This window comes from Bacillus rossius, chromosome 6 (genome assembly GCF_032445375.1).
Source record: "Bacillus rossius redtenbacheri isolate Brsri chromosome 6, Brsri_v3, whole genome shotgun sequence".
Taxonomy (NCBI): Eukaryota; Metazoa; Arthropoda; class Insecta; order Phasmatodea; family Bacillidae; genus Bacillus; species Bacillus rossius.
In genome coordinates this window covers 30,205,595-30,259,699 of record NC_086334.1, presented here as the reverse complement: position 1 = coordinate 30,259,699, position 54,105 = coordinate 30,205,595, and the positions used below count along the sequence as shown (strand labels likewise).

The following is a 54,105-nucleotide window of genomic DNA, read 5'->3' as shown; positions in this document are numbered from 1 at the left end:
TTCTGGCTGTGCACCCATAAAAAGAAGTATAAAATGGATTGCAGAACTGAAACTTTCCAGGTCACAAGTCAGTGTTACTGGCTGATTAATGCCATTAGAGTTTCTCTAAAAGATTGTTATAACTTGAATTTATCTGAGATAGATATTATCACATATGTCATGAAATAATAGCCAGTAAAACTGACTTTTATAATGAAAAATTTCAGATGTTTTCCAATTTGTCACCCATAAGGCTGATGAAGTTTCCAGGGTTATGTTCCTTGAAAATTCTTGATATTCCAGCATGTGGTTTCAAGACTTGAAATGCCCTCATATGACTTTTGTTGTATCAAGAGAAATTATACATTAGCTACTGGAGTTCATAGCTTTCACAAACTTTCTCAGCAATGTCTAAAATAGAGCTTTTTTTTAAAAATATTTTTGAAACAATGTTGATTTAATGTTACCAATTTAAACTGAAATTTTGTGATGCAATCGTTAACTCACATCAATATAATCAGTTAGGTGCTTAAAATTATACTTTTTTCAATGTTAGAATAGACCTTGATATTACAAATAAATAACGCATTGATAGGTTCCAAGGACCACCTGCAATGATAAAAATGCTGTGAAAAAACTAAACAATTGTTTTTTCTTACTGTCTTGTAGACAATAGGTCATTAAGAGACTGTAACACATAATTATACAGACCCTGAATATTTGGAAGGAACCTTCCCATCAATTATCATGAAAAACCATTATCCCGGTAGCCAGGTGAGATTTAAAACCAGGTTCTCTGGAATGCAAATCATCAGTTATCACTGTGCCACCATGTTCAATGCTACATAGTTAATGCTGGTTGCATTTGATTAAGTAATTTTAGTGAAAGGTCTGTAATCCGGCATTCTGTGGTTCGGCACCAATTGAGCTGCCCGCGTTTAAATCTTTTCGGATGGATCACTGCGGTGCCGGTACTTTTAGTTCTCTCAGAGTTTATATTTATTTGTAGTTTTCATTTCAGTTTTTCCTGTTTTATAGTGTTGTTTTTTTTTTTTTTTTTTTTTTTTTTTTTTTTTTTTTTTTTACATTTTCACACTTGGTATTCATGTTGCAACTGTATTGGCATTCAATCATCTGGCAAGATCGCTACTCTGACACAGCCGTGGTCCCGAACGTGCCTGATGAAAGACCTTCCACTGTGTTAAGAGAACCAGTAGTTGAGTTACACAGGTTCACAATGCTCACGACCAGCTAAGTGAGGAACAGTGGGACCAGAGAGCGTCTAACAACACGTCTGCTCCCTCTGGCTGACAGAAGGCGAAAAGAGAAGGAGACAGTGTCAGTCAACCTGCAAGTTGTTCAAGTAGCCATTCACGCACGTGCACTCAAACTGGTTGACGCACCGGACAGGTGGCATGCCACATTGGGCTTAAGGAAAGAGTGCAGTTAAATCTTATCTTAATGGTTTTTTTTGATAAGACATCAAAATAAAAAAAAACTGTTTGTCCTCTAATATGATGTCTGAGCGAATTGATCCGAGATGAAGTTTAAGTAAAATTTTGTGCCGTTGCGGAGACAAAAGTGACTGGTCGGAAATAGATTACAAGTGTTCACATTTTCAGGATTGCACCAAACCTTTATGGGTAAATCATAGGGTTGGTAGTTGTGTTACATTTCCAAGGGCCATGATCAAGCACCAAAGTATGTCACTCAATGGTATATATAACACAGTATAAATTTTATTACAAATGCCTAATGGTTATAAATGTGACAGCTCTAAAATGCCATTACATGCAAAATATTAAATATTCAAGACCCGATATTCGCTTATGCCATGATGCAATAAATATTTACAATCAAACAAACACAAAGAAAGATATAAATGATGTAATATTAAACTTGATGTAAAATATCTGAACTTAACAATATCAATATTTGAAACAAACACACTACTAAAGGTGTGTTAAAAGCCACAAAAAAAAAAAAAAAAAAAAAAGATTAGGTACTTTGTTTCAATATCATGCCGGTACAGTTGAGCTGACAGGGCCTCCAGAATTACAGTGAACTAAAAACCAGTTGAATAGTAGATTCTGTGCTACTTATTGATATTTTAGCATTCATGGTATCTGTGAGCCCAACCCCTGTACCTGAATCACTACACCATACGCTCAATGTGATTGAAAAGAACTAGATGGTTCACTATGTGCAAAAATCAGAAGACTTATTTTATTGCAATTGCTGCTAATATTTGTCATGTAACTGGTGAAATCTGACTAGCATAACCATATGTTAAGCAAAGTATATACAGTATGTTAAATAAACATTCAAACAAGACAAATATCTAACTGCGTGCAAACCTAAATCTGTTTTTATATCAAATAATCAAGGATTGCTAATACTATAAGATGCTGCCCTAATCTCCAATCAGCCCAGCTTAAAAAGAAATTGGAAAACATGAGTAAACCTACATAAAGTAAAACTCTCTTTTAAGCTATTTTGAGTTTATTATTTACACTAAATCATCTTCATATTCTTCTGTTACATTTTTAATGTCCTTGGTTTGTTCACTTGGTGATTGCATTGCACCAGCTTCAGCGGACTCTGAGGAGATACACTGCTCATTCTCAAGATTCGGGTCTTCGACATCGTTTGATGCTTGGATGGCTAGAGTGGATCTCAATGTGCTTGCAAGCTGCCGTGTCTGGAAATTAACACAACTTATGTGGATCAGAAATGTTTAGTGATGTCATCAATACTACAGATAACTCTACATGATTATCAATGAACTAATAGTAAAAAAAAAAATGCCAAAAATACTTTAATTTGAATTTTATGTCAGCTGATATGCAAAATAAATTAGCCACACATATCTGATATTAGCATACTTAAATTTGAATTACAAATAATTGTGCTGCTCAGGTTTTGCACTCAAAATTCAAGCTGTGAGTTTTATTAGTGAATAAAAAGAAACCCACCAAAATCATTGTGATGTGATGAATTAAGTCAGTTCTTCCATATTCCATACAGAGTAAATAAGTTTCCACTTAATGAAGTTGACAGGTTGAGCTAAGAAATTAACTAGATTACCATTCATACTGAAATGCTCAGTTTCACATGTCATGTTGGTTATTCATTTCCTTATGAAAATATTGACATGTAGTTTCCAGCCTGAGGCAGAGTCTACATGAATGGAATGGGGCTGCCCTACCCGAGGGACAGACCTGTCGTTCAAGCCAGTCTGAAGAGTGCGTGAGGTGAGATGGATGTGGAGCAACGACAGAATGAATGTATAAAGGAAACGGAAGTACCCCGAGAAAACCCACATTTCCCACTTGCAAAAAACGCGGGTTTGACCCCACCGGGAATTGAACCTCAGTCGCCTTGGTGGAAGGCTAGTGTTCTAACTACTCAAACCACTGTGCCATTTATTTCCTTGTAATTGTTATTTAAAGGCTACTACTGTATTTATCTTGACAGCTCTTTTGCATTTTATATTTTGCTACAATTTTCATCACCAGAATGAAGTAAGCTGTTAAAGGTAATGCAAGTGTATCTACTAAATCACCTGCACCACTTTTTACAGCTAACAGGTAACCTTTTATAAATATCTAACGATAAAATTTGTGATTAATAAAAAAAAAATGTAAGAACTATCGCAGTGAATTTTTAGGAATCGTACAGTATGTCCATAAAAGAACATCCCAGTTATAAATTTTAGTATCAACTGTAAGCATTGAAGAGTGTTGGTTCAAGGTCACAACTAAAGAGTAACTCAAGCAGTTTTAGATAAGCGCAAGCACAATTACTGCTTTGTTGTTTTCTCGCTTGCAAAATGGCGACTACTGGGCGTAAAGAGTTTTGTGTTCTGCAATTTGGTAATAGTGAATATGTAATTTCAGTTCATCGTACGTTTTGATTAAAGTTTGTGATCCCCCATGTGGCAAAAACATTCGCCGACCATATACATAGGCTCTTTTTCGCTGATCTCCACAATCACCTGACATAATGCCATGCACTTTTTCCTTTGGGGCTTTATAAAAGATTGTTTCTACGTTTCACTGCTACCTAAAAATTTGCCAGAGTTGAGACACAGATTTGAAGAAGCTATTGCTTCCATTACAACAGACTTCTTAACCAAAGTGTAGGAATAATTAGACTTTAGGTTGGATGTGTGCCATATTATTGAACATTTGCACGAAAAACTAGGTTATTTTACCTTCAACTTATTTATGATTTATTGTAAATAGTCTAAATAAAATTTTTATGATTACCATTGAATTTTGAACATTCTTTTATTGACATAATGTATAACAGCAATTACAAGAAAACAAAATAACCAACATGTGGTGTTAGACTGAGCCTTAATGATGTCTACTAAAAAATGCAAAACGGCTTCAACTTCCTTGATTTTAGTTATGGTGGGTGTCTCACCTCTTTCTCCAGATCTTCCACACCTACAGCTATTTCGTGAAATTTATTCAGCTGCTCTAAAGCAGACTTTGTCTGGCCCAAAGAGTGCATGAACACTGCAAAGTTGAGGCGTGTGTGGACGTTGGCTGGGTCTAACCTTGTTGCCTCTTGGAATGCTTGCAAGGCATTGTCTGGATCTCCAAGTTTCTTCAAACATACTGCAATCAATAACAAATCACAGTAATTGCATCAATTAGTTAACAGCAAACACAAAACCTTTCAGCTGCAATACAGTGAAATACTGCACTAGTCAACCTCAGAAGAAATACATAGTTAATCTTTTACACATCTACACGAGTGTAGTCAAGGCGCCAGGAAATTTGCCTCCGAATAGGTTCAGAAAGTTTTGATTTTTGGAAGCAATTTGTTAGATTTTTAGTTTGTTAGATTTTTAATGTGTTTAGTAATAGCACATTAACTAAGCACCATTGATTGCATCATCACCGCATGTGCTGCCATACTGAAAAAAAATTAAATAATTTTATGTTTCCAGTGCAACATACATCACAAATACATAGTTGTAATATTTTAAGAAGAAATTTTGAAACAAATCAAAACCATATTTTTATAGTCAGGTTGATATTTTTCCACTAAACAACGTGAACTCAATCATATTTGAAGACGAAAAGCTAAAGGATCTAAGTGCCCTGCTAAGAGATGTATGTGCCCCAATTGATCCTTGTAGTTGTGACAGTCTCCAACATTATGCGGAAGTCCTATGTCCAGACAGACTTGCACTGCACGGGATCTATGTGCCACAGCCGTCAGTTTGCCACGAGAGAAGTTAGTATAAGCACACTCCTCAAATAGCAGATAGTCATAACCTTCATCTTGGCTATTATTTTTTTACTGAAGCTTTTGCTAGCCATTTAGAATGATAATGATATTATTATGAATACCAATGCCTTTAGTAAAGATGGAAGTGTTGAGAAACGTATGTTCAGAAGAAAACAACAAAAGGCAAGATTAAGTGGAGTTACCTCACATAGAAGAACAGGAGGGAAACTGCAGCAAAACAACCACCACCTTTACAGGTTAGTTCTGTTAGATTACAAGTAAACGTTTAATCTCCTGCTGAATTTAACTTTTGGAACATAGTACCTTTAGCAATTACATTCGTCATTTGTTGTATACATACTACAACTATCACTTTCCATAGAGCATAAATGGGTTGAAAAAATTAAGTAAACTATCACCATCAACTCATGGATTACGGTTGGCACCTTTCAAAAACAATGCAGTAGAGAGAATTCCTTTCAAATAAAACTTCGACAATCAGGAAAAGATACAGTCTGATAAATTTGTAAAGCTTTTATACTTCCGTAACTCCTTAATAACATCAATGTCACTTACTTCCCCACATTCTATCAACTTAAAAAATTGATATGTATACATGGTTCCCATAACAATGCACTAAAATAATTTCAAAAATTAAAATTCTTCATACAGCTTCAGGGATGGCAGAATAATTTTGAAATACACAGTTCAACTTCTGTACACATATTAGGTATGTACATCACTGGAATTTCCTCTTTTTCTCATACTCACAGTATTTGTATAGCAAAAATTACAATGTTTTGACCAAAAGCAACTAGTTATATTTTCCATGCAGCAGTGCCAGCATTATGAATCCCAAACTTCCATTTGAATGACCTCAATTTGTGCACATAAAAAATTGCAATTGTGCAACATTTTAAGCCCTGATGTAAAGATAACTTTTAACTTAAATCACAGTATCTCCCAGATCTAAGATTTTAAGCACAGCTATAGAGATAATTTTTAAATACGATCATAGGATCACCTAGCTCTAAGGATGATGTGTTTTTCGAGACTTTATTCCCTTCAATTTGTGTAAATAGTGATAAATATATATACATACACACACACATATTTTTTTTTAGTGTATTATACTTTATCAATAAGACTTTGCTATATTCCAGAGTATGCCACTCCATGAAGGAATACAATCAATAAATGGTCCAAATGATGACTAACAATCTTAATTTTACAAAATAAATGACTCACTTGCCAGAAGATGGAATGCAGATGCACAGTTGGTGCGAAAGTTGATGGCTGCAGACAAGAAGTGGAAGGCCGAGGCAAGCTGTTGAGTGGCGAGATGAACCAGACCGAGGTTGAACAATGTCTTGTAGTTGAAGGGTGCAAAATATGATGCTTTCTTCAGGCAGCTGATAGCCTGCGAAATAACACCCTACTATGCATTCACCAGATATAATATGCTGAATTCCCACGAGTAACACTTCATTGAGTATATTTTTTAAGTCACTGAGAGTTGATAAAAAAAAATGGGTGTGTGTACTTATGTACGCACGTGAGAAGTTATACTTCTTTGGCATCATTAAAAAATAGTATTTAATTGCATGCAAATAATTAATTACAATAAAATAATAAAAGGGCTGTAAAAAGATAGTCAACACAGTCAATAAAGTTCAGTTTAAATTTGAAAAATTAAATAAATAAAATTTAGAGAATAATGAATATATATGACATAATTTGTACTAAATATTATAAGATTCTTAATTTTTAATATTTATTATTGATAATTTAATATTTAAAAAAAATTAATAATAAATTAAAAAAATTAATTTAAGTTCATTCATTTTTTAAATATTTATTATTTTCTTAATTTAATATTTACTTTGCATTTTTATCAAAAAGTTTTCATTAAGTTTGTTCATTTATTTTTATAAATATTTATTATTTATTCAATTTAACAATAAATATTAAAATTAATATTTTAATTTGATGTTTGATTTTAATTTTTATCACAATTTTTTTATTAAATGTTTTATTAAATTTATTTCTTTATTTTGTAAACATTAAATAACCAATAATAAATATTTAACATTAATAATTTAATAATATTTAGTACTAGTTATATTAAATAATAATATTTTAATTTATATCAATAAATAATACATACAGATAGTTAACCTCAATTATATTGGAGCACTTGAAAGTATAAAGGCACAAAGTTTTTTACTAATATTTACGAACAGTAAACAATATTAATCAAAATATTTAATTTAAATTACTGAATATAATTTATTAGCACATAGTACATAATTTGCACTTGTATGAAACTAAAACACGTGTTTTGAATGTAGAAACTAGAAACATGTGGATAAATATAATTTATAAATATGAAAACAGTGATCAGAGGCGACGAGCGTGCCAATATGCGCGACTAATAGAGGTTCTATTTCTATTTTGTTGGTAGTTTTTTTTTGAGACTTAATGAGCAATTTAGCGGGCAGCTTCAACCTGTTAACTTTGTTTTACAGTGATGCGCGCGCATCTTAAAATTTCACTCTCATCATTTTTTCATAACGCGCCTAAAGAAGTATAACTTCAAAAATATTTCTTACTATTTATTCAAACTGTAAACATTACATATCACATGAGATATTAATTTAAGTTGTCTATTTGGGAGCAGCTACGAATTAATTTTTTTTAATCTCCTCTTTAAGGTTTTATTTCCTTAAGCCTCTGTGCATATTTTTTGTGTGACAAAAAAAAAATTAAACAAACAATATTATATTTACTGGAATAAAATTTAGATGCCTATTGATTCCAAAATGCCACTGATTCTAAAAATAGATGCATTCCCTTTATTAAGCATTTTACGTAACACATTTATTTGTAGCAAGTGACTGTAAACTACAGTGCATTAGTTCTTCTAAGTAATTTGCTAACCACAAAGCAATGTCCTGCAGATTTTATGCTGACGTCGACCGGCACTGGAAAACGTTTGGACGCAGGCTAGGCTGTTATGAAACGTCACTTCCCCCTTCCTTCCACACTGTGTAATATACTTGGTGCACTGTGTAACTAGTGTGCGTGTGTGCTACGACATTAAGTGTGATAACTCAGCTTCTTTAGCCTGACCTTTTCCACAGCTGACATTTGAATCACATCCAATGTACTTTTGAAATCATTCTGTTTCTTTACTGCTGAGAGCCCTCTGTCTAATCACATCGTGAGAGAGTAATGTTGTGCATGCACCTTCTTGTCACACTGGTTGCTCTGGAGGCAGAGTACGACGCTCAGCAACGCGCATCCCTTAGAAATTAATTTCATTTACACATAATGCATCCAACAGCTTTCAGTTGGCCACACTTTGTCATTGTTTAGTGTCTTTTATTTTCCTTGCCAGCGACGGATTTTTTTTTGTGGCCTGCAGAAAGTCATCAAAACTCAAAGTGGATTAGTGTAAATAACTTGTAGCGCTAGCTTGTTAATGTCACCATTGTGTCAATGTGTAACTGTGCAATATTACGTCACAAAGTAACGAGCTGTACATGATTACTGCTCTGGTTAGTGTGTGTGTCTATATATATATATATATATATATATATATATATATATATATATATATATATATATATGTGTGTGTGTGTGTGTGTATATATATACACACACACACATAAATACACACACATACACACACATATGTATTTCATTGCAACCCCAAGGCAGAGAGTCGGGTGGTTTATGATGAGATTGAGTCTTTACTGTGTCCTTGTGCCACGTGGCCAAGTCAGGACCCCTATTGTGAGTTTGTACGCAACCCTCCTATTGAGGGACCCCTCGTTCACTGTAAGCTTCCAGCCCAGCCTTTCAAGTGCATCATCCCGCCATTTCAATATCGCAGGACAGACAGGAAGCGACGATGCACAGGGTGTGCTGGTCAACCTTTCATTCAGGTATTTAGTGGCTTAAAAACCTTGAGTGATGATCGTAACGTGCTCTGAGTTTTCTGAAATAAACACAAGCCTCACTCAATGGTGTGCCTGTGATTATCAGAATTTACTTTAATGTTGAATTGACCATCTGCCCCTGTTTCTTGAGACACATCCTGAATAACCATCTTTCTAAACTGTCTGGCCTGTTTATACTTACGTAACTACTGATTAGTTTGACTGCAAAATTGTTGGTTGTCATCAATATTATAAATCACACCTCATTTTTTAAACACTAAATTTTAATAAATACACAAATTTGTATTATTAAAATACAATAAATTCGGTGAATAAAAGATGCCATCAATTGTAGGACAGACAGGAAGTTCGGTTGGTGCCCGATGACGGAATGTGCCGGACCGTAAAAGGCCGGAACAAAGGTCTCTCAGTGTATTCTGAGTTGATTTTGCAGCATGCTTCCTAGTGTTTAATATTCTTCTGCATCTTTCTGATCTTCAAAAACAAACAACTTAGCATGATGCATATGCTATTTGTGAAAGAGCTTGAAACTGCATTCCTCCCTTTGTTTGGCTGATAATACAAATGCATACTAGTTCATATAATTCTATTTCAAATCCTCAAACCAGACTGTTGGCCATCTGCATTTTTACAATTTTTTTTTTTTTTTAATTATCAGAACATATAAAACTTAACCAAATATTTACAAAACTCAACACATGGATAAAAGCACCAGAATAAATCTGCCTAACTTACAACAACATATTTTTTCTTCTCGTAGAAGCACATTCCCATGTTGTTCCACAAGGCACTGGACTCTGGCAAGTACTGAGCAACTATTTTGTACTTGGACAAGGCAACATCTATGTCTCTGTGACCCTGAAACAACAAAGTTATTCAGTACGTTGTAACAAATAGGTTAGTATAGATTTGCTTAACGTAAAACAGACCATATGGAAGGAACTTAAAAAAAAAGTAAATATTAATTTATCGATAAGCTTAAGTGTTTTGCTGTTGAAATGTAGTTATAAACTATATAAAAAAAACGAAGCTATTGAAAATTTTTAAAATGGAAGTTGGATTGAAGTAATTACAGTATTAAAAAAAAATCACACATTTTATATGCACATGAAAAAAAAAATCATGTAATGGTCATTGCTACCTGGTTGTCAACCTGAATAAAAGGATTACTAACTATCTAACAGAATAAAGCAACACTTGTGACTGGAAGAATGCTTGGTGGCTGATTAATGGTGTGATGCAGTGTTTACTTTTCATGAAATCCATTCAGTACAAAACGTTAACATGTTAAAAAGATGCTGCATCTATTTTAAATTAATCCATATTTTTCATAGGTATACTTGCCTGATTTGAAAACGCTCATATCTATAATTTCTTGGAGTAATTTCGGGAAAGAATAGAAAAACGAAATCTCAATGGCTCGCCCAGGATTCGAACCAGGGTTTTTGGAAAGTGGGGGGGGGGGGGGGGGGGGGGGGGGGGGGTGAGAAAGGTGCATGGACTACAAACAGAGCAAATGCCCACAACATCGACAGAGGAAAACCACTGCACTGTACCTGCATGATAGCACCAGCTGCAAGTAATGCCTTTGGGTTGTTGGGGTCATGTGCCAGGGCAGAGCCAAATTTTTCAAATGCCAGTTGGAACTGCCCCATTTTCGTGTACAGCAAGCCCAGTGCGGTGGCCATCTCACAGTTTTCTCCATAGTATCTGTGACATCAGAACATTGGATTAAACTATTACTTAACACTCTCAGTGTACATACAGTAGTACTCCGAGCCACGTAATGTGCACTCACAGTAAAGTAAATAATGTTAATGTAAATAATGGTATAAGTGAGGCCCTAGACTCTGCGGGTCCCTGGCCCATTACTGATAGGCTTGGGGGGCAGGGTTGGCTGATTTAAACCACAATGGTTTAAACCAAGTGGTTTTTAAAAAAACAATTTTCTTTTGAAATGACAGGTCTAATTCCACTTTAATAACAAGAAAAGTTTGCTTATTAATGTTGCTTGTGATTTACAAGAAAAAATAATTATATACTAATCAAGATATTATCATTTACATTATCTGAATAAGTTGTAAATTATATCCAGCTAAATAGTCCTCTAAAATTAAAAATATTAAATAGTTAAAACATATTCTGTGAGAAATTCCCGAATGACTGTAATACCCCATTTTGTGGGAGACACCCATTCTATGGAGAATCTTTTTCTGATGGGCAAATACCCTTTTTGTGGTTAAGTCCCAGTCAGATGTGCAGATTTCCTGGACTTCAGTTCTTTGATGTTATAACTTTTCTGGTTCAACATAAGTGGCAGAAAGCGGGATGTTGTACAGCTTTCATTTGAGCATGCTGCGAACCAAAGTAATTAACGCAATAAAAAAGGCTGGTTTAGACATAAAAACCTAGTTGAAAAAAAAAAAACAGATTGTTTGGTTTTTTTTACAACCCTGCTGGGGGGTCTGGAGCCCCAGAGAAAAGAAATGTTCTGGGGTCCTCCCCCAAAACCATTTAAACAATAAACTCTAAAACTTTTTTTGCCAACCTGAGCCTTAAATTAAAATGATAGATTTGCTAAAATTTTTAAAAGAAATTCTGATATTCTTTCCTGATAAATTATGTTCGGGTTGATGATAATGATCAAAGTTCAGTGAAATTGCGTCATTACACAAGGCAATACAAATATTTGAATTTTTTCCTCATATTAAATAATGAAAACAATTTAATTCTTACTTTTCCCCTTAAATATTTCACAGAAAACAAGAAAAACAAGGAAAATAAAAATAAAAAACAGCTGGCATGGTGCTCTCCTGGGCAGGGTACCAGTCCTGGAGTCGCCCTTGACTGGTAGGCCAAATCAGCCAATCAGCACGCATGTCTAGTTCTACAACTGTAGCTAACAGTAATATCCACTAATATTTTAGTTTACTTGTACAACTGCCATCAACTATAGTTCTGCAAAGTGCAGACTGAGTGATGTAATATTTTACACAATGCACTCCATATGAGAACATAAACATGATGTCATCTACTAGTAGCCTTGTGTGATAACTTTATCGACCATGGTAAATAGCCAACGAGGTGTACTTTATAAAGCATATCACAAACATTTTGCAAGTCTGTGATACAGTAATAAGTTTTTATCCTAAATATGCTTAATTTTTCCCCTACCCTTAAATTCACTAAATTAAAACACACAGCAAAATGTCACACAAACATGGAAAATAATATTAAAAAAAAAAATACAAAAAATGCTTACTCAAGGGCTGCTTTGTAAACCCAGATTGCACCTTCAATGTCATTCTCTAGCAAATGAATTTTTGCAAGAGCAATGTACGAATCTTCCTGTCTGCTGATTTGAATTGCTTGGAGTAAATATTCCTTAGCTTTGGTTAGCATACCAAGTTGCAACAAGCAAAGACCTGAAAATTATGGACAAGAACAGGTGTTGCGAGCTGGAAAAAATAATAACTTACAGTTAAGTAAACTTCTGGAGTTATTTAATTACAAGAAAAAGTTTTAAGCAGCCAATAAAATATAAAATTAAAAAAATCTTTAACTTTGTACTATTAAAAATAGTATATAATTATAATCTTTAAAAATAAAAAAAATAAAGTTTTTTTTTATCAAACAGCAAACTTTAGGAAAATACTGTTTATTACAAAATATGCAAACAAACTTAATTCATAAGGAAAAAAAGCCTTGTAAAATATTCTCAGAAACTAAAAACATTGCAATAAACCTATGCTAAAGGTAACTTATACCTACATTAAAGTTTCAGGACTGAGAAGTGATAAATCTGACTCCTATAATGGAAAAACCATTGTAATTTTTAAAATTTAAATTTGTGAGATAAACATTTTATCCACTAAGAATTATAGATGGTTACATGATGGTACAGTGGGAGGTCTTAAATCCTATTGTTTGGCACATCTGTAACCCAACCTTGGTCAAGACAATCATGTTTTTTTTTCTTTTCTGAAGTTTGAATTCCTACTATAAAAGAACAAAACAGAATGATAATTGATTGAAAATATTTTTTATAGCCAACTATTTATTTTTTTTGCTACCAGTTATTTGTATACAAGGAAATATTTGGAGAAAAAAAAAGAATTTAAAATGAAACAGATTTAATCCAAAATACAACATATGTAAATAATAATATTTATTTTTATCTTCCTTCCTTTAGTACACAGCAATATATTTACTTATTAATCAATCTATCTACATTTAAGATTTATTTATACAATTACAATGTGACAATTCTTGTCCAAAACTATAACCTATAATTTTAATATAATATTATTATTGCAATGTGGTACCTAGTGATCGGTTAGAGTCGGTGCCAAGGAAAAGCAAAGAAATCTTAAAAATATAAAAAGCTAGAAATTTAAAAAGGAATATAAAAAGTGTACTGCAACATGTTTGTTTTGACAGTTTAATTATTTATTATTATTTACGATTTATTTTATTTTGTTTGCTCTATGTATAATATTATTTATTTTCAGAAACGGCAATATTTTGTTATGTATGTCTATGGAAAATTGATTCTTTGGATTTTTACCGGACTATTTGAACGATGTATTGTTGATACCCCTCTAAGGACTAATGGACTTGGAAACTGTAAACGGTAAAATTAACGCTGTTTATTTATAATGTAAATTATTATTTTGGTATTTGTTTATTTAAAATGTAAGTGAAATTTTGTTATCCGCGCAATTGTTGCGTTCGGAGTTCACGTTTTCGGTAAGAAATTAAGTAACAGAATTGGTTCTTTTGGCCAATCACGGGTCACCATTTAAAAGTTGAGTCTTACTGGTTTATTTGAGAAACTAGTAAGAAGGAGAGTTCTTAATGGCCAGCGGAATGAGCGGCAACTTCGTGACGTCGGCGATTTTAAATCCTGAAAATTAGCTATTTAGCATCAGGCATCCCGGATAGAGGATGATAATTATGAACCATTAGGGAGTTCAGAATATTTAAATAGGATTTATCTAAAAAGATAAATAACATAGGAGTGAATAACGTGAGTAATAAAAGTGCCCAGATTTTGTGCCCTAATCTTATGCACGAATCACGCAACTCCCGTTTTTACGTCACATCGCCGCCGAAACTTATTATAAATATTGATTTCATGAATTAAATTGACTTTATAGATGATTTAAATAATAATTGGACATAAATTTTACGATTTACACACTATTTAACAGACTCAGTGGTCCTATAGATGAGAGGCTCTGAGCTCTGCCGATGAACTATCTGAACCTAACTAGCCGAGGTAAATTGATTTTAAGTTCCCTAAAAACATTAATTAAAAACTGTGTAGTGTCAACGAACCCGAATTAAGACTTTTGAAAATATTTAAATGTGCGCAACATAACTCCTGGTAATTGAACTTTTATTGAATTCCTATGATGTCACTGTTAAGTTAGGTTGTTGTTTCGAATATGAATAATAATTAAATATATTAATAAGATTGAAATCTTTTAAATCGGTTTTTACATTGGAATAAAATAATCATATATTTTATATATTCAAAGTGTTGTGTTATGTCATTTGCTATTTCACCTACTCCAGTGTGTATTTATGTATGTTCCTAATCAATCAAGTAACACCTAACTGTGACTTACCTTATATCAACACTACCAATGGAGAGTCACACTATTTAAGAAATAAAATTTATTACACAGTTTTTATTCAGCCCAACGTTTTAGTGTGTGTATGGAGCCTAAGTAGGAAATAACTCTACATACTTATTTGGCTACCCTAGTGTGACCTTAAACTCCTATAGTTCTCTGCACATATTAATTTGGTACTCCAAGTGCGGCCATTTCCTTCAAGCCCAAGTAGGAATTTATTTGAAAGCACACACATAGCTATTATTATTATTATAGCTCCACAGATTAATTTGGAGCCCATACGGTGGGGCCGATTTTGAGGTTAAGGGACACCTCAACATTTTTTTGTGTGTAAATTCTGTACCATCCAAGTACTGTGTGCGAGTGCACTATTTGTGTAACATATTATATTGTTGATTATTTCATTGCACACCATTATGGCCGACGAACAAAACAAATACTTTCTTAGAGAAAGATCACGAAGTGTAGGAGAGGAGTATGCTACTGCACAGACTTCAAGCAGTGAGTCGCATCATACATCATCTGCAGGGAATTCACCTGTAGTCACCTGTGAGGAGAGGTTAGGGCGGCCCACATCTCCCCTAATCATGGAGCAGGAAAACCTAAGTGACACTGTCATCCACACAGCTGCACCCCTGGACAGTACTCCTACTCCACCGCCAGTGACACTTGAAACATTGATGCAGGCATTACTGCAGAGCAACACTACCCTTCATGAGAAACTAGAACAAAACAACACCAATCTCACAGCTGAGTTGAGGGCTGGATTGGAACAGACCAATGCTGCCATGGAACAGAACAATGCCAGCATAAGGAACCTCGAGCACAGCATCGAGATTAGGCTCTCACAACAACACGAGGAGATTCAACAGATAGCAGAACAGGTCTCCCAGTACAACAGCAGGGTAGATGGGTTGGAATCCCACGTCACGTCCCTAAGGAACATGATGGCTAACGAGCACCGAGGGCAGGCCAATGCCAGGGAAGAGGTGCGTGAGCACATCCAGCACCTAGAGAGTAGGCTTGGTGACATCGAGGTGGCCACAGCTACGCTGAGGGACAGGTTTGAAAATCTGTCTGTCCAACCGAGCCCTACAGCTGCATCAGCTGGTAGTATAGGCCAGGCCCAGGCAAGCGAGTGCCATGGACCTACTGTTCCAACACTGCCCACCACAAGCAAGCAACAGGGCGGCACCGAGTGCTACACTGAGCACCTGCCCCAGGAACCGTCACGTGTCACCCCCATCACTCATCGGCCAAGTAGCAGGACGTTTGTAAACACGTCTAGTATGGACCCCGCTACTCTGATCCACCACCCGGCCAAGCATTGGGCAGAGGCCATGCCCACGTTTTCAGGAAGGGTTACCGAGAACCCTATACGGTTCCTGAAGCGCTTTGAGGAATATGCGGCCACATTCAATCTCAGCGAGACTGAGGTACTGAAGTGCCTCAACAGCGCGTTGAAAGGGCAGGCTTTCTACTGGTGGGAAATACTGAGTGCAACCACCAGTAGCTACAACCACTTCCAGGCCATGTTCCGCCAGCAGTATTGGAGTCTGCGGATTCAGAGTAATCTGCGTGCCCAGCTCCATACTGAGAGGTATGACCCCAGGAAAGGCACAACGCTGGAGGCCCACCTGTCCACAATGTTTGAAAAAACTAGGTATCTCGATTTGCCCATGACGGACGAGGAGTTCGTAGCGGCAATACTGACTCAGCTGCCGCTGCGCTACCAAAAGCAGTTGTCCGGCCTAACGTACCGAGACATCACAGAGTTCAGGGAGAGGCTCCTGAACTACGACAAGCTGGAGAAAATGGACAGGACGCCAGCACCTAAGGAGGACCACGAGAGGGTGCCTCAGCAAAACCGCCAGCCACCCCTGAATAACTACTGGCAAAACAGGGACAACAAGCCAAGGGACAACCGGCAAGCAGCTGTCCACACTATGAGCTGGCAACCCAAGGGCAGAGAGCAAAGCTCATATGGCCGGTACGCTACGAGCCAACGCAAAGGTCCGTATAACAAGAAAAAGACATGGTGGTCAAATGCGAGGAATTATCATAGCGACGAAGAGATGTACCAGCGCAAGAGAAAGGACGACCGCAACGACAACCGCCGCCGCTCCTACTCGCCTGAAGTACGGCCTCCCAGGGAGTCCCGTGACCGACGCCCAAGATCCTCGTCTGAAGACGAGAGAGAGTACGCGAGGAAGTACAGCAAGACGGAAGAACCTCGATACCAGGGCCGGCCCGAAGAAACCCGAATGCCACCCCACCATTATTCCCCCCAGACGACAGAGAATCATGGCGGCCAAGCCCATAATAGCCAGTTCTCTGGAAACAAGCAACGCTACCAGAACGCGACGTTTCCGCCACCATTCCAGGCGCAGCATTCAGGACATCAGGCTGCATACTACCAACGAGGGGAAGTGAACCCGGTAGCAGCCGAGTTCAAGGCTGCAGTGTCCAGCGTCGCAGGACCCAGTAATTGGAACCACAACGAACAACAACAACGTGTTCCAGGTGGACGTGCCAACCAGGGCACGTTAAACTAGAACGGGTTTCAGTTGGATCGCCCCGAACAGAAACCCACTATTCAGGCTCAGGGGTACAAAACGATAAAACTCCAATTTACAGCTGCATCAGCTACGATAAATTTATATGCATTGTTATGCTAAGAGAAAGTGAAAGAGACTTTCTATGCAATGAAAATGATGAAAATAGGGTTCATCAAGTTTGTAGTTTGTCCACATGTGACATTAAAAATTGAAGAATGCAATGTGGATGCATTAATTGACAGTGGCGCTGAAGTCACGTGTATCAGTGAGGAGTTGGTGAACTACCTCGAACACCAAGGCATAATACTACCCAAGATACCAGTACCAGCACTCAAGATAATTGGAGTGACATCAAGGGCAAGCCCTATTGTAAACAGACAGGTACTGATAACAGTACACGGCCTAGGCAGACCAAAAGACATGACTGCACTAGTTGTGAAAGGCCTAGCAAAACCGCTAATAATAGGTACTGACTTTCTATCACAATTTGGAGTGGTGATAGATTTTAAACTATGTGAAATTCATTCAAATGACTGTGAAACCCCAGTCACACTCACAGGCAAGTGGCATGTGAGGGAAAATTTTGTAGGAATATTGTACAGTGAACCTATGCTCAGGCACATATACAATGCACAGGCAAGTGTATTGGCCTAACATGTCACGCTATGTAAGTAAGGTCACAAGCGCCTGTGACCTATGTCAGAAGGTGAAACCACCTGGACAACACCTGCATGGAGAGTTGCAGCCCATCATTCCAACAGCACCATTGGAATTATTATCAGTTGATTTATTTGGCCCCCTACCACAGTCAAAGGGAGGTGCTAAGTATGTTTTTGTGATGCAAGATGTTTTCACAAAATTCACAAAATTGTATGCAATTGTGAACCCAACTGCAAAAGCAGTTATGCAAAAATTAAAAACTTTCGTTGAAGAAATTGGTTTACCTAAAGTGGTATTGTCAGACAGAGGTACCCAGTTAACCAGTGATTTGTGGCAAACAGGAGTCAGGAAATTAGGTGCAATACCTACAACTATCAGTGTACGACATCCACAAAGTAACCCTGTGGAGAGACTCATGAGGTCGATAGGGAGTCTTTTACGTACGCTATGCCATAACTCGCAGCAATCATGGCGAGATAAGTTGCCATATGTAGAGTGCGTTATTAACCATTCTGTACATGGTTCTATTGGAGTTACCCCTGGAGAAGCCATGAGCCTGAATAGATCGGTGGCGATCAACCCGAAGTATTTACCCCGATGTGAACACACCCCTAATGAAGAGGAAAAACTACCTACAGGAGAAGAGGTAGAAGCTCTAGTGAAGAGGAAGTTGACAGCAGAAGCTGACATCAGACGCAAGAGGAAACCAGCATCAAAATTAGCAAAATTTAAAATTGGAGACCAGGTACTGAAGAAAACAACTCCAGTAAGCAAGGCCTGGGAACATGTAACCAAGAAATTGTTTTTGTTATTTGAAGGTCCTTATGTCATCACAGACATAGTGCAAGAGAATTGCTATGCACTAGCAGAGCCAGCAACAGGCCGACCAGTAGGCCGTTATAATATAACGCAGTTAAGGGAATACAAGAGCCCTACTACTATGTAAGCAGTACCGACCTAAGCTGTGAATGCCTCGTGATGGTACAAGGTTTAGTACCATAAACAGCTGAGAGCAGTCTAAGTGTAAGTTTCAGACCAAGGATCTGAACTGTACAGAGGAGTAAGTGTATGTCACTGTGATTATGTGATCTAGTACACCATGTGAGGCGTAGTGCAGCCACTGTAATTTGTAATGTTAAGCGGAGGTGTAATTCCCGCTTGTTTCTGTGTAAAGGTGAAGTGAAATGCCACCTATGCAGATGTTTACCCTGTGGTTATGCGGAAGTGTAATTCCCGCTATATTGCTGTATTTGAGGTGAAGTGAAATGCCACCCATACAGATGTTATTGTAGCCTGCGAAGCTACCAGTGTACAATGTGTATTGTATTTATGTATCAGTTGGCTTGCACAATTCTTCGTATGAGTATGAACTCAAATGTCATGGAGACATATATTTAACGCTAGACTAGCCTATACCTATGTGAAGCTGTATGTACTGTGTACTAACAAACGAGAAGAAATTAAGCTTATTTAGTGTCGATGTAACTATGTGGTATGATACCCCATCCTGCTGTGTAAACATATGTAAACCCTGGCATGCAAAGCATCTCTAAAAGCACATAACACTTCGCAACTACAAGCAGAATAATATTATGCAGGTTACCTTGATTTATTGATGATGCTGAGTAATCCAATAGGCGTAGTTATGTTGATGATGAAAAATAGAAAATCACTAAATTTTCTAATATTTATAGAAGAACTCACTAAGATTTTTAAAACTTCACTATTTTATCACCATTTCTGGGATGAATTTAGGGAAAAGAATGATCTCTAGGATTGCATTCTACCCAGAATGCAGATTAGAAAAGTATGCACTCACTTCGCATACAAATCCAATCATATTTAGTTTATTAAACTTTGGATGTCAAGGTATTGAAATTTTATGAAATGAAAACACGAAATTTTGAAATCGATGATTTTTGAGGATTTATTGGGAGAAGCCCTTATACAAGAAAATTACGTCATTTCAACACTATTCACTCGCAGCACTGTTATAGTTATTTGAATAGTATTCTTCGAATGATGTGAAGAATAGCGAAGAATGTGGATCTGAAAAACTCATGATCTAAGCCCTTTGTCGCGAGAAGTGAAGGTACTCTGGCAAACAAGTGTCCACAAGCAACTTCGCCTAACAGAAGTTATAAAATTGAAAAAAAAAAAACAAGAATTTTTTTCATTAAAAAGAAATAAAAAAAAATATTGAACATGTGATACCATATGTTGAAAGCTATCCTGATACAGCATGTTTGTGAAACAGCTGATTTGTAAAGGAACCTTAGCTACACTGAAGCCAGGAGCCTCAGTAGATTACAAGACTCATGTTACTGATAGTAACCAAGATGAGATGAAATGTGAACATTATTCAACCCAGCGAGACCGCTACGGGATGAAAAACAACAGTAATGAAAGATGAGAAGAGGAAGATAAAGCTTCTACAGCTGTTGAGCTGAACACAGCAAACTGAAGTTGGAAAAATCACTAAGTTGGTAATTGTGTAAACCAACGATTTCTCTGTATGTGAGATGATAATGTAAACAATGTGTAAAGACATTGTGAAATTTGAATTGTATAACTTGTAAACATAATGAAATGTAAATGTTATGCTATGTAAATGTTATAATATATATAATTATAAGTAAATGTTATATTTTATGATCAATTGCTAATATGGGCTATGTAAACATAATAATGAACTATTAATTGTCAGTATGTACATGATATGATATTAATTCTTTGATGGAATGTTAACGAGTGTTATGAAATGCAAATGTAAATTGCAAGCTAAATATGCTACAGTTAAATGCAAATATTTTTAATAATGAAATGTAAACATGTAAGTTACAAACATTAGGTAATGAATAGCAAGTATGTTAGCTATCAATATATTATTATGAAAAGCAAAACATGTGATGTTTAATATCCAATAATGATATGTATAATGAAATGTTTTGTGAAATGTATGAAATCTCATGAAATGAGAACACAAGCAAGCAAATGCACTGTGATGCATATTAATCAAGTACGAACTAACAATGTGATATGTTAGTGGCAAGCAAAGTCCTAATATTGAATTTATTGGTTATTGATAACCATGCATTGTAATGCAAGGATTGAGGTTTAATAATTAATTGTATTTATTTATTTTTTGTTCTAACAATGATGTTAATAATGTGAAGGTTATATGTTAAGTTAGGAATTTTAAGGTTAATTTAAGATATTTTTGTTTTAACACTGACATCATAGGGTTCCGCGGCAAGTACACAAGTTGTATTGCCTGCAGACACTTGTATTTGCAAGAGTACAAGTACGCACATAGTGATTAAGTTATTGATTAAGACCCGGACACCTATACTTAAGTCAGGTGCGGAGGTTACACCAGAGTGAGCTAGACATAGTGCGGTTCGCAACGATTGTGTACCTAACAGTGATGGGAATAGACGAGTGCTTCCTTGTGGGAAGTGGTGACCTCGCCCCACGCAATCAGCACCGCAGACGCCACGACGCCGTCTCGCGCGTAGTCGTGAGGCAGGGCGGCTGTATGCCGCCACATCAGCAGTTGATGACGTCAGCTGCAGTGCCAGATGCCGTGCTGTCTGGTACAGCATCATCGCCCCACGCCAGACCCTGTCGACGCGTGGTGAACCAGGCCAGGTTTGTTGGTCGTTTTGAGGACAGGCGCCGTCTCGACGCCGCTGTCCGCTGCAGGAAGGAGGAGTCGCAGCAAGGATGCAGTCATCACCGCAGGTGGACGTTGACCCACTGCCGTGACGTGACCTGGAGAACGTCCTATTGTTGATCCACTTGTACATTGCACCCCTTCTAATCCTTTTAGTGAATCATACTCACAGTAAGTAAGTCCTCCCGAGTCCCTCTCAACAGGAGCGGCTCAAGGCAGAAGCAATCGGAGAGCAGCAGCAGTTCCCGCCTTCGAAGATTTTGCACTGCAAAATCCGTGAACTTCTTCGCGCAGGTCTGTTAGCAGCGACGACCCGACGGAAAGTGTTTAAAAAGGCGCGATTTTCAGTTGCGCAACGGTAAAAAAACGAATCCAGGAGGAGAGGTAGTCTCTCTCAAGTTGTTTTTTTTGTTTGTCGTTTTGTGCGCACGTTGCTAGGCAACGAAGAGTGTTGTGTATTGTGCGACGGAGAAAGGGAAGTGCCAATCACATTGCATCGTTTTGAACAGGTCAAAGAGCACTGTTCAATGTAATTGACAAGGGCGGCAAAATCTGTACTGCAACATGTTTGTTTTGACAGTTTAATTATTTATTATTATTTACGATTTATTTTATTTTGTTTGCTCTATGTATAATATTATTTATTTTCAGAAACGGCAATATTTTGTTATGTATGTCTATGGAAAATTGATTCTTTGGATTTTTACCGGACTATTTGAACGATGTATTGTTGATACCCCTCTAAGGACTAATGGACTTGGAAACTGTAAACGGTAAAATTAACGCTGTTTATTTATAATGTAAATTATTATTTTGGTATTTGTTTATTTAAAATGTAAGTGAAATTTTGTTATCCGCGCAATTGTTGCGTTCGGAGTTCACGTTTTCGGTAAGAAATTAAGTAACAGAATTGGTTCTTTTGGCCAATCACGGGTCACCATTTAAAAGTTGAGTCTTACTGGTTTATTTGAGAAACTAGTAAGAAGGAGAGTTCTTAATGGCCAGCGGAATGAGCGGCAACTTCGTGACGTCGGCGATTTTAAATCCTGAAAATTAGCTATTTAGCATCAGGCATCCCGGATAGAGGATGATAATTATGAACCATTAAGGAGTTCAGAATATTTAAATAGGATTTATCTAAAAAGATAAATAACATAGGAGTGAATAACGTGAGTAATAAAAGTGCCCAGATTTTGTGCCCTAATCTTATGCACGAATCACGCAACTCCCGTTTTTACGTCACATCGCCGCCGAAACTTATTATAAATATTGATTTCATGAATTAAATTGACTTTATAGATGATTTAAATAATAATTGGACATAAATTTTACGATTTACACACTATTTAACAGACTCAGTGGTCCTATAGATGAGAGGCTCTGAGCTCTGCCGATGAACTATCTGAACCTAACTAGCCGAGGTAAATTGATTTTAAGTTCCCTAAAAACATTAATTAAAAACTGTGTAGTGTCAACGAACCCGAATTAAGACTTTTGAAAATATTTAAATGTGCGCAACATAACTCCTGGTAATTGAACTTTTATTGAATTCCTATGATGTCACTGTTAAGTTAGGTTGTTGTTTCGAATATGAATAATAATTAAATATATTAATAAGATTGAAATCTTTTAAATCGGTTTTTACATTGGAATAAAATAATCATATATTTTATATATTCAAAGTGTTGTGTTATGTCATTTGCTATTTCACCTACTCCAGTGTGTATTTATGTATGTTCCTAATCAATCAAGTAACACCTAACTGTGACTTACCTTATATCAACACTACCAATGGAGAGTCACACTATTTAAGAAATAAAATTTATTACACAGTTTTTATTCAGCCCAACGTTTTAGTGTGTGTATGGAGCCTAAGTAGGAAATAACTCTACATACTTATTTGGCTACCCTAGTGTGACCTTAAACTCCTATAGTTCTCTGCACATATTAATTTGGTACTCCAAGTGTGGCCATTTCCTTCAAGCCCAAGTAGGAATTTATTTGAAAGCACACACATAGCTATTATTATTATTATAGCTCCACAAAAGGAAATACCTAAATAAATATATAGGTTTGGAAGAAAGTTTACGCTTCCTAAAGTAGGTTACGTTAGGTCAGGTTAGGTTCGGTTAGGTTGGGTTAAGGTGTGGTTAGTTTCAGATAAAAAATATTTTAAAAAATATCCAAGCCTTTGGCAAGTATGCATAAGTATCAGCCTGAAATCTAAGTTTGAATCATGCCTGTTGTGTTAGACTTGCACTGCAAGCCTAATTAAATTAAAGTCAATGACACGCTTGCCACAAGTTTACACGCCACATAGATTGCTAGTAGAGATGACCTGGCTTTTGGCAGTAAGGTTATGTCTCAGTTAGCCCTCCGTTCCCACACGTAATGCTAAACTGATTGCAGGTAAATTACATTGCAACACACATGAAGTTGGCCAGGCACAGTTTGGTTCACGTGTTTTTTTTATGCCTGAGAGGTTTTGTATTAGCTCTCTTATGTGACTTTATTTCTAAGACTTCTAACTACTGAAACAAATTATAACCTTTATGAATTATTCTTTATTGTAAGAAGAAAAATAAACTTTGCATGTGCATCAAAGAAATCAGTCTCAATGACTAAACACTAGAATATTGTGACTATTTCTGTCCATGGTGAAATTTTGTTTGCTAGGAAAAATTACTCATGTTCTGATAGTAACACTTCTTATTTTCTAGCAATGAACCACTGAAAGAGGACTTCACACTCACCGCTTACTTAAAGTTAGACATTTTATAGTTTTTCTTATGGTTACAATTAAAATAATTTTTGCTCTTACATGGTAAGTTATTCAGGAGACATGGTATAAAAAAAGTCTCTATCTGTGTATGTCTGTTCGTTCGCTTAGGTACTTATTCTAATTCTTACTTTGATGCGATTTTCACCATTATTTATAGCCCTTTTGTATGTTGACTTCTGATCAAAATCTGTTTGTGTTGTCTCATGAGTAAAAAAAAAGGCATAAACATTGTTTACAAAGTAGGTATATAATTTTTGCAAACACCAGATACTTACAAAAATTTGGTAGTTATAAGTACCTACTTAATTATTAAATAGAAAAACGCCACATTAGTAGTTCGCATCATGCGAAGCCAGGACAGGTTGTTAGTTAATCTTTGATTATCTGCCATATTTTGTTTGAACTGTATTGACGTACAGTAATTCCGCAATATCGCTAATAGGGCACGACCATGATACAGACATGCCGGATTAAAGTCTTTTACTGTATCAAGTGGTGGAGCCAGAGGATCATAAAAAAGAAAAGGGAAGGGATGGACATGCCTCTTCTGGTTGAATAAATATTTACATGACTGCTATCAAAAGAACTCTACTTATGTTGGACAGCCCTGTAGTCTTACTGTTTGCAAGAAAGCAGCACAGTAACATTTAACCGGTATTTGAAATCCTGATAGCTCGTTGACACATAGAACTTTAAAGCATCTGTAGCCCAGCACATACAGCCACAGAGTTTTAATAGACTGACAGAAAATTTTAATATTTACACATATTTGATTGTAAAGACAATGGCTGCCACTGGTGAAATGAAGAAAACTAAAGCATCATTCAAGCATTGTAGTGATTCCACACATAAATGACATAAATACATAAAAAATTGGCATAAACTATTGCATGATTTCTGAGGAATAATAATAAAAAAAGGAAATTCAAAATTATCAAAAAACAATTATTTTACAACTAAAAAATTATCTTAAAAAATGTGTTTGGTATTTTGTATACAATGAGAAGATACCAAGTCACAACTTCAACGATGATGTTTCTGACTATATAAATTCATGCGAGACAAAATGTGCTTTAACAGTGTCACAAATGACATACACAATGTTTATTTAAAAATCTGAACTGAACAGTCTAATGGTGAACGTGTATTAACATGCACAAATGTGTACTCCTGTAATTGTGCATTAAAATAATACATAGGTGCAAAAAATCATATCCAGTCACACGTAAATATGTTCATATGTGTGATCATGTGTTGTCATGTTTACCATGCAAGCAGTGGTGGAGCCAGAACATCTTGAAAGAGGGGGCAGGTGGGTTAGTGTTGAATGAAATTTTATCCAGTGTAATGGACAGATGAAGAAGGGGGGGGGGGGGAGGAGGAGGAGGAAGGAAACCTTTAGTCTCTCATGCCCCCTTCACCCTTGGGTTTTCCACTATATGCAAAATGTGCATACATAGCTATTTACACTGTCGTCGCCCAGGTTTTTCCCCAGGAACAGTGCAGCTGCCCGGCTGCTCGTGGTAGAGGGGGTTCAGGCCTCGTGGCCTCCGGGGAACATCAACCTGGTGCCCGAAATGACTAATACCAAATTCAACGATCGACTCATGATTTATTAGCCCACTAACACGGAATACTTGGGGCTGGCCCCGTTCCTGCCTGCGTCCGTCTGGGGTGAAGCCCGGCTCCGTGGGCTGTGCCACGCCGTTCCGTACCGCACCGAAAGTCCGTGCGACGCTGGCACTGACACGATAACTATTAACTTCCCGATGTTCAGGATAGGTTTTAAGTCTCTGTAGGTTGCAAGCCTTCTCCCGCGTCTCAATCGTGACCGCTTGTTAGGCAACCGCGCCACGAGAATCTCCCGCGATTCACGCGACTACTCCTCGGGGCCGCCTGCCCAGCGACTACTCCGCGACTACTCCTCGGGGCCGTCTGCCCAGCGACTACTCCGCGACTACTCCTCGGGGCCGTCTGCCCAGCGACTGTGCGACTACTCGCGACCGTGTCTCCCTCGCGACTCACTCGACTGAGCGCTCCGCGCGCGGCGCTTCCCCTCCCGGCGCGTCTCTCCCTCCCCTCGACGTCTCCCACGGAGCACATGACGTTTCGCAGGCAGGGCGGGACCTCAGTCGCCCGGTGTACAAACACAACAATACCCTTCAAAAATATAAAAGATTACAGTCCGCTGAAAAAAAAACAACACACACTGGTATATCATTATGCCTAACTGGCAGGAGAGGCGTTGCCTCGTCATAACGGCCTGTAGGGAGCTAGGTAGGCACTTGGGTCGACGTCAAATGCCCCCCCCCTCCCACGAGGCCGCTATGCGCGGCAACGTCTCTCAGTTAGGTATCACTCGACGCACTTGGGGATAATTCAAACACTGTGTGGTCACACTGGGGGTCAACTTCGCACTGCTCCCAGGAGGGTAACAGGCTCATCACGCTGCACCTGGGTATGGGTACGTCACGGCGCACTGGCATGGTCAGAGTGGGGCACACGTAATCTTTCAGATATTCAGGGGCCCTGCGGGTCCTGGAGGGACGAGATGGTGTAGCGGGTTTGCTTACTACGAGCGCGGCGGGGCCTGCCTGAGGGGGAAAATCTGCGTGCGGACTCGCCTTAGGTGTGGATGCAGCCTGTGGAAACAGGTCGAACAGGGTGGGGGTCGGGTCATCCGAACGGCACTCATCCCCGGTCCACTGCATCTGTTGGCGCAGGCGGCGCTCCTCCTCGTCCCCTGTGTTCGCCTCAACATCTGTTCCCAGACACTCAGAAATGTCGCAACCGCCCCCAGAGATTTGGCGGGGAAGGCCCTGCTCCTCACTGACCCCCTCCCCTTCATCATCCGACTCTGGTTCCGTGACAATTTCCCGTGACCCGTCCCGGTACGCCTGCCGCCCCGTGTCAAGGGCGGGCCACCCCTTCCAACCCCTCTCCAGAGAGTCCAACGTTGTATCCAGGTACTGCCACAGCTCCCGGCTATAAGGCCACTGCTCTGCCTCCTCCCCTTCAGCCCTGCCTGGTGTCCTGTCTCCCGCAGCCGCGGAAGTCACGTCTCGTGTCTCGTCATCCGGGATCACGTCCTCTGTCGCGTCTGTTGGCCTTGTCTCCAGTATGTCCGTGGACGTTGGTGCTGGAGTGATGTCTGTGGGAGTAACGTCTGGCACATTTTCCCTTGCCTCCCCCGGGGCCTGGGGGCCTATCGGACCACGTGGCTCTGACGTCCGGGACGCTCCCTGGGGCGTGTTCGCCGGCAATGCTGGCGGCCAATCCGGACTCCCGGGCTGCTCTGTGTCCGTTTCCAGGTCCGTTGCACGTCTGAGGTCGTCCCTATGAATTTTGGTACGCCCTCCATTGGGCGTCCGTACTATGTACGACGTTGGTCCTGCCTGACGTAGAATGGGCCGGGGCCCCGCCCATTTTGGCGCTAACCCAGCGCAGAACTTTTTGACTCCGGATGACAGGTGGTGTTGGCGCACAAACACCTGCTCCCCCGGCGCTAGCACGGGCGGTGGCCTATCCGTCTGTGGCGTGTGCTTGCGGAGGTAGGTTTCCTGATGTTGCCTTGCCTGCTCCCGTTTCTCCGACAGCTCTGCCCGCAGCGACTCGCCCCACTCCCCTGCTGTAGCGGCCGCCGCCACGCGGCACTCGCCTGGCAGCGCCAAGTTCTGCCCCTGGACTAGTTCTGCCGGTGTGTACCCCGTAACCGCATTCGTCCTTCGTCTCAGACTGTACAGGAGAGCCGGAATATGCAAGTCCCACTTGCTGTGGTCCTCGCCCAACCGGAGACGGAGCTGCGCCTTAATTTCCTGGTTCCGTCTCTCGGTTGGGTTGGCCCTTGGGTGGTATGTGGGGGTAGTATGATGGTCCACCCCCCATCTTCGACATGCCTGCTTCCATCTGGCACCCGTGAACTGGCATCCATTATCACTCAAAACTACTGCCGGGTATCCAAACCGGGGAAAAACCTCCCCGTCCAACAGGGCGATTAGTGTACCCGAACGGACGTTGGAGACAGGGTAGGCCTCCACCCACCTGGTGAAAAAGTCTGTGACTACCACGAGGAACCTCCTTCCCTTGCTGCTCCGAGGATAAGGACCCATGATGTCTAGCGCTATGGTGTGGAAGGGGTGTTGGGGCCGCCTCGGTCGCTGCTGCTCCTCACCATCTGTCCTCCTTGCCTTGCAGTGTTGACAGCGGAGACAATTCCTCACATACTCCCGGACGTCCCGGGCCACCCCCGGCCAGTGAAACGTGGTGCGCAGCGCCTCCGCCGTCTGCTCTGCGCCGGGGTGACCCGCGAGCCGGTGGTCATGGAAGTAGGCGAGGATGGCGGATCGGGCTCCCTCCGGGGCGTAAATTCGCCATGACTCCATATCCCCAGGTGCCCTACTCTGCAGGACCCCGTCTACCACCCTCCGATACGGTGTCACCTGGGCGCCACACGCCTTGACAGCAGCCCTGGCGGCGGCGTCTCCCAGCTGTACCTGCTGGACAGCATTGATGAGGTCGGCTAGTGTGTCTACAGACTCGCGACCGAGTCTCTGGGGCTGGTGAGTCACAGCGTACAGGGCGGCACGCCCGGACGACTCCCCTATAGCTGAGGAGTGACCCTGTGGAGGAAGCAGGTCCTCCCAGGATCCTCCGTCCTCGTAGACGTTTGCCGGGTCAGGGTGCCGGGAAAGCTCGTCCGCGAGCTGGTTCGCTTTCCCCGGCACATGCTCGACTTGGAAGGCATAGTTCTGTAGCGTCATGGCCCACCTGGTAAATTTAGACTTGCGGCCCTGCATCGTGTTTAGCCATTTGAGGCATTGACTGTCTGTCCTAAGGGTGAACTCTTTGCCCTCGAGGTAGTGCCGGTAGCGACTAACCGCCCACACTACCGCCAAGCATTCCTGCTCATTTACGTCATAGTTCCTCGCGGCCGGCCCGAATTTGGAGCTGGCATATTCCAACACTCTCCGCTCGCCGTCGGGGCCGACCTGGTATAGCACCGCCCCCATACCCACCTTGCTGGCATCCGTCTGCAGGTAGAGGGGCTCCCCTGGTGCCATACGGGCGAGGACATGACTTCCCCGGAACAGGCGCTTGACGGCCTCCAGGGCGCAGTCTGCCTCGGCTGTCCACCTGTACTTTGTCTTGGGCGAGAGCAAGTCGGTGATAGGAGCAGTCACCGTCGCGAAATCCGGAACGAAGGAGCGTAGCCAATTTAAGAGGCCCATTAAGCGCTGCAACTCCTTCCTCGTGCGTGGTGCTGACTTAGTTTCTATGAGGTCTAAGTGCTTCGGTAGAGGTCGGCAACCTGCGGCATCCACAATATGCCCCAGGTATTCGAGCTCCGCCGCCCCGATGTGACACTTATGTGGTGCGCAGGTGAGGCCGTGCCTGGCCAACCGTTCGAGGACCAAAGCAAGATGTCGTGCATGGTCCTCCCACGATCTGGACCAGACGATCACGTCGTCCAGGTAGGCCGTGACGAATTCGCCCACGAACCCATCCAGGACGCGGACCATCATGGTCTGAAACGTCGTGGGGGCGTCCATCAGCCCGAACGGCATGGCGCAGAACTGGAATCGGCGACCATCCGGGGCGGTAAAGGCTGTTTTGGGGCGGTCCTCGGGTTTGACAGGGACCTGCCAGTACCCGCTCTTTAAGTCTAGTGATGTGAAAATAGTGGCGTCCCCCAATCCCGCTAGGGAATCTGCAATGTTTATGAGGGGTGAGGGTGCAGGGATTGTTACTGAGTTCACTGGCTTAAAGTTCACACAAAAACGAAGAGACCCATCCTTCTTGCTTGCCATAACCACTTGACTATTGTATGGGGACTCGCTCGGCTCGATCACCCCGTCCCTGAGCATTTCTGTAATCTGTTTCTGTATGGCTCCCCGCTCGACTGGTCCAAAACCGCGGGGCTTTACAAAAATAGGTTGGTGAGGCCTGGTAGGTATAGAATGTTCTGCCATTGTCGTGCGCCTTAGCATGTCCGTGGCTGCGAAGACTTGGGGGTGCTGTGACAACATGTCCTCGAACAAGGTGACGTACTCAGGGGGCACGTCATTGGCAATGTCCGCCAGTCGGACTAGGTTGGCTGGCGGGGCGGGAACTGCTCGACCCACGCCGTACACCGTGCGACGGCCCCGTCGACCCACGTGCAGCCTACCTTGTCTGATGTCGATGGTGGCGTCCTCCTGGACCAACCAGGGTAGGCCCAGGATCAGGTCATCTCGGAGTCCTTGGACGACCAGGGCGCTCGTCTGACTAGACTGGTCACGTATGCCGATGGTTACCTGGGCGCGTCCAGAGGTGGGCGCGCTGGTCCCCTCGGTGGCCAGTAGGACGGTCCCCTCGTACTGCTCCAGTTCCCCCTCCGGCACCAGGTGGGCAGCGACGTACGAGTGGCTCGCCGCCGTGTCCACCAGAGCATGGACGGGGTGCCCGTTCAGGAGCACCGGGACTCGGAGCAGAGCAGCCTCGTCTTCCCCCAGCCGTCCCAGGCAGACAGGTGCGGCCCAGTTCGCTGTGGGGGCTGCCGGGGCGACTGGCGGCCGGGTGGGTTCGGCCGCGCCGGCCGATGACGTGATGCCGGCGACTGCTGGTATCGGCCCGCCGCTGACGTCTGGTGGTGCCAGCTGTGTTGGTACACCCTGATGTGCTGCGGATGACGTCGCGACCTCTGATGACGTTTGCCCGTTCGTCCTGTTCCCCGTGAATCTGGCTGAAGATTCCTGTCGGCGACCCCTCTCTCTGTCCGCCGACAGTGACTGATTCGTGATCGTCGGGCGGGTGCGTTGGGGACAGTGGCCGACTAAATCGCTGCCCCCTACTGGAAGTTTCCCGGCCGGCGTCCCTCGGCCTCCATCTTCCGCCACACTTGTTCCCGTGTCGGACAGTCCACGTGCCAGTGGTATTGCTCAGAGGTGCAATATTGACACCGCGGTGGCCTGCTGCCACTCGCCCTTCTGTCCGCATACCGCCCGTCCCGCCTGGCTGCTTGTTCCGGTCTAGCCTCGAGTTGCGGTCTTGAGTGACGTGGGGGAGACTGGGCCCCATAGGGCACCAAGGCCATAGCGTCCCCTGGCGCCACCTGTCCCTGAACACGAGTCTCGCGCCTCGGGCGCAACGGCGTCCTCTCCTCCCGGTTGGCACGCAAGTCGCCTTCCACCTCCCTTGCCCGCTCGACAAACTCGGACAGCTCCAAATCGGTCGCGCCCCGCATAAATGGTCTCAAGTCCGGTGACAGCTGCTCGCAGATGAGTGGGAGGATCTCGCTCGTCGGCCTCCCAGTGTCCAAACGGCGATAGAGTCGCATTTTCATGTGCACAAATGCCTCGACGCTTTCACTGTCCGCCTGCGTCGTGCAGTACAGCTGCCGATGACAGCTGGCCCGCGCCTGTGGCCCGTTGAAGCGTCTCTCGAATGTCCGCACAAACTCCTCCCATCCTGTGAGGTAATCGCCGGTGTCCGTCCACCAGGTTCGTGCACGGCCCCGTAGCTGCCCGCTGACCTTGGGTACCCAACTGTCCCTCGGCACACTCGCCAATCTGTCCCGGCATGCGGCTAGGAAGGCCCGCGGACATTCGTGTAATTCTCCCGAAAACTCCGGCAACACGACGGCGACCTCTGTCACTCGCATCACTATAGGTGAATGTCCGTGATTCTGTCCGTCACTCTCCCGCGTCACTCCCGGATTCCCTGTCTTGTTCCACGGACAGGTGCACACTTCACTGTCCTCCGTTTTTACGCCGCCCAGTTTCGCGGTAAAAACTAGCCCGCACCACGCGCACCTATCTCCCCCTTCCATCTTTGTTGCGTCGGAGTCCATGCCGCCACTGCGTCCCTCCGACCCGGCTGAACTGGCAGGCCCGTCCATTATCGCTCGCGCGATAAGCTTTGTAAGCGAATACGCGCCGACACTCAACACCGCCGTGCGACACTTCACTCGCAGCTCGCTATCTCGCCGCGCGATCTGATCCCTGCGTGAGACGCGACGTGCTATCGTCCGCAGCTCGCTATCTCGCCGCGCGATCTGATCCCGGCGTGAGACGCGACGTGCTTTCGCCCGCTGTCGCGCCGCACTGGCGCGCCTGCTTCCGCTCCCCGTGCCTCTTGCTTCCCTGCGTACTTTCACGGCCCGTCCTACGACTCTGCACGTCACTGAAATTACTCACTACTGTTCGTTGCCCTGTGTAAAGTTCGTAGCCACACAAGTTGAGCGCCACTTGTCGTCGCCCAGGTTTTTCCCCAGGAACAGTGCAGCTGCCCGGCTGCTCGTGGTAGAGGGGGTTCAGGCCTCGTGGCCTCCGGGGAACATCAACCTGGTGCCCGAAATGACTAATACCAAATTCAACGATCGACTCATGATTTATTAGCCCACTAACACGGAATACTTGGGGCTGGCTCCGTTCCTGCCTGCGTCCGTCTGGGGTGAAGCCCGGCTCCGTGGGCTGTGCCACGCCGTTCCGTACCGCACCGAAAGTCCGTGCGACGCTGGCACTGACACGATAACTATTAACTTCCCGATGTTCAGGATAGGTTTTAAGTCTCTGTAGGTTGCAAGCCTTCTCCCGCGTCTCAATCGTGACCGCTTGTTAGGCAACCGCGCCACGAGAATCTCCCGCGATTCACGCGACTACTCCTCGGGGCCGCCTGCCCAGCGACTACTCCGCGACTACTCCTCGGGGCCGTCTGCCCAGCGACTACTCCGCGACTACTCCTCGGGGCCGTCTGCCCAGCGACTGTGCGACTACTCGCGACCGTGTCTCCCTCGCGACTCACTCGACTGAGCGCTCCGCGCGCGACGCTTCCCCTCCCGGCGCGTCTCTCCCTCCCCTCGACGTCTCCCACGGAGCACATGACGTTTCGCAGGCAGGGCGGGACCTCAGTCGCCCGGTGTACAAACACAACAATACCCTTCAAAAATATAAAAGATTACAGTCCGCTGAAAAAAAAACAACACACACTGGTATATCATTATGCCTAACTGGCAGGAGAGGCGTTGCCTCGTCATAACGGCCTGTAGGGAGCTAGGTAGGCACTTGGGTCGACGTCAACACTCTGAATCAGATATACGTGGAGTTTTCTTTAAATGCTCCTAATTATTTCATTCAAGCAGCCGAAGTATAAGATGATGATGATTTATTCAAGAAACAGTAGTGTATGTGAGTAGGAGCTATTTAAATGAAATCAAATAACAGTAATAACAATGATACAAAAAAATACAATATGTCAGTTTGACAGATCATGAAAGAAGAGTACAAACTGCAACAGAGGTAGATAGGTGTGAAGGTGTGTGGGGGCGCGTGCCTGTAGGTGTGTGTAATATGCCGCCTTCTGTTCCACATGTATTATGAGTTGCAGTATCTAAACCAAACTTATTTTTTCATAGCTTTAAAAAGAGGCCACATTTACCAACAAAATCTTCACAAAATAAACAACTTCTTATAACACAACTTCTGAGGAGAAAGAATTATTTTCCTTCAGTATGTTCAATGATTAACAAACAGGAAATTATAAAATTGTTGGGTATGAATATAATGGGTGGCAAGAAACGGCAAAACCAGCAATTTTGTTAAGGAACATTATAATCAGAAACGCATCCCTGCAAAGTTACAGGCACAGTCAATAATGTGCAGATTTAAATTTTGCGCTCAAAAGAAAATCACAGGAGGCAGGCGACAAGCAGAAAACAGTTTTTTTGAGTTAGCCACAGGTGTGGTACTGTTCCGAATACCCTGAACAATGTTTTTTTCATAGTCGGATGTTAACTAACACTAATTATCATAGTAATTCCAAATAAAAATAAAAATTACAAAGAAAATTTATTTTTATAATATTTTTCCAGCTAAGTGTTTGTAGCAAGCTATGAATAACTACTAAACTCTAATGTACATGAAATATTACTGAAGCCCTTGGATATACAACTATCTACTAAGTTTACAGAGACATTCATTAGCATTTTAAACCGTAAAATTTCAAGTTTTAACACTGTAAAATTTGAAGAAACTTAAATTAAGTAGGTAAGAATTAAAATCTTTGTACAATAATGATAGTTGAGAAAATAAAATATAAAGTAAAATATAGTTTTACATATAAGGCTGTAAATATACAAGGACAAATGAAAGAGCTGCATTTATATTTACACACCAACAAAGAATACAAAGAATAAACAGGTAATACTGAATGAACCACTGTAGTTTATAAACAGAAAATATTACTTCCCCCATCCGCAACTAGCACATGTGCAAACTATGTCTTATTATGATTACCTAACACTGGTCATGCTGGACTAAAAGTCTGGATAGAAGGAAAAAACTTACTAAGGCCAAAAATATATAATTTTTTCTCCAGTGAGTCTTGTAACTTTAGTTGCATGGTGAATTTTCCAAATAAAATGGGACCATTGTGTCTTTCAAATATTTAAATATTTTTTTATCATTATGATCCACACTTTGATAGCTATTATGTTATATATATATTCACACAAAATATTTTTTAAAAGATGCCAATCACAGTGATAGAAAGTGCTTAAGTCACATGCTTGCTCTTCCTTCTCATTTGTGCATTTTAAAATCAACAAATTAAATTCTTTGTTTTTTTAGAAATTGTGCAGACCAATAAAGTGCTTAAGTTACTAAATTTACATATCAGTTCTCTTGTGAGAATGAGAACATATTGTACCTAAGTTATGGTAGATGACCCAGTCTGGACTAGTTGAAGCACTTTCTGCTTCCAAATATGCTTCCATGGCAAGTGTGTGTCTTCCTAAAAGGAAACTGTAAGTGAAAAAAATAGTGAATTGCGAATCAGCACACAGGCAACCCAAAGAGCACATTTAACTCACCTTAAGTATGTATAAATATTATTCAAATACGTATTAACAAAAAAATTGTTTTATTCTGGAAAATAATTCAGTAGGTAATAATACTGTGTAGGTACTTTAATTTATAAAACTTGTATCTCCAAAGCAAGATTATGTGCTTATATTTTTTAACAAGTTCACTACACAAAATAAAAAACCTGACATAATCCATGTAAGTACGTCATTAAGTGATGGCCAAAAAAAATTATAAAAATATATGTGGATGACTGTTTATTAGCTCATTAACATGCTCTAAAACATATGCTGTAATTCATGGAATTCATAAAATTCTAATTTAAAACTACAGTATACTCCCTATTATTCGCAAATGCTACGAAAAAAAACAGCACATATGTAAATCTGTATTTTATTACAAGTGAGCAAATTGGAACTCTACTGACGAGTGTATTGTGTGCAGTATACAGTAAAACGCCACATGCCTTCTCGGAACTCACGCAGTGTCTAATGAAGCCTCTGAGTACGTACAGAGTGTATCCTTGTTACGAAGCAAGTACCGAGCACTTTTATGTTTACATTACTGAAATGTATTGTATGTTAATTAATCAGTATTTTAGCATCATTTAAAAATTTTTACTGTTAATTGTATCTTTTAGTGTACATAAATTTTTAGATTTTTAAGTTGAAATTAATGTTTCCTTTTTTGTTACCAAATTTTCGGCTCTTTTGCGGATTATCCGCGATTTTCACTATCCGTGGTGGCCTTGCCACTTGATTTCGCGGATAATCGAGACTGTACGTACTGTACCTGCATCATACACCTTCTGAAAGTTGAATAAAACAGTGTAGAGGTGCTGCCTATCAGGAAAGCACCCCTAGTTGATAACATTATCCACCAACAAACAATAAACTACACGAAAGAGGCAACAAAAGATGCTAGTCTCCAGACAGAACATGTTAAGTGGGCATTCACTGTTACCATTGTTGCTGACACAGCTTGTACAATAAATATCATCCAACCATGATTACCTGTCTGTTCTGCACAGACAACTCATCCATACGGTCAAACAATTTGGCTCGGGTAAAATAAAACAATTAGGTATAACAAAAATTTAAAAAAATGAAGAAAAAAAATTCTGGCTACTCTACAGTTCTGCATCACAATAAAAAAAAGGAGACAAAGTTGTTGCTAATTTTGCTGCCTCACAATGTACAACTCATCACTTGTAAATGCAGTTTCTTTGGCTATTCTGGCTTGGCTGTTACCACAATAAATAAGCAGAAATGGGGTAAAAAAAAATAGTAAGTTTTCTTAAACAACACTTCGTATCCTACTGTCTACATACTCACAGCGAGCGTGCAACTTGCTTGATGTTATCTGAGTTCCCAGGATTCAGACTGTGGCACTTCTGAAAGTATTCAAGGGATTCTTGAATTTTCCCTTCATGGCGGAGTATCACGCCCTGCGGAGAAAAGTGGATGATTAAAAATTCCATTTGCAGAAAAAATACATACAACCAGTATTACTTAAAGTACAAATACAAAAACAATTAGGCCTACTCTGCAAAAAAAACATTTGCCATATATAAGTACTGCTAATGTACTACTTCAGTATATATAAAATACCAGTGCATTTATATACTCACTAAAACATAATTTGCATATTCGTTCATGCCACAGCTCTTCTCCAGCTCCTCGTGGATAAATATTTTGCAAATGTCAAATTCATTTCTCACGTAATGCATGTTTATAAGCCAATTTCTGCTCTCCACAATTGGGCATTCTGGAACTACAAAATATTTTATAATATAACAACACAACACAGGACATTCAATGTAGCTCATGTCAGGCATAGAGAAGGACATATCTACACCAACACACAAATAAAAAAACTTTTCTAGCCTACCACGTACATAACCGTTACGGAGTTGGGCGGCCCAGTCGTTTAGACAATGAACTCACACTCCGGAGAAAATCCATAGGCTTTAATCCCAGTTGGCCATTAATATTTTAATTTTCTGTGGTGTCCTGGAAATCACTTCAGGCAAATACCAGAAAACACTGCTGGTTTCTTTCACATCATCCTTTATTTTTGTTGGGTGCTACATCATCTATAATGACCTTGTTGGCAAAATGCAAAGCTAAAATAATACTACTTAAAATTTAAAGTACAGTAAAGTCCCGAAAATCCAAAATTATTGGGAATAGACCCTTTTCGGAGAAACAAATATTGTGGATTAAGAGAAATCATTCTTAAAATAAACTTAAATTTAATGATACCACATGATTACACAGGTTATTTTATAAGGTCTATATAAACACAACAAAATCTCGGGACGAAATAGGTGATAAGAGCGGAATGCTGCCTATTTGTTCTAACGACCGAAAGGAGAAACGGGGTACAACTAACAGAACAAGTTTATTTTTGGCATGGACTTTCACTTTCGGATTAAGTGGACTTTCGGATTACCAAAATTCAGATTATCGGGACTCCACTGTATCTCGTTAGATATGAAACATGAAGGGTACAAACCACTGTCTTAGCCAGAGGTCAATAATCGAATTATATTTCATAATGTTACTGCAGTGGGTACACTGTAATTTAGATTACATCCATGCTTAAACCTACATGATAATGCAAAAAAAATTAATATGCTTAACCAATTGGCTAAAAAAAATTTGTATTTTATACATAATTGTGCGTATCTAGCGTATTTTGTGATACCAGTGATTAATGAAATGAAAGTAAGACTTTTATTAAAAATAATTTAATAATTTATCGATATCATGAAAGATTACGGTCACACCCGTTCTATTTTATTTTGCGATACCGGTTTTAATTCTTTATAATTCATATCTCCCGCAACTTTCATTTTTTCAAAATCATGAAGTCCTCTAATAAATAGGGCACTTTGTTAGAATTCAAGATATCAATGTAATTTATATCATGCACACAAATAGTGTCTTTGATAAAGAAATTTTGGTATCACAAAATACTATGGCAAGGGAGGGGGGGGGGGTGAGTAGTTTACGATACAGCTAAAATATATTATTCAAAAATGCATTCATTAGAAATAGTGTTGTAAGTTTTTGGACATACGCCATTGCTAAGAACTTTTTCTGTTGAAGAAAAAAAAAACACCGAAAAGACAAAAAACACAAAATTAGCAAAAAATTGCTGTTGTCAACAAGGATATAAACACCACAAAATATTCCGTAACAGGAATATGGTTAACAAAACAAAGAAAAACAAAGAAAAATGTACTAAGAGAACAAAAAAAAAACCACAAATGATGACACAGAAATATTGAACCCAAAAAAATTCAGCACAGTGGTGGAAACGAAACAAAAACACGACAAAATGAAAAGACGAATCAAACACAATAGTTTTCCAAAAAAGAATAGAACGATAAAAGAACCCCACAAATGATGACAGCACAAAAATATATTGAACCCAAAATAAATCAGCACAACAGTTTAAACAAGACAAAAACAAAAAACGAAAAGACGAAACAAACACAATAGTTTTACCAAAACAGAAACAAGCTTGGATTGGATGTTTATATCCTTGGGTAAATATTTACTTGGGCGGTATTTCCGAAAAGAAATGTTAAAAATCCGAAAATACCTTTATTTTATGCTCTTCAACTTCCTCTTTTCATTAAAATCGGCGGAGATTAGAAATTCCAAATACTTTAGGAGATATTGAATTTTTAAATTTCTTCATATGTAGTTGAGCGGTATTTGCGGAAAAAAATGTTAAAAATCCGAAAATACCTTTATTATATGCTCTTCAAATTCCTCTTTTCATTAAAAGCGGCGGAGATTAGAAATTCCAAATACTTTAGGAGATATCGAATTTTTAAATTTCAGCACAAAACCAGCGCATTCCTGTGGCGTGCGTGGACCATTGTTTCTTGTTTACGTACGAGTATCTATTTTTTTATTGGATAATGATGTCACGTGATTGTTCGTGATAGGCCAGAATTCAAATGAACTAATACGTGATTATTTAGTTCAATTATTGTTTAAAACGGTGTTTAATTACCGCCTCCAACTTAGATGAGTTTTTAACGTTTCTAATTTTAAAGTCTTATTTGTTATTTTGATATTGTTGCGCAAGTAATAAGTAACAAAAAAATTTACGTGAGTTGTTACTGTACATCCTTTGTTACGGGTTTGTTAGGTAAGGTCAGTTACATTATAAATAATTTAAAACTAAAGAATAATTAAAATTAATTCACATTATTTTTAATATCACCTTAGTTTGAAAGTATTTATAATGTAACTGACCTGACCTAATCGACCATTTTAGTTTACTGTTCACCGTCTGTCCGGGTTTGTTTGGTCAGGTCAGTTACATTATAAATATTTTAATTATTAATTACGCATTCACGATTCACGAACACACTGCAAAATAACAAAAATGGCGCCGCTCGAATGGTTCCACAGGTCTTGTATTGCAAAATTAAAAAATTCGATATCTCCTAAAGTATTTGGAATTTCTTATCTCCGCCGCTTTTAATGAAAAGAGGAATTTGAAGAGCATATGATAAAGGTATTTTCGGATTTTTAACATTTATTTTCGCAAATACCGCTCAACTACATATGATGAAATTTAAAAATTCGATATCTCCTAAAGTATTTGGAATTTCTTACCTCCGCCACTTTTAATGAAAAGAGGAAGTTGAAGAGCATAAAATAAAGGTATTTTCGGATTTTTAACATTTTTTTTCGGAAATACCGCCCAAGTAAATATTTACCTATTTTTCAGTTTTTCTTCAACAGAAAAAGTTCTTAGCAATGGTGTATGTCAAAAAACTTACATCAAGTCATGCACTCCCATTGCACAAATCTTTCACAGATAATAGAAATAGTGTGTTTATAATTCTCCGCCCAAAACCCTATTCCTGCGCTTGTCCCATAGGAACGTATGGGTGGCAATTATGTAAGCGACGCCATATTGTTGACGTCATTAGTATTGTTCATGGAATCGTAAAATACAACTAGTCCCAGAAATTTCTGTGCTTTTGTGGATTTTATTCCGTTAATACTAATTTTTTTTCTTATAATTACACACTACCAACTACAGCAATATTCATTTTTCAAAAAGTAAACTAAAATAAACACAAGAATGAGGTAAAGTTTACGTTTGTTGTTGTCAAGCCACTGTGTAACTACTTTTGTGTTGAGATAATGCTTCTCGCTATAACGATCAATGTGTTGATACTATGTTGATTGTGGGTGACCCTTAAACTAGATATTTGCTGATAATTACCATGCATCGTACCTTTGATATTTTTAATCAGTTGTTTTGCACGAAGTGGAGGTGTGATACTGCTACTGGTTATTCCATTTCCAATAGCACCATACATATCTGTAGCTACTTAGTACAAATAACACGGGAAATCCGCACAACAAAAATCAGAACAAGCCCAACATTTACAAATGTGTATACTGGTTGCTATAGTGACGTTTACATCACACTTTCAAGCGTAGAGTGACTATATAGGTAGAACATGAAAGAATTTGTGTATGTACAATAGTCTACGAATATCTACTTTGCCTATAAACAGATGAATGAAGGGTATACTGTATAGCGTATTCGCTGATAGTGTATTAAATTTACTATTATTTTGTTTGATGTATAATTGTTTAATTGTGCCAGAATGTTTTATTAAGTTATATTCAATACAATTTTTGCAATCGCTATGTTTAATCGGTGAATGATGGTTTCCATCAAAGCAATAAAATAAAATTATATGTAAGAATAGTAGTAAAATAAGGTGTATTAGCAAAAATATAAATTGTTTTTACAAGGAAGGTAAGTTAAAATTTACGCGTTCATTTAGAACCCTGAGACAAGTACTGCATTATGCAATGAATGTTAAATGGTATTTTGTTGCATTTTCTGGCCGATATTTTCGGCAGTTTTCCAAATCAAAAGTGATATCTCTGCAAATCTGTTAAATGGTTAATTTTAAGATTGAAATGTAAAATTCTGTTTATTTTGATTAGAAATTATGGTGTCGACGAACAGCCTACCACGGGGTGTGAAAAGTAAACATGTTGCAAACTGAATACTATTTAATACACTTATACATGGCTGCAACAAGGATGTGGCCTGTCCTTAGTGGTAGATTAGAGTCTATTGGTAGACACATCCCAACGGTTTGTATATGTGCTAGCTGTTCAAACGCGTATGTGAGGTGGAAGGCAGCAGATCCTTGAATTCAGTGTAGGATCTTAGATGTGGTGGTTATTTGAATACATAAAGAACCCTAGATATTTTAGGGCAGAAATAATGCCACATTCCACATGGGCACAGAACAAAGATACAATGATAAAGCTGGATGCTAATTGCTTGAATGAAGTCATTCGCTAGCAGATTGCTCTTCATAATGAAACATGATAAAGCACAGAGTTTTGCTATAAGCCGAGCTGACTGGCTCCACATGGGCCATTATAAAGGTATGCCGTTTGTCCCTGGTCCCTAATCGTGAACTGAAGTCAGTGAACTCTGTTGGGCGACAGTAAAAAGCCCTGGCGACAAAGAGTAGTTAAAGTGAGACCTGAAATGTGTCCTGTGTCCAGGCAGGTTTTACGTACGTATTCATTATTAAAAGTGCATTAATCCACTATATTGATTAGATAAACAACTGTCATATGTAACAAACCCTGTGGAATGGTCATGAGACCGTAAAAAAACATTTATTTGGATTAAAATGATGTCGTACCTCCTGAGGCAGAAAAGCCTGGTTCCCATCTGGCCAGTACCAGACCCCCACAGGTGGAATACACCTCTAGCCCTCATCCACGTCAAAGATTCAATGCCGACATGGAAGGAGGATATTCAGTATTGTGGTAAGCAGCCAGTTGTGTTAAATATTATAGTATTTGTGTGTGTGCCTGTTCAATATGAATCAACTTCTTTAGTGTTCACATGGGAAAATGCATCATACAAGCATGTTAGCCACTTAAGGGCACCCTATTCTGGAATGCCAGTGGTTTATCTTAAGGCCTGGGACTTATCTTAAATTATAAATTTATAGTTATGTTTTATCACCCATCTTAAATATAGTTATTGAGCAGGTCAAAGCGGTCACTGACTTTTTACAACTTGACTAGCAATTGAAACTTTAATCTTAACATAATATTAATACAACATTTTCAGGCCTTTAGCCACTTAATTTGTCATTAGATTTTTATTCAAGGGCTTCATAAAATGTCTAGTTATTAAGTTTTACATAACATTAATTTTAGTTCCTTTTATGTGATTTGTGTGCAGATGATTCTGTACCCCACTCTCGCCACCACCACCTCGCGGCAGTCTTCAGTCCTCAACAGGCCACAGTCCGGGCGGACGCATCGTCCCATGGGGCACCATAACCGTTGTTCTCACTGACTACAGTACTTCCGATAATTATAGTTTTTTCAGGGTAAATATTTTCGATTTTCCCCCTCCATGGATCCCTGGACCATTTACGGTGCAGGGCTTAACCCGGCTGACACTAACTTCACCCGCCATGTAATCTTTCCACTGCAGGGTCCAGAACGTATGATGCTGGCCGATTCCAGTCCATCGTTTTAATTAAAAGTAGAGCATACTTTTGTCATTAATTCGCTAATGTAAATATACTAGAGCAAATTCGTGGCTCACCAGAGCCGGCTAGAAGCTACAGTTATTAAATCAATTGCCCTACTGGCCAACTTTAGTAAAACCTGTGCAAGACTGTCACAAAATCTCATCTCATGTAATGTGAAGTACAACAGGTATAATTTAATTTTCAGCTGTGTTTCGTAAATATTAATGTATAATTTTCTTTCTTGTTATGTGTATTTGCAAATTCGCTAGTCAAAAACTTTACAGCATAATGCAAGTTGACGCCGCCGTCGGTGCTCCCTCTGAGAGCACAGGCCGTTATGTGTCCTCAACACCTGAACCAGTGTCAGTGCGCCGAACACGCCCGCGCGTTTAGCTTAGTGCAGTGCCTCGAACGGCATGATGTCAGTCACGGCCAGCTAAGTGTACAAAGCGCCCGGCTGCGTGTGGAAATGTGCATATGTTATCCAGTGCATATGTAATTAAATTAACTAACACAAACTACAACTTTTAATGAGCCTAATAATTCTTGATAATTAATTAATGATGTTGTATATTATTTCTGTTCACAAAACTGGCCGGCATCATCTTCCCGCGCTCCGTCTTTTTCCGGGTTTTCCTCCCCTCCCTGGCCCGGTTGCCAGGGAGAGTCGTCAGTAGCCTTCCAGCACTCATCAGGGCCGGCAGCCCCGCGCACGGGGAGCATCCAACTTTCGCGCCAGAATCCACATGTAACGTCCATAGGTAATATTTCTGAATCTTCTTTCTACAGCTCCACGGTCGGCCCTAACCGGCCGTACGATATTTCGTACGGTCCTTAATTAAAATGTGCGACTCGACTTCGAGTCTTTCACATGTGCTACGTAATTGATAATGCTTTAGGCAGCCCGCCGAGGTGCCTGCGCTTCACGCTTTTATATCTCACTTCGGAGAGCTAGTACATTGCCCACGCAGGGCGGCATTGTGCCGAACGCGTAACTGAACTTGTGAACGCATCATCTCCTGGGATGTGCAACGGTCGCGGACGAGATACAACACCTGGTTCCGTCATGCCCGTTCCCAGTTTAACGTGGCCCACGCCACCACGAGGACGAGCCTCGATTTACGTAACTTCCATGAGCAAAGGTACCGAAACCATCCCGAGCCCGGGACTCGCTCGTAATGACTTTAGTGTTTGATTTCCATGTTAATGTTAGTGTTTGCCTTCATCATCACGTCTATGTCTATTTGAGTGTTATTTGTAATCTCTCCCACAGCCACTAGCATACTTTCGTATTACCTACCGTACGGGCTACCTCTTGCTAGGTACTAGTCTTGCCGCGTCACGAATCATCGTCACCGTAGCTCAGGGTAGCCTGCACCCCTCGTTGGAGTAGTCTTCGGAACCCCGTGAGACGTTATACAATACCGCCATTCGAGGGCCGTGTGGGCAGAGTGGAGGTCGACGATGATATGGCCAGTCACGTGAAAGTGCCTTAAGTGAAGTGAAATTTTGTAACGTGTGCTTCAGTAATAAATCAGTTAAATTCACGTGTGTTATTTTCATAAGTACGGCGTCCTGGGTGGCCATAACAGCCTGGGGGGTCCTTTGTAGACGCGTCCCTGCCTGCAGCCACGAGGCAAAGAACCCCACCCTTGAGACCAAATCTCCTTTCACGTATTTAATTAGCATAATTTCCAGGACAGGCAACGGGGATGACCGGCATCAAAGTACATAACGTGAACTGCAATGTATTCGATTTGTTAGAAGATTGACCAACTTGAACTTACAAACATCTGCCAGCAACCCTAAATTTCAGAAAATGATGCAACATTTCACAAAAGCATCCTCATTAATCCAACCACTTTCATTCATGATACTTCTGTTCCACTTGGGAAACCATCTTTATAGGTACCTACTCCTTTTGATATCGCTTCCCTTTTAAAATTACAAAGGAAGGAATAATATAACTGTATCGGTACAAGCCACAACTGTAACGTTCTCGCCTCTTTCAACACATGTTTGGCTGCCAACAGTTGACGAACTCTTCTCTGCAAGAATTTTGCTGGCTGGTTTATTATCAAGAGGAAAACCAGACTAATCGCAATTATAAATTGCTGTGACTTGTCATTAATTGTTCTTTGTTATACTCCTTTTCCAGAAAGTTAAAAGTTTCGTTTACTTAAAATTTGTTAAGGCCTTGACAGTGAGAGAAAGAGCGAACTTTTGGTTTACGCAAGCTAATGTCAGGGTGCCTTCCTAAAAATCCAGTCATAAAGTATCAATGATCCTGACATTTTATATATATGTGTATATATATATATTTTCGAAAATTTATTTATTGTGTTATTTTATCGAGCAAACGAAAACGCGACTTTTCTTATATCTTGACTTGTTCACACCAAAACCACCTTTAAAGAGTCGAACAATTCTCCCTTTTAATGCTAATCCTGTCCCTCTGTAAAAGTTGTTTAACTTTTTTTTTTCAACTGCACTATTACGCCACGACATAACGGCGCTGAAGACACAAATATGGCACGCCACATGTCTTAGCTGCTGCGCGTTTACTAAGATATATGTTATTTACATCATCCATTGCTTCTCTCATATTCTCCTTATCCAATGCTTGCGTCGTTTTCCGATTGTTCTTGCCCTATCTGTCAAAGAAAAAAATCCCAGTAAGGAAATCGCCTAATTAACAACATTTAAACGAATGATGACCTTATTTGCCCTAAGAACTACCCGATTCGCTCGACTGACGCGAAAAGTTCAAAAAATTAAGTTGGCTAAACTGACTGAAGCTAAAAAATAAACGAAAACATCGTTACTTTGTGTATTAGTTGCATGCATGACCCGCTGTGCTGAATAATGATATTTATTATTTATCTGTGAAATAAAACCAACGAAAATAAGAAAACGTTTAAAAACAGACACTCGTGAATTCTTACCTTTACAAAACTGCGGAAAATGGAACAGCAAACGCGCTGGTAATGTTACACGCATATTCACGGCAGCGGTTTAGTTATGCTTTTCAACAGTAGATAGCAGCAGTGGCCTATCTCTTTTTTATTTATCAGTACTGACGCCTAGAACAAGAATTACCCGATTCGGCCCCTGACCCGATTCAGACCATTTTATCCTATACAGGATACAGATGATGGCACAGATGAATAGTTTGTCTGAGGAGAAAATAGCTTACCATGCGGGGGCCGTTAGGCTCTTGTTTTGTCCATTGCTGGCTTTATGACCAGTAGTGAGTGGCTACACTGACCACTAACTCCACCGCCAGTCAGCACCTTAATACTAGGGAAGAGTATAAATAAATTCATCCTAAAAATTGATATGTTTATGTAGCACAGTGCACCCTACCATGACGTGGGTACACAATGGTAAAAAAAAAACCTTAATATTAAAATTATTATTTTTGTATGTATATATTTTTTGTTTTATTAAGACTATAACTTAATAATTAGAGCTTAGTTACTAATTTGCGCTACTATAATTACTGCTGGGATAATACTAGTTAGAATATAGAAGAACCGTCAGCATATACTGAAGGGTTGAGTCGTGGTGCTCCCGCCCGATCCGGGTTGACTGCACGCGAGGTGAGATAGCGGACAACCCGCCACCACAGGCGTGGTCGCGGACAACCGCGCGCTATCTGGAACAAGCATCAGCTCTAACAGGACAGGACGTGACGGCCAGCACCAGGCATCCGCCTCGGATAGCCCGTCGTCGTTCAAGAATGTTTCATCTGATCGCGTAACTTGGAGGGATGCGCTCCGGACCTCGTAATTGCAAATCGGAATTTACCCCTGCGGTGGGTTTAAAAGAGTGATAGCTTTTAAACAATCCCGAAAGTAGCTAATAATGGACACAAAGAATGATAAGAAGTCGGGAACAAGTGCAACGAGAGAGATCAGACACGAAAAGGACAACCCCTCTTATAAATCGCTCAACCTTAATATAAATTATATGTTATGTAACTTTAAAAAGAAGTATGAAACTGTTTTATAACATCAGGCCAGAAATTCTTAAAGCTTTTGTTTGGATGTTTCAAGCGTTTTAGACCGATGTCCGTAATAATGAAAACTATTTTGAAGTTTTAGCAGCATCTTGGCCCGTAACACAATCAATTGTTAACAGTTTCGTTGTTCGGGTAATGGTGCTACAACACATATCGCGAACACGGTTATACGTTCTTTGAATGAATTGTGTCATGGGGAAGAATGATGTAGTGCATATGCTCCTGTCATCAGGCACAAACAGACTGAAACGTCGCAACTGTTTTGTCTAAGGATGCATATTGTGTTAGTCTGTGCTGTCGTCGTTGTGTTGTGCAGATTATCAGCATAGTCACATCGCTGGGTTCACATGTGCGTCGCTGTGTTGTACAAATTATTTATTTAGTCACCTCGTTGGGTTCGTCTGTCTTCCGCTGTGTTGTCCAAAGTCTTTTGTTTTGTCATTATTTACTGTTCTTGTTGCAACTGCCTCGTCATTCTCAGCTCACTGCGTTCGTCTGTGCTGTGATATTTTTCTGACTTATACCGTCCACGGATTAATTTTTTTGGCATTGGCAGATTTTGATTTATTTTCTGAGTGTTTGTGTATTTACCTCTTTGTCCGTTCTTGAGATTTATTTACGACATAAAACGCAAACCAACAATAGTATACGTCGAAAAAAAGTTTCAAATCAACTGTTCAATACTTGTCAGCAACTAGTTTATAATTGTTGAATGCATTTTCACTATTTTTCTTTAAATTCTTTCACTTTTGAGGTGATTTCTCCTTCCATATATTTTAATGCTTGTACAACTTGACTTAGAATATCATGAAATAAAAACAATTTATTTTTACTACATTTTTCAAAAACTTATTGACACATATTTTGTTTGAACGAGAATATCTGTGACGTTCAATATTCCTTCGAGAGCAATAATCAACTAGCTTCATGGAAAATGTTTTAGACTATACTTTACAGTAAAACCAAAGCACGGATCGCCTAGCAAAATTTCCAGGATCCACACAAGGAAGCTTAATATAATGTTTATCCCATATTTGCATTAATTTTTTTTTTTTTTTAAGTAAAACCCATGAATACAGTTTTCAGACCAAAGGAGATACCAAGTAAATAGTACTGTCATATTCGGGGTTTCAAGACAGGGCCTAACAGTTTTTTACAGTCAATTCCCATAGTTAAAAGTTTAGGTTTAAGTGATTCACATTTAAAGTAATATTTTTTTTTAAGCTCTTCACTCTTTCTTCGCTACTCGTTGATAAAATTGTTCTTACGCTTGATTTCCGTTAACTTTCCAAGTGAAGAACATTAAATTTATTTCTGAATTTTGTCATAAAAATGATTGAATCTACTTACAATTTCCTTTTAGCGCACTGTAACGACAATTCAATACAGGTTTAAGAGGTTAAATCAAGTAAATAATTATAACCATTCGCCAATTTAGAGAAAATATCTGTTGCCGAGAAAATGTGAATACGTATAAAAAAAAATAAAACAAGCCAAAATAAATTATCGAACACGTAAGAAGGAACAAAATAAATAAAACAAAACAAACGCGGAAAACCACTGAACGATTAATATGATGATTGAAATGAGTGCAAAACCACTGACACGAGGCAAACATTTCTGGACGACACAACGAAAACAGCTGAAGTGAACACAGTAGGATTCCTTCGACGAAAAAATTGAGACATTTCTTCAACTGCGATCAACCGGCACAAAGCAGACTGATCGATAGCGTATGTCCATAATTTTTTATAACTTATTTTATCTGCTAAGTTTGAAGTCATTTTATGTGGTCATTATGGGATGATGGTTAAAATTTCAATCCCAACTTCTGAAATGACCCGAATTTGTGAGCACTCTATTTGTACCTATCAAGTGGGTTGGTGTTGGCTAAACTCTTGGATATTAATGTCTCGAAGTAATTTGCAATTTATGAGGGATGACAAAAATATTGTATATACTATAATTTGTAACTAACAAACTATTCCTGCTCAACCCTTAAAATCAATAAGGATGCTTACTTTTATATATAAAATATAATATTTACAGGTAAATTAATATTGATTCAAGTCATGGATACCAAAATATTTATTTTACTAGAAATTCGACAGTCAAAGCGTCAAGTAAAGATATTTCTCATGGTCTAAAAAGCTTTTTACATTAATGTCTAACGATAGTAATTGCAACGTGATAACAGTTATGTAACATTGTGTAAGATATTCATAATTTATTCATCATCAAATTCGCCTTTTGTAAAATAAAAATACAGTCATACAGTTGTTAGTACTTTATACATTGAAAATTGTACACGACAACTTTAAACCTACAACTAAGTTCCACAGAATTTTATTTGTTATCCGCACAAACATATTAATTCAATTATCTTTGTGAAACAAGAATGCACGTAAAACACTTAACCACATGAGTGTACAGAGCCTTACCAGACCTGATCAGTGTTGCGAGGCAGAAATAAATGGCGAATTGCCACAGTCCCTTAAGCCTGTTTTGCTTTGCGAGGCTTCAAGCTTGTACCGTGCTCAATAAGTGCTACCGTGAAGTCTTATCGTCCGAAGAGGAAAAACGAAGGTGTGAAAATAAAAGGAGGGGGAAGGAGGGGCAATTCGGCAGCGCCAGGAAGGCGCCGGGCCAGTCTTGCCATTATTAATTCCCTGAAGAATTTTACAAGCAGTCCAGATGTTATTTATTCTCCATTTTTTTTTTAAATTTTTATAATAGAGCTCAGTGGTAGCTAAGGGAGATCGATCGCGGCTTGTTTATGTAAATTGACATTTTATCACGCTCGCCTGTCATGCCCACTTGCTACTGGTTTTCCCGAAGAGCCGTGATCTGCTCGATATTCGCGCAAGAAGCGCTACTCGAGGACAGGCTGGCAAACTGCTCGACGCAACAAGTTCGAGATAGCTGTCGGAGCATCTTTTTTTATTATTATTTGTAACAGTACATTAGTCTGGGACGATAAGTTACGTACAGTGCCCTTCCACGTCCATGCGTGAGAAAAAAATATATACTGGCTTCTGTACATTTAAATTTTGGTCATCGATGCACAAAAATAAGTAAGAACAAAATAACGCACGCTTGCAAATTACAGGTTAAAAACAAACCACCGCCATGTTAGCTTAACCACGCACGACTACTAAATACAGGAATAAATGAAGTTGATGGTATAATGAACTTTTATTGTCGTCATTAAGTACCATAATAATGTGATAAATGTGTGTAATGTTACTATTACTTTATTAGGTAGATTTCAAAGAAATACTACGTATTTTAGCCGTTACCATGGTGCGACTGTAGGAAAATTTTTATATAGTTTTTCGTTTGATGGTTCATACATCCCAAAACTATAATAAACTCAAAAGTTATATATATCTATAACTTCTTGTGGGCGCGATAACTGTCGCAATTTCACACAAATAACTTCCAAACTGATACACAAAATCTAGTAGTGGAAAATCTCGGTTCAGTTCGTTAATGAGCAATATCCGACCAAAGGGGTGGAAATGGGGAAGGTTTTTAAAGAAACAGAAAATTCGCTGTAACTCCCATAATATGGAAAATATCACATCAGTTTGAACGAATTATAACTCGTAGGAGAAATAGCAAAATCTTTTGTGTGAATAAATTTTTGATACGACCAACCATAAATGCAAGGGGTTGGAAAAACAAGGGTTAGCGGACAAAAAATCACAACTCCCTTCGTAGGCGCAATATCGAATTCGTACGAATTTTGTATTAAATTTATAATTTTTATCTCATACTTTTATTGAAACAATTTTTGATTAGATGAACCATTGCTGCAAGGGGTTGAAAAATGAGGGGTAGAATTCAAAAAATATATAACGCCCTTATAAGGTACACTATGCAATCCATTCAAAGTTTTTGCAAATATTATAATTTTTATCTAAAACTCTTGTCTGAAACAGTTTTGGATAATATGAACCATTATTGCAAGGGGTAGAAATAACAAGGGTAGAAAGACAAACTGTCATTACTTTTTTTTTAAATATATATACTTACAAATCCATTACAATTTATTGGAAAACGTCTAAACTTTGTCTAAAACTTTTGGCTGAAAATTTTTTCGTCGAAATGAACTATTACTGTAAAAAGGGGGTTGAAATTAAAAAAAAAATCTTTTTAGTTTCAAATTCAACGAAAACCTTTGCCCAAATAAAATTTGTACGGCCAAAAATTAGTTAATTGGATGATAATAGTGTCTGACGAAAAATAATAATTGCACAATTACCTTAGTAGGCATAATATGAAATCTGTTAAGCCATTTAATGCTGGATGCATAAAGTTAAAAAACATTCAAAGTATTTTCACTGCATGGCATGTTAAATCGATCTGTTTTGAATATTGGCGAACATATAGGATGTTATGTAGGCTACATTAAGTTCTTAAAATGTTTCAGGAGTTTGCAGAAGTTTTTACAAATATTTCCAGATACTTAGAAATCTACCTACGCCTGTAAACTGTGCCGAAAGGTTTTTTTTTTATTATAAAGTATTATTTTCATCACTAAACCTATTTTTATATGAAAGAGTGACTAAAAATAAATAATTATTTTTGAAATAATGTGTTTATAGTTAATAATTTGATTTTAGATTTCTGTTTAACTCGTGCTGTACTTTGTGTTTACAGTGCAACATGCAAACAAGCGACAATCGAAGCGTTCCGATTGGAAGTTTACAAAATATGAAAACCAAAATGAAAATTACCAAGTGCCAAACTCGTTGTAACATGCCATAGCGGTTTTCTGCAACCATTTTTAAGTCAACTGCTGTCACCTCTGTTGCTAGCAATGCTGAAAACTGAAATTCCATGCTTTTCTGTGACGAATTAACTATTTCTTCAGATGAGCAAATTAATACTTTGTTGCCAAGAAAAAATCCTGTGAAAAAGGACCCACTTTACGTTTTATCAGTGTAACACTGTAACGTTCTTTAAGTTTTAAAGAAACTGATCCCGGCTGTAAGAAATAATCTATACAGCCTAAATTATATATATCGCATTTCTAACAATACGAGGAATATTATGTTACATGTAATTATTTATTCTTTAATCTGAACTGAACAGTCTCCATTCCTTCCGGGAACGTTGGCATTGGCTTCAAAAATTTATGAGATGTTATGTGATACACCATCCACCATCAAGTTTTGCCAGAGCCTTTGTAAAGGTTTCATGGTTATGACTTTACACGTAGCTAAGTATTCTCAAGCGACGCCGTGCTTTCTCTTTTATCCAAAGCACTAATATGAAGCTGTATTTTACGGTGTACCAACCTAAAAATATATTAACCACACAAACTACTTCAAGGCGTCACGAACATCTTTGAAGGTTCCGTAGCAGCTCCGGTCACGGGCACAGTTTCTGCTGTCGGCATGAAACGTCGAAAGCAATGGCGGACGCAAGGTAGGTTAAGTGGGGTATACATCCCCCCCCCCCCCTTGAAGATATTAAAAAAATATATGAATGCAAGGTGGCTGTTACAATACTTGGAACATCAAGACACACGGGAAGTGATGCACGTTGGGAATTATAATATAACTGTCCAAACCCTTAAGTTTATAAATTCACATTTTATTAATTTTTAAAAATCATTTCCTGTGAATGGTTGAAAGTCACAGGGGACGTCTCACGACAACACTTTTCTGACGTCGCAAAGTTTCGCCATCATTTTAAGACTCCATTATCGTGGCATATAAAAATGAGTGGTTCAATAATTTAGACTTTAAATATAATCACGTAATTCTCTAATTTTCCCTGGGCTATTAAATACGGCACCATTTACGAAAACGCTTAGTTGGGTCTGGTACATCGATTAAGGCTAGACCTCACCAGTTATGTTGGAGTTTTTTTATATAACATCGGATTTTCATGAATATATAATAAAAAGCTACTATAAAAGTTGATTGTATGTATTACTCTACTGTAAAATGCAATACATCAACTTCTAGTGAGTGATCATAACACAATAAGTTGAACAATAAGTGTTCATCATGGATACTAGCCTGACGATTTACAAATAGTAAAAGGGGTGTAGCATATATCTGCGCCAAATTTGAAGAAAGTATGATATTAAAAGCTCACATGATAAATAATCCGTTAAATTTGCTCCGAAACAAAAATTATGATATGAGAAAGGCAATAACTCGATATAGGGGGGTTAAGCCAAGTCTTTAAGAGGTATATTGACCCCTTGATAGCGACTTTATGCTCATAAATTATTATGAGTCATGTCAGGGTTTGGAATAGATCCATTACCCCTTTATTCATCACGTAAAAGTGACCACCAAGGACCCTAAAAAAGACTAAAAATAATTTTCTTGATAGGTATGAATATATAACGTGGTTATAAAACGAGTGTTAAAATACGACAGTAAATCATTGCGAAGGAAACTGAAACTCATTAAAATAATTATTGTATCGTGCATGCTTTCTGGGAGCTTTTATAAATTCATGAAAGTCATGTCAAACTGCCAAGGAGCAACTTAATATCCCCGATAATGCCTAACACGTGCCAAAAGAAAAAAAATCGGTATGATAACTGGTTTAATTAGTTTCGTGTTATAAATACATTTAGTGTTTTTTATAGCTAATAGTACCGATACTAACCTGTTTCAAATAAATAACAGCATAAGAAGCAATATAAAATTTTAAAACAGCAAATAAACCGTTTTTAATAATTGTATGGATATGTATATGAATTTGACTACTCAGTTTAAACATGCATTATAGGAAGCGAATTTTTTTCTTAATAATCAGGATAGAGCACAAAATGCTTTTTTTTTCGATTTGCGCAAAGATAGTATGATTAAAAAAATGGCGTATTATTCATATTGCTTTTGAGGGAAATAGCACCATAAAAATTCACTGAACGACAAGTAATGACTTGAAACGTATACACATAAATACTAAAACTTGATGATTGGAAACATTTTAATTGATTTGTATAGTTATCGTTTCTAGATACAGTAATATAGAAGTAATTATCAGTACTTTAAAGCTAAAATAATTTATAGTTAACTGAGCTAAAGTTAAGGTACTAGGAGAACTCAAAAATTTTATTTTAGAGAGAGAAATAGAGAGAGCGCGAGAGAGAGAGAGAGAGAGAGAGAGAGAGAGAGAGAGAGAGAGAAG

The 54,105-nt window shown here is 39.4% G+C and overlaps 1 protein-coding gene and 1 long non-coding RNA gene across 4 annotated transcripts; both read right to left on the bottom strand.

Annotated features, from left to right (window-relative positions):
• Positions 1 to 2,463: 2,463 nt before the first annotated feature.
• LOC134532966 (Bardet-Biedl syndrome 4 protein) lies at positions 2,464 to 40,828 on the bottom strand. 3 transcript variants are annotated; one of them, XM_063370051.1, is made up of 10 exons: positions 40,622 to 40,828; positions 36,978 to 37,120; positions 36,682 to 36,794; positions 35,193 to 35,287; positions 12,454 to 12,616; positions 10,748 to 10,901; positions 9,927 to 10,049; positions 6,475 to 6,646; positions 4,411 to 4,607; positions 2,464 to 2,680 (listed from the first exon to the last, which is right to left on the bottom strand). In XM_063370051.1, the coding sequence occupies exons 1-10, from the start codon at positions 40,704 to 40,706 to the stop codon at positions 2,489 to 2,491; spliced, it is 1,437 nt and encodes a 478-aa protein (XP_063226121.1). In that variant the 5' UTR covers positions 40,707 to 40,828; the 3' UTR covers positions 2,464 to 2,488. The 3 variants fall into 3 exon arrangements, with proteins under 3 accessions (XP_063226121.1, XP_063226120.1, XP_063226122.1); XM_063370050.1 differs by lacking the exons at positions 35,193 to 35,287; positions 36,682 to 36,794; positions 36,978 to 37,120; positions 40,622 to 40,828 and adding an exon at positions 30,803 to 32,358; XM_063370052.1 differs by lacking the exons at positions 2,464 to 2,680; positions 35,193 to 35,287; positions 36,682 to 36,794; positions 36,978 to 37,120; positions 40,622 to 40,828 and adding an exon at positions 30,803 to 32,358 and having other exon boundaries at positions 4,517 to 4,607; positions 6,479 to 6,646.
• On the bottom strand, positions 21,185 to 25,332 carry LOC134532967 (uncharacterized). The gene is made up of 2 exons (XR_010075226.1): positions 21,898 to 25,332; positions 21,185 to 21,825 (listed from the first exon to the last, which is right to left on the bottom strand). It is a non-coding gene; the product is annotated as an uncharacterized LOC134532967 (long non-coding RNA).
• Positions 40,829 to 54,105: the final 13,277 nt, after the last annotated feature.

What these genes read in the sequence shown, in the direction of transcription:
- LOC134532966 (XM_063370050.1), bottom strand. Translation starts at nt 31,565, where the DNA reads ATGGGGCCCAGTCTCCCCCACGTCACTCAAGACCGCAACTCGAGGCTA. An exon ending in CAGCTGGTGCTATCATGCAG is followed by an intron (nt 10,050 to 10,747) that starts GTACAGTGCAGT and finishes TTGTTGTTTCAG; the next exon opens with GGTCACAGAGACATAGATGT. An exon ending in TGCATTCCATCTTCTGGCAA is followed by an intron (nt 4,608 to 6,474) that starts GTGAGTCATTTA and finishes TATTGATTGCAG; the next exon opens with TATGTTTGAAGAAACTTGGA.